The sequence below is a fragment of the Malaclemys terrapin genome, chromosome 12, assembly GCF_027887155.1.
Source record: "Malaclemys terrapin pileata isolate rMalTer1 chromosome 12, rMalTer1.hap1, whole genome shotgun sequence".
NCBI lineage: Eukaryota > Metazoa > Chordata > Testudines > Emydidae > Malaclemys > Malaclemys terrapin.
In genome coordinates, this window is record NC_071516.1 from 48,367,203 (window position 1) to 48,428,150 (window position 60,948).

General features: G+C 49.9%; 3 gene segments (V, D, J or C); all 3 read left to right on the top strand.

Moving 5' to 3' along the window:
- Positions 1 to 27,991: 27,991 nt before the first annotated feature.
- On the top strand, positions 27,992 to 30,969 carry LOC128846220 (immunoglobulin heavy variable 1-8-like). The segment is given in 3 exon segments: positions 27,992 to 28,040; positions 28,490 to 28,802; positions 30,961 to 30,969. Coding segments are annotated over 3 exon segments (371 nt in total).
- Positions 30,970 to 32,227: 1,258 nt separating this feature from the next.
- LOC128846221 (Ig heavy chain V region 3-like) lies at positions 32,228 to 32,875 on the top strand. The segment is given in 2 exon segments: positions 32,228 to 32,348; positions 32,442 to 32,875. Coding segments are annotated over 2 exon segments (480 nt in total).
- Positions 32,876 to 44,178: 11,303 nt separating this feature from the next.
- LOC128846222 (immunoglobulin heavy variable 4-38-2-like) lies at positions 44,179 to 45,583 on the top strand. The segment is given in 3 exon segments: positions 44,179 to 44,224; positions 44,319 to 44,662; positions 45,461 to 45,583. Coding segments are annotated over 3 exon segments (513 nt in total).
- The last annotated feature ends 15,365 nt before the right edge of the window (positions 45,584 to 60,948 follow it).

Consider the following 60,948-nt stretch of genomic DNA (forward strand, 5'->3'; position numbering starts at 1 on the left):
AAGTATCTCCCCTTGAGGAGATCCCACACAGCTGCCAGGGGAGAGAAGGGCTCTGCTGACTCCATCTGCCCCTGGGGAGCGCGGGGAGCAGATGCTCAGTGGCTATTTTAGGGAAGAAGGAGCAGGTGCATCCGCCCTCACTCTGCGATGCCCCCACTGACTCACCAGGGCTTTCTGGTCAGCCACTCTCCAGTGCAAGGCTCCCCCCTTGTCCCAGTGAAAGGAGAAGCTGAGCCCTGAGGGAAGGTCAGTGGCAAGGCTGAGCCCTGAATGAAGATGATTGGCTGGAAGGGGGGGGTCACTAATCTAGAGGTGACCTCCCCGCTCAGCCCCTGGATCATTCTGTGTGAGTGAAATTCACCCCCGTGTGGAGGGCCTTACACAAGGGCCTCTGCCTGTACTGTGTCCCACCGAGCCGGAGGAATTTCTTCACCTCATGCAGCAGTTTAGAAGTGTACAATCCCGATTCCCCTGCCTTCCCCCTTCTGTTCACACTGAATCCTGTGCCGGTTGGGTGGGATATGGGCCTGTTTTCATGCACACTCCTACTGTGCCTCGTGCACCTTTGATTAGGGACAGTTTGGGGTCCCCACACTAGTGCTGACATCAGCCAATGTGCAGAGAGGGGGGAGAATTCCATTTGCGTCAGGTGAGCAGAGACACAGCAAGAATAACCCGACTGATGAGTGTCCCCAGGGCACAAACAACCAACATTTTCAACCTGAACCATCAGGACCAGCCCCAGAGAGACAGAAAAGCGGCGCCATTGCACAAACAATTCCCTGAGCCGAGAAGAAGGGGCTCGAATGGACAGCAGTGTTATTCCCCACGTCTCTGCTTCCCAGCGCAAGGGGGAGTTTGGGAAGAAATACAAACACGTGTCCGAAGGCCATTCCTGTCCCATGGGCACAGAGTGCCTGACTTCCCCACTGCTTTCAGACATGCCACAGGAAATACATTATTTCAATAGCATAAAAGCAAATGAATTTTCCTTTTTTCTCTTGCCTTACAAACGGACCGGCTGTGTCCAATGGCCAGCGTGCCCCGTGTAGGGGACCCATATTGCTGCACCTCTCTGGAGGTGCTGACCACCCAACTTCTCAAGATCAAACTCCTTCTAAGTTGCTCAAAATGGGCAAAGAAAAACTCAGGGACACTAAATAACTAGCTTCTGTCACAACTCTATGTGTGTGTGTGTGTGTGTGTGTGTGTGTGTGTGTGTGTGTGTGTATTTTATGTTACATGTTGTTTGTCTGGTAGCCAACCCTATTCGCTGGCCTCTCGACATCCATGCATGGGGAAATGATTCCTGGATGATGATACAATGCTGGATTAATCCATCAGTTTTCAATCACACCAGCTGTTGCTTGTGTTGGGAAAAGGGGTTTGCCCATTACCATAACGTAACGGCTGGAGGGCTATCACCAGAAGCCCCTTCCAAATCTAGGTTGTCTTTGATGACTGGATACGCTAATACTATGACGGGAAATTTTACAGGCCCTAAAACCACTATATATCATATTGATTGCCTTAAGTTACTACAGGAACAAGGAGGGGTCAGTCCTTTTAGGGTCCCTGGAGTTTGCTTGATAGCCAGGAGGGGACATTGACATGAGGATGTTAGTGGGATTCAACGGGCCTCACCTGCTTCAAATCTGGAATCAAGACCCTGCACACTGACTGTTCCCTCAGGGCAACAATTGCAAGTATCAGGAAACTGCACCAATGCGCCTTGGCAGGTGGATATCCAGGACATCGGGGAACTGAGGACCCCAGAATGAATCAAAGAAACCCAGGGCAGTGAATGTACTAAAAAACAGCCTAAAGTTCAACTACAATATCAGTCAAAATAACGAGGAGTCCTTGTGGCACCTTAGAGATGAACAATTTTATTTGGGCATAAACTTTCCTGGGCTAAAGCCGACTTCATAAAATGCATGGAGTGAAAATTACAGTAGGCAGTATATATATTACAGCACATGAAAAGATGGGAGTTGGCTTACCAAGAGGGGTGTCAATGCTAACGAGGCTAATTCCATCAAGGTGGAAGTGGCCAATTCCCAAAAGTTGACAAGAAGGGGTGAATATCAACAGAGGGAAAATTACTTTTTATAGTGACCCAGCCACTCTCCATCTTTATTCAGGCCTAATTTGATGGTGTCCAGTTTGCAAATTAATTTCAGTTCTGCAGTTTCTCATTGGAGCCTGTTTTTGAAGTTTTTTGTTGAAGAATGGTTACTTTTAAGTCTGTTATTGAGTGTTCAGGGAGATTGAAGTGGTCTCCAACTGGTTTTGAATGTTACAATTCTTTATGTCAGATTTGTGTCCATTTATTCTTTTGCGTAGAGACTGTCCGGTTTGGCTAATGTACATGGCAGAGGGGCATTGCTGGCACATGATGGTGTGGAAACAAGATGAAAGGGCTTCGTATTCAGCTATCTCAGTTGTGTCAAGACAAAGCAGAGTTAGGCTAACCCTCAACTCTCATAACGCAAGACTTCTCCCAGCAGGGTCTACGTCAGAAGCGGGTGGTAAACAGCAAAGCAGAGTTAGCTTGACCTGGCCTTGGAGCTAATAATAAAAGCTGAGAGTAGTGAGAAATACTGAGATAAGCAAGGTACGAGGAAGGAAAATGTATAAACAAGACACAGTTGTTATCGTTAATGTCTGTGACTAAATGCTAGAAGTACTTGTGCTAAAGTGTTTATTGTTTGGAGAACTACTGAGGCAGAGACGCTCTCTGTCTGTGTATTCTTCCCATGCAATTGCCCGAAATAAACTTTAATCTGAATTGTTGCATCCAACCTGAGCGTGAAGACTGTTTTCTTCTACACTTTGGTGCCGTGACTCAGATGGCGACGCCGGGCTGGGACAGCGACCGCTACCACGGACCGTTCCTCTTCCTACCCCAAGGTGCCTTATAAGAGGTAAGAGACCTTTCGAAATAGCTACTGGGGTATCGGAGGAGGACTGACCATGGGGCCGTCTGTCCTTTTGGGTTCACGCCATGCAACCTTTTGATTATGCAACAAGTTCAGATGCAAAACAGTGCTGGGGAACTTTGTTGCCCCATATAAGGTTAGTTGTATGCATATGCGTGGCTGGGAAATGTGTTGTTGCCCCAGGGTAAGCCACTGTGTGGCTGAGGTCAGACCTATTTGAGTTGAGGGGTTGTGGTGACGCCCTCAGATTAGAACACAGGTGTGTTCAGTCCAGACGGAGGGGGTTTGGTGACGCCCTCAGGTTAAAAAAAAAGGATGCATCGTGGTATGAAGGAATAGAGGCCTTGGTGTGTGGGTGTGGGTGTCAGTGTGAATGAGGGTCACCGGAAGATGCCCAGAGCTCCCTGTGAAGCCACAAGCTCATGGCCGGGGATGTCTCTAATGCAAGCCCGGTGACCACACCAAAGTGGACCGGTAAAAGGTCCTGACTAAGGCGGCTGTCTCTGCATTGCATTGACCGGGGAGGGGCCTGCTTGGGTCAAGGGTTGTGTGCCTCTATCCTTTCCTGTCCTCTTCCTCCCCGCCTGAAGGCAGGTCTGAGCCACTGACTGGTCTGACCACCTCATCGGAGGCAATCAGAGTAAGTGGCGCCATCTCGCTGAGACTAGCCGACGCTCTTTGCTGAAGGGGATGTAGGAGGATCGTGGACAAAGAAAACCTTTCCTGTGTGAGTGATCCAAGGAAGTGGTGCGGTAATTTTAGCTTTATGAGCCACTGATTCAGTGGACAAGGCAGTCTATACGCTTAGGGAATGGGTGGGAATCAGTCCAAGACTACTCCCGCTCCACCGAAGGGTACACCTGCTTATTATATGTATGTGCATTATAGTCCTGGGACTTGTAAGTACTTAGAGAATTGGAATCTTCACACGTGTGATAATCCATCTAAACAATTCCCACTAGAAGGTACCTTCGATTTAGATAAAATTATATACCTTAGAGGAAGACACAAAGTGTAGAATTAAAAAAAAAAATACATGTAAAGTATCCGGACACCTCTCTATCCAAATTATTTTGTTAACCCCTCGGCTTCTTTATATCCCCAATTAGTTAAGGCTGAAAGCAAGAAGGGAAAAGAATAGGTTCATTGGAAAGGTCAGACTGGCTAAGAGAAAGAGAAAGCAGCTCTGTGTTCAAGGTCAAGAAGCAACACAGACAATGCCAAGTGCTTTCAGCCCCAGCTGGCTGTGAAGAAAATATGGATAAAGGTGGAACAAAAGCAACAGGCATCCGGCCTGGGCTGGAATACCGAGCAAAGATCTCTGAAAGGGACGCCCCAAGAGACCTCAGGGTGTAGAAAAACCCTCCCAAGAGCAGAAGCAAGTTGGAGATTCTTGCAGCGTATTTTTGGACAATTTGTACACAGGATAATCTCCCGTCCATCTGTTTCTTTCTGTTTCTCTTATCCCCGGGTCTGGCCAGCCCGGGAAGCCTGTTTGTAAGTATGAAAGGCGGGTTAGGGTTTGAGCACTAACACTTTTTCTTCCTTTGAGTGATGTGGGAACGTTCTCAACACTCTCTGTTGTTGTTTTATTATCTATTAATGAAGCTTTAAAATTCAGTCACATGGTGTATTTTCTTCATCTCCGCCCCTACGATCCTGCGGTCTGGCAAATGTTTGGAACCCAGTTCATATCAAGTCAATGTAGATATTAATGTTCCCCATAGTGTAGGAATCTTGGCATTTAGCCATGGAAGCAATGTGGTAGTGTGCCTCAGTTTCCCTTTTCATACAGCACATTAGGTCTGCAATGTATTTTCTCCTGTGTACAGTTTCAAGACTAGTCCCAGGCACTAACTGTGAAATATCGGTATCACAAGGTCTTTTAACATAAACTGTGCTCCTGTGTATCACTCCCAACATGTTCAAGGGTTTTTCCAGAAGATTAGACACATTGTACATTTTTACAGTGTTTGGTATCAGCAACACATTAGTCACAAGAGTGAACATTAGCATTAATATTAACATTAAATCCATTACAAGTGTACATTTCCAATCATTTTTGCCATACCACACCTTTGGCTCAATACCATTGGGGTTTGGGCATTTTAAGGTTAACCGGTGGCTTTTATTTGCAAAGTTTGGTCTTTCCCTTCCTCCCTGTTCTGGGGGGGTCAAAATCTGAGCTCTTTTGTGTAACAGAATCCATTGTCTGGCTGGGTGTGTCCTCTTTGCTAATGGCTATGGGCAAGTCTTTCTCCCCCCATGTCTGTCAGGTAATTTGCATCAACACAGACACTAGCTTCTTTACTAGTTGTCAGATCCGTAACCTTTACCGATTCCAAGGCTGGACTCTGTCTTAAAGAGATACCGTCCATTTTCACTAGCATGTTAGACCCAAGGTTCTTTTTCCTTCCATTACTAACCTCTGCTTCCACATGGAATCCGATGTTAAGTCCACTCAGAGACTACCAGACATATCCCAAGTGTCTAGAGATGAGAGTTTGCCTGCCATCTCCTGTGTTCTCACGAGATTAACCGCACAGCTGTCCTGCTCTGAGACTCAGCTACGCAGGCTTCTCTCTGAACCTGAGACACAGACTGTTCACTCACAGAGTCAACATGGTGACGTTCCTGTTCCAACAACATTGTTTCCCCAACAGACTGGCCAAGCTCAGCCACTGGGCTATAGGGCTGTTCAACCTCCCTAGCCATTTTTATTCCATCTGAGATCTTTTAGGCTCTCCACACTGGATTTTTCGAAAGCAAGGTCGTGGATCCTACACATCTGAAAGACTCTGGCAGTTAGGAACTGAAACTCCCTTAATCAAATCACGTTCACACCTCTCAGTTACAGCAAACTGCTCGCAAAAACTACCATGAGGATTCTTCCCTTAGGAGCTTCTTTAAGCAACAATTCCCCTTTATCTTGCTCCACAGACGCATCGCTCTGCTGAGCCACAACCAACTCCTTCTGAGAGTCACTTAAACCCAGAATCACCTCTGGCCCATCGCGAGGATTTTTATACAACCCCCTAGACTCCATAGTTCAAAGGTCAGAGGCGCTCTCTTTGCCTGCGCAGCCCTTCTCGTTAGCAACAGGCAAGTTACCAAGTTCAACACACACAAGTTTTGGAATTATTTCCTTCCTGTTAAAAGTTTCCACACTGTCAGTGGGTAACACAGTCAAATCACCTCCATGCTCTCCCGGTGCCCTGGTCGTGATATCAACCTGGTTAAACAGAGTTGTCATATCTTTACCCAGCAACACACTAGCCACAGGCACAATAGAAGCACCAGAATCGCCTAGTCCCTGGGACTTTGTTAAGACACTAGCTGGACACTATGTTATGACACTAGCTCCTATCTATCTATCTATCTATCTATCTATCTAGTTACGCATCTTCCTCCTTGTCTTGGATCCCCAGCCCCAGACACTGTGATCGCTCGGGGAAGGAGTTGCTGTTTCTTATAAGGAAGTGGATATGCAAATAAAGGTGTCAGTTTCCTGTTTAAATCTGTGCCTCTCTCTGGCCAGGCTACACCCAGATTCACAATCCACAGCCCCCTGTGTCTGTCCAGTCACCAGCCAATCCCGTGAGAATCTTCCCCTCCAACAGCAGGGACAATGAGGTTTTGGCTCCACTTTGTTCTCATTATAGCAGCTTTGGAAGGTAATTTCTCCCCCTAATGCATTGCAGAGGCAGAGGACGATTTTATTATTGCTATGGGTACTCATATGATGTATAACGTCGTTTATTTGCAGGTGTCCGCTCGGAGGTCCAGCTGGTGGAGTCCGGAGGGGATGTGAAAAAGCCCGGAGACTCTCTCCGCCTCTCCTGCAAAGCCTCCGGGTTCACCTTCAGCAGCTACAATATGCACTGGGTCCGCCAGGCTCCCGGGAAGGGGCTGGAGTGGGTGTCACTTATTAGCAGCAGCGGGGGTACTATCTACTACTCCGACGCTGTGAAGGGCCGATTCACCATCTCCAGAGACAACTCCAACAATCTGCTGTATCTGCAAATGACAGGCCTGAAGCCCGAGGACACCGCCCGCTATTACTGTGCGACAGACACAGTGAGGGGAAGCCGGTCTGAGCTCAGACAAAAACCTCTCCCTGCAGTAATCAGAGAAGCAGTTTGGTGTTGAGGGCGCCCAAGGCCTGTCAGTGAAAATGAGATCAGTGATGAGAGCAGCGCTAGCAACAAACCCTGTTTATTCTTATTATTGTTCCTCCTCCTTCATTTTACTGAAGGTGAAGGAGTTCACACAAGTTCCCACAAAGACAGAACATTCTTATTTGGGACATTCCTCTTTCTTTCCTCTGCCGGGGACACATCCTAAGCCCGCCCCCAGTCTCCCAGACAGTCGCAGATGCAGCGACTTCCAAACCGGAGCACTATGAGAAACTACTTTGACCTCCGGCATAACACAGGCCATAGAGCCTCAACCCGGTTCATTCGAGCTCAGTCTAGCGCCCCCTAGTGTCACCGCTGTCAGTGACATGTTCTAGCAGAAAGACCCGGAACTCTCAGATTGTGGCATTAGACTGCACCAAGTTTGTTTGTTTGTTTGATTGTTTTTTTTCTCCTTTGTCTGGTCGTTAGTTGAATAATTTCCCCACCAAAGCTGGCTTTTCTGGCACAAGAAACATTTCCTTAGGAGAAAAAAACTCTGGGGTTAAACGAATAAATAAATAACTCCAAAAATATTCATGTTCTGGTTTAAATAACAATACAAGAAGGGGGTCAGCGAGAGAAAGAGAGAGGGGCTGCAGAGGCCCCTTCTCCCATCCACCACGAGGGGGCACCAATGAGGAAACAGCACAGCACAGCCTTGGGGACAAGATGGAAAAGGGGCATTGGAGGTTGGAAAACATCATTTTTCAACTCTTGTACCTACACAAACTGCCCCTTTGCACATAGAACCTGCAGGCGCCCTTTGACTCCTCCTTGCTTATCAAATCTCCGGGTTCCACTTCAGCACTGGGTCCGTCAGGCCCTGGAGCGCATGTGCAGGGCAGAGCACACGGAAACGAGTTCTCACTACACCGATTCATCGAAAGGGCGATTCATTGTCTCCCTAGAGAAGCCCAACAACCGGCTGTATTTACAGACGAGCAGCTGGAGACGCCAGGACACCGGCTGGTATCACTGTGTGAGAGACTAGACCACAGTCATGAAGCCCATCACCGAAACCAGTGGTGGGTTCACACCGTGTCTGGCTTTTAAAATGGCCAAATCTAAGAAAAGACAGGAATTAACCCCAATAGTCAATGTTATGTCAAAGGCACCGATTTGTGCTCAGTTTTATTTTACAGAACGGAGTAGATGAAATAGTTAGAATTTGACTGAACATTCGGAGGACTGTATAAAATTCTTTCATGTTCTATATTCGTTTACTTTTTGCAGGAATCATTGCACTGCAGCTACCAATGCAGGAAATATAAGCAATGATGAAGCACGTGAAGTTCAGTGACAAATGCCCATAAAGAAAGTTATCATTGTTAGAGACTATCTATCTATCTATCTATCTATCTATCTATCTATCTATCTATCTATCTATCTATCTATCTATCTATCTATCCAATGTGTGTGAATGAGTGTGGGGCTATGAAAGGGAACATGAGTGGTAATAGGAATGGAGATCTGTGTTTCAGGGTGAATGCTGATACTTGTCTGAAAGTCAGTGGGAATGGAAATGTTGTTGTTTTTGTTTGTTGTTATCCCTCAATATTACATCCTGGGGATGGTGTAAAAACATGTAGTGCTTATATCAGGCAAGTTCTTTAAACACAACCAGGAGAAAGCTTCTGGCTACACTTTATTGCTTATTAATAATTAACTGAGTAAATGATCTTGATGATGATACTTAGTGGTGACAGATTTGGTGATGGTTGTGGTCCTAGCGCCTAGGGTCTTCAGAAGTTGGGAATGGGCAACAGGGGGTGGATCACTCGGTGATTCCCTGTTCTGTTCATTGCCTCTGGGGCACCTGGCATTGGCCACTGTTGGGAGACAGGACACTGGGCTAGATGGACCTTTGGTCTGACCCAGACTGGCAGTTCTTATGTTCTTATTAGTTGGAGAAGGAACTGTGCAGAATAATAACTCCAGGTGGGATTTGGAATGGGGCCTAGTGGAGTTAGGGGCCCAGATCTTATTGAAACTGTTTGGAAGTTGAGTTACTAACTAGCTTAGTCCCTTTTGATAATTGTAGCCTACAGCTACAGTACTCACATCCTTTGCAAACAGTGCATTGCTTTCACACACGTCTGGGTGTCATACTCAGAGACAACGTCTTCTGCATCTGCCCTGTTTTCCAGGAAATATTCTTCTCTCTCTGGCTCTGATCCAAAGCCTACTAACGGGAATGGGAGTCTGTACAATAAACTCTGTGCTAGGCTTTATATTCGCCTCTACAGATCTCAGGTAATTCAAGTAGGAGCTCCTCGCACTGTGTCAGGCGCTGCACAAACACACAACAAGACACAGTCTGACTCTCTTTCCCTGAGCCCTATTGCGAATAATTCACATCACTCAGGGAGGGAGTTTGTGTCTCTTATAAGGGGCGGGATATGCAAATAAGGGGCCAGGTTGTTGTTTAAATCTGTCTCTATCTCTGCCCAGGCTGCACCTGGAGAGACAATCCGCAGCCCCTGGGTCTGTGAACTGCCAATCGTCTGCAAAACTTTCCCCAACAACACCTGGGGAAATGAGACTTTGGCTCCACTTCATGTTCTTTGTAGTGGCTCTGGAAGGTACGTTATCCCCCTTAATTCACAGGCGGGGCCGGGTATCCGGTACTATTGCTGCTGATATCAATGTGGTGTGTGACACGTCTCTCTTCTGTCGTCTCTCCCCAACTGATGTACAAAGTGCCCAGTGTGGCTGGTTCTCCCACTGTTCCCTGGTTATTTTCAGGTTTCAGAGTAGCAGCCGTGTTAATCTGTATCCGCAAAAAGAACAGGAGTACTTGTAGCACCTTAGAGACTAACAAATTTATTCGAGCATAAGCTTTCATGGACTACAGCCCACTTCTTCGGATGCATATAAAGAAGTGGGTTGTAGTCCACGAAAGCTTATGCTTTAATAAATTTGTTAGTCTCTAAGGTGCCACAAGTACTCCTGTTCTTTTTTTGGTTATTTTCAGTCACTCCTTGAATCCAGCACTAATAAATTACCAGTTTCCTCTGCTGACTGAACTTTATTTACAATCTGTCCCTTCCCCCCTTCTCCCCCAGGGGCCCACTCGCAGGTGGTTCTGACCCAGTCGGGGCCAGCGCTGAAGAAGCCCGGAGAGTCCCATACGCTGCAATGTGCCACCAGCGGGTTCACTCTGAGCAGCACATGGATGGAGTGGGTCAGACAGGAGCCGGGAAAGGGGCTGGAGTGGCTGGCTCAGTACTACGATGAGGCGAACACCAAGTCCTACGCCTCCTCCGTCCAGGGCCGATTCACAGCCTCCAAGGACAGCACCAACTTCTACCTGCAAATGACCAGCCTGAGAGCAGAGGACACCGCCGTGTATTACTGCGCCAGAGACACAGTGAGGGGAAGCGAATCTGAGCTCAGACCAAAACCTTCCCCTGCAGTAACAGCCAGGAGTGCTGCCAGCTTTTCTGCCACCCTAGGCGGCAGAAGGTCCCGCCCTGAAATCCTGTCCCCCACAGAGGAGGCGGAAGGTCCTGCCCCCGAAATACCGCCGTGGTCGCCGCCCCCCAAATTATAGCACCCTAGGCGACTGCCTAGGTCGCCTAATGGGTTGCCCCGGCCTTGGTAACAGCACAACGTGTCCGCTGCTGAGGGCGCTACCAGCCCCTGACTGCCAGGGACAGGGGATGAGAGCAGGGCCGGTGCAAGGAAGTTTCGTGCCCTAGGCAAAACTTCCACCTTGTACCCCTCCCCCCAGCCCTGCGGCAGCTCCCTGCCCCCCCTTCGCCCTGAGGCACCCCCCTGTGGCAGCTCCCCCCCTGCTCTGAGGCACCCCCCCGTGGCAGCTCCCCACCCCAGCTCATGTCTGCTCCGCCTCCCCGAGCATGCCGCCCCCCCTCTAATTCTCCTGCCCTCTCAGGCTTGCAGCGCCAAACAGCTGATTGGCACTGCAAGCCTGGGAGGCGGGAGAAGTGGAGCGGCGACTGCACGCTTGGGAAGGGGGCGTAGGAATGCTGTAAAAAAAAATTGGGGGCACCACTTTTTGGTGCCCCCAAATCTTGGCACCCTAGGCAACCGCCTAGTTTGCCTAAATGGTAGCACCGGCCCTGGTGACAAGTAACAGTCAACATGGATTTGTCAAGAACAAATCGCGTCAAACCCACCTCATATCCTCCTTTGACAGGGGAACAAGATTTTTGGATGGGGGGCACGAACAGTAGATGTGGTATATCTCAACTTCAGTAAGAAATTTAATAGTGTTCCAGGCGGCCTTCTCATAAGCCAATTATAGCAGCTGGGGTCTACATTAATATATGGAGATATACCTCTTTCATAGAACTGGAAGGGACCCCAGAAGGTCATTGAGTCCAGCCCCCTGCCTTCACTAACAGGACCAAGTAGTGAATTTTTTGCCTCAGATCACTAAGTGGCCCCCTCAAGGATTTAACTCACATCACTGGGTTTAACAGGCCAATGCTCAAACCACTGAGCTAGATCTACATGACAGCTCCTAAAGCCATAGCCACAGCTTAGAATTATATCTGACCTGCATGGACAGACATCTGCAGTGGATAAAACATCATTTGTGGGGCTAATGCGAGAATGCTTTTCTCTCCTGCTGAAAATCTCAAAATTTCTTTGAAGTTTTCAGCAGAAAAATTCAACTCTCCATCAATGAAAAGGTTTATTTATTTTTGAAGAAAGGAGACTCTTTCTGCAAACATCTTTGTTTAGCTAAAAATCCAATTTCCTTAAAGTTTTGATGGAAAGTTTTTGCCCTTTTTCCATAGAAGGATTCTGCTTCAGTAAGACAAGGAGCAGACAGACAGACAGACAGACAGACAGGTATATGTGTTTATATTATTCTTACCTCTTCTACCTACTCTCCCAGACCTACCCATTTCTTTGTGTCCTTCACCTCTTGCATCTTTCCTTTGACCAAGTCCCTGATCCTGCAAGTGGAAGTCAACAGGGCTCCAGAATTTGGAGCATCTTGAAGGATTGAGATAAAGGCCCTGATTCAGCGAAGCACTCTGCTTAGCATTTCCAAAGGCGCCTAAGGGTCCATCTCCAGGGGGATAAAAGCCCCAGGGCACGACCGTGGCTGCTCTGGGTCAGCTGGCCGGGGCCACAGGGCTAAGAATGGCTGTGTAGATGTTGGGGCTGGAGCCCGAGCTCTGGGACTCTCAACCTTCTCAGGGTCCCAGAGCTCAGACCCAGCCTGAGCCTCAACATCTACACAGCAATTTCTCAGCCCCAGAGCCTGAGTCAGCTGACCCAGGCCAGCAGCGGGTCTATCCCTGTGTAGACAAACCTGAAGAGAGTGAGAAACCCAGATCCTATTGACCATAAGAGCTGCCAGTCTGGTTCAGACAATGGTCCACCTTGCCCGGTATCCTGTCTCTGACAGGGCCTACACCAGAGCTTCAGGGGGAGTGTACGTAACATGGCAGTTATGCAGTGCTCCATCCCTGCCTTCCACTCCCAGCTTCAGGTTGTCGGAGATTTAGGGTCGTTGCATCCCTGAGCATCTCGGCTAAGAGCCATTGATGGACTTATCCATGAATGTATCCATTTTTAACCATGTTATATCTTTGGCCATCACACCATCCCATGGAAATGAGTTCCACAGGTCAGCTGTGCGCTACATGAAAAAGTACTTCCTCTTCTTTAGTGTTAAACCTGCTGCTTATTGATTTCCTCTTAAATGCAATGGGATTTGGCCGTGTCCCTCCTTTCTGATCTTTTGAAAATCTCAACTGTCGCTAAAATCACTGCTTAAAAAGGAATGTACTTGTCTGTCTTGACTCTTTAGGCATTTAGGATGTTCAAAGGTACCAAAGGGAGTTAGGCACCCTGTCCAGTTATGGGATTTGGACACTTACCTGCCTTAGGCTTCCTTGCAAACCCTAACCTTACATTTTAAGGGAGAGAATTTCAAAGGCCCAAAGTGCATTGAAAAAATAATCCAAGTGAACTGGCTGCTTATCCCCCATTCATGCCTTTGACGATGCTCCCTAAGCTCACAGCCGGGATTGTTTCTTCTAGGGGTGCACACAGCACTTTACACAACAGGGTCTCTGTTCTGGTTCAGGGCCCTGGGCACTATTGCCCCCTCCAAATCTTTTGTTACTCCTCAAGTAACTTGACTTAGTGCGTTATCATTGTGTTTCCTCTGCAGCACATGAGAACAGCAGAGACACCTGATGGGGGTTTAGTTCTCAAGGAAATCCCGGCCACAGGAAATCGGGTTGGGTCTGTCAAAAAGATTTAGGGATTTCAATGCTCAAACCACTTGAAATATAAAGAAAGGTGTCTTTGAAAACCCATCCTGAACCCTGAAGTACACAAAGATGTAAACATAGGAGGGTTGTGTACATGGTAGGCTAATGCACTCGGCGGGGGGTCATTGCTAAAGCACACCAATGTACTGCACGTTGGTTGGTCTGTGTAGACCCTGCTGGTGCACTGTAACATAGGAGTGTTTCAAACAGAAATCAACCCCCTGCAGAGCGCATCACTCCCCCCGGTAGACAAGCCCCTACTTACGTTTACTCATACGAATAGTCCCATTTAAACGAATAAGATTACTCATGTGCACAAAGTGCAGCACATTGCTAAAGCTCTACAGCACAGAGAGGAAGGATGGTCCAGTGGTTAGAGCTCACCTGGAATCTGGGAGATGTTACTTCAACTCCTTGCTCTGGTACCGAGTTCCTGTGTGACCTTGAGCAGGTCACTTTATCTCAGTGCCTCAGTTTCCCCACCTGTATAGTATGAATGACCCCTCCTATTTCAAAGATGCGCTGTGAGTCTAAATGCATTACAGATTGTGAGGTGATCAGATTCTACAGTGATGGGGCCATACAAGTAGTGGAGAGTGAAATTTGGGGCGCACCTCACTCCCTGGGCCGGAGTGCATGGACCTCTCTGAGTTTATCATGCAAGTTCCCAGCCTTACTCCTTCTGAGTATCTGGTTTTATACATTGGAGGGTGGTGCCGGCTCCATATGCAAATGAGGAGGGAGCCCCTTTTCCTTTTCAAAAGGCAGTAACGGGCCCTCAGTGGATGCTCTGTGCAGCAGTCACTGTTCTGCTACTGCAGGGGTGCTGAGAAGAATAGACATGAACTGTTGGGTCAGTTTTCTCCTCTTGTTGGCAGCTCTCCCGGGTAGGTGAATTTCACTGGGACAAGGAGCGGGGGCGGGGGGGGGGGAAACCAGAACTAGCCACAAGAATTCTCACCCGGTTTCTTTCTCCACAGGGGTAAAGGCTCAAATCCAGCTGGTCCAGTCTGGGGCAGAGGTGAAGAAGCCGGTGGGGTCTGTGACGGTGTCCTGTAAAGGCTCTGGTTACACATTCACTAGCTATGGGACCAGCTGGGTTCAACAGATTCCCGGGAAAGGGCAGTTCGATATCGGCTGGATTAGCACGGCTACAGGGGCACCAGCCTACAGGGAGAATTTGAAAGGGAAAGTCACCATGACTCTGGACAAGCCCCTCAGCACGGCCTTTCTGCTAGTGAGCAGCCTGAGGGCTGAAGACACTGCAGTGTATTATTGTGCCAGACACACACACAGAGAAACCTCATTCGGGGTCGTTCAGAAAAGGGAACTGGATTAAATTTACAGCCAGTGGGATGGCAAGAAGCAGGTGTTTCTTCCTCCACTGAACCATCAGAGCGACATACACGGACCCGCTTCCTGTCCGCAGGGGAACAGTTACAAGCAGGATGCTGAAGAGCACAATCCAGACACACAGAACATGATCTGGGTGCTGGGAAATACCAACACAGTCACTATTTGTATCGCCACGGCACTTAGGAGCCCCAGACACGAATGAGGAGCCCTTGTGCTCAGCCCTGCACCAAGCCAGTCCCCGGCCCATGCTCCAAAGGGGCCACGCCCGGCCCGCTCTTCTCCGCCCCCCACCCCCCGCTCTGTCCTGCGGGGGCCGAAGGTTGGTGCTGCCAGCTCCTGGGGCTCCTGCAGCCAAGCTTCCCCCTCCCCCTCCTCTTCCCACCTCTCCCCCTCTGCCTCCCTGCCGCTGATGAGCTGTTTGCTGGTGTGTGGGGGGGGAGCAGAGCCGCAGCGCTCTCGCCAGTCAGGGGAGGAGGTGGAGAAGAGCAGGGGTGGGGCCTTGGGAAGGGGGTGGAATCGAGGCATACCCCCTCCTGCCCCTTGCCGTGAGCCACTCAGGGCAGGGGGCTGGCAGCACCCCCACGACCCCAGCCCACACCCCCAGCCGCATGCCCTGACTCCTGCACCCCCCACACATACCCAGCCCCTCCACGCCCCATGCCCTGACTCCTGCACCCCCACACCCCTAGCCCCCAGTCCTGATTCCTGCACCCCACACACATCCCCAGACCCTCCACGCCCCATGCCCTGACTCCTGCACCCCCACACATACCCAGCCCCTCCACGCCCCAAGTCCTGACTCCTGCACCCCCCACACATACCCAGACCCTCCACGCCCCATGCCCTGACTCCTGCACCCCCCACACCCCTAGACCCCAGTCCTGACTCCTGCAGCCCCCCCCCACATACCCAGCCCCTCCACGCCCCATGCCCTGACTCCTGCACCCCCCACACATACCCAGCCCCTCCACGCCCCATGCCCTGACTCCTGCACCCCCCCACATACCCAGCCCCTCCACGCCCCATGCCCTGACTCCTGCACCCCCCCCACATACCCAGCCCCTCCACGCCCCATGCCCTGACTCCTGCACCCCCCCCACATACCCAGCCCCTCCACGCCCCATGCCCTGACTCCTGCACCCCCACACCCCTAGCCCCCAGTCCTGACTCCTGCAGCCCCCCCACATACCCAGCCCCTCCATGCCCCATGCCCTGACTCCTGCACCCCCACGCCCCTAGCCCCCAGTCCTGACTCCTGCACCCCACACACATCCCCAGCTCCCCCACACCCCATGCCCTGACTCCTGCACCCCCCCCACATACCCAGCCCCTCCACGCCCCATGCCCTGACACTTGCACCCCCCACACATCCCCACCCCACCCTAAGCACCAAATGGGAGCTCCTGCACCCCTCACATATCCCCAGCCCCCACACACTCCATGCCCTGACACTTGCACCCCCCCCCACATCCCCACTCCCTCCCTGAGTACCAAACGGGAGCTCCTTCACCTCTCCCCACATTCCCACCTGCACCCCTTGCACCAAATGGGAGCTGCCTCAGGTAAGTGCTCCACACCCCAGTCCGCTGCCCCAGCCCTGAACCCCCTCCTGCATCCTAGTTCCTGGCCAGACCCTGCACCCCAACCCCCAGCCTGCTCCTGCACCCTAACTCCCTCCCAGACCCTGCACCCCCACCCTGTGCTCAGTGCAAAGAGAGACAAAGAGAATGGGCTAGAACCAGGGAGAAGGTAGGTACCCGCTCTACGTGAGCAGGGGCGGGGGTGGTGGTGAGAAATAACAGACCACAACTCTATTGTCCCTCTGCAAATTTGTGTACACAGAGTCAATCCCTTTCCTCTCTTTAAAAGTGAAAAGTTTCAAAAAGTTCAATGAATAGAGGTTGTTGGGGGCGGAATAGATCTGAACGGAGAGACAGTAATTGACAGAGCAGGGATGGAGGAGGTCTGCAAGGACTTCTATACAGAACTGTTCAAATCAAGGTCCCTCTCCCAATGCTCCAAGAGTCAGAAGAATGCGTCCCCCCAGTAATGTCAGCAAAGTCTGAAGCGCACTACACCAGATGAAGAAGGGAAAAGCTCCAGGCAAAGATGGAATAAGGTCAGAAATGATTTCTGCAGGAGGTGAAAAACTTTGGAAGGCCCTCGCTTTAAGATTCAGTCGATATCTCGAAGAAGGAAAAATACCATCAAGCTGGAAGGAGTCGAATACCATCTTGCTGTACAAGAAGGGGGATCTTAAGAACTATAGCCCTATATGCCTGCTCTCTCATATCTATAAACTCTTTACAAAGGTGATAACGAACCAACTCTCGCAGAGTCTGGTTGAACAACAGCCGAGAGAGCAGGCAGGGTTTTGAAGAAATTTCAGCACGATCAACCATATATTTACCCTTAACCAGCTCCTAGAAAGAGGGAGGGAATACAAACTCCCGCTGTGCATTGCTTTCGTTGACTATGAAAAGGCCTTTGATAGCGTCGAGTTCAACGCAATATTAAAGGCGCTCGCAGAGCAGGGCATTACCACGCAGTACATCAGTTTGTTGAAGGAAGTGAATACTGGATGTACAACAGACATTACTCTCCTCGAAACTCCCCTCCACGTTCCAATCGAGAAAGGCGTAAAGCAAGGAGATACGATTTCACCAAAACTATTTACCGCCTGCCTTGAAATGTTTATGAACAAGATCAATTGGAGGAGTGGTGTTAATATAAATGGAGAACGATTATCTCATCTCAGATTTGCGGACGACATCGTACTAATTGCTGAAAGCACCAACAAACTGCAGAGCATGCTACAAAGACTCGACAAGAAAAGCAGTCAGGTCGGTCTGAAAATGAACCGTTGCAAAACAAAATATATGCGATCAGACGTCTTACAAAAAGCCCAAATAATGGTAACAGAAGAAGAAATCGAAGAAGTGGAATAGTACATATATTCGGGCCAAGAAGTTCATATGCACCAAGACATGAACGGAGAACTCTCGCGAAGGATTTGGACAGGATGGTGTGCATTTAATTCCATCAAGCACATCCTTAAAGGAAAAATCGACAAGACCATATGTACAAATATCTTCAATTCAACAGTGCTGCACACAACGGACTTTCTCTTTTCACGTTTTATCAGCCTCTGTTCTGCATTGCGGCTCGTATCCTCAGCGCTCCAGATCCCATGTCCCCGGTGGCTTTTCTCTTCCTGCTTCACCCGGGAGGCAGCGCTACTGCTACGGATCCAGAGGCAAATGTTTCCCATGAATTTTCTCCCTTTACCTGGGTTATTCCGAGTCATTGTACAAGATCTAGGGGACAGTCAATGAAATTTAAAAGGTCAGCAGGTACGTACACATGACACACCATGTAACTAAACTGCGGAATTCATTAACAAGACAAGTCATTGGGGACAAGAACTTAAGAAGATTCAGAAAAGGACTAGATATTTATATGGGTATGGAGAATGTTCAGCATTATAAAAAAATTGCAAGTCATTAAACCTCATGCTTCAAGGTTTAAGCCAGTCTCTATTATAGATAAGGGTGAGATGTTGGGGGGGCAGACTGTCGTACTTCTTCCTACAGAGTTATTACCTCTTCCTCTGAAGCATAAGAACATATAAGAACATAAGAACAGCCAGACTGGGTCAGACCAAAGGTCCATCTAGCCCAGTATCCTGTCTCCTGACAGTGGCCAATGCCAGGTGCCCCAGAGGGAATGAACAGAACAGGTAAACACCGAGGGATCCACCCCCTGTCGCCCATTCCCAGCTTCTGGGAAAAGCATCTATTATTGACCATTGCCAGAGAAAGGATTAGAGCCTAAATGGACTTGAATCCAATCACTCTGAGACTTATGTCTCCCAACACCATAGTTTCTGAGCACTTTGCAATCAAACACTATTTTGAGGGCCAAAGCCTTGTGCTCACCTGATGCTTAGGCGTGACCTTTACCCCATGGGGCCTTTTGTCTCCTGTATGACATGAAAACTTTACATGCAAATCTCTGCTTCTCATTCCCTGTTCATATACGGAGCTCTGCTCCTCTGTTCTTCAGGGCAGTACGGAATTTACCATGGCGCCAATGGCGCCGGGCCCACGGTCAAAAGGGGCCTCGGCCTGCTCTTCTCCGACCCCGCTCTCTCCTGTGGGGGCAGAAGCTTGATGCTGCCGGAGTAAGGCAGGGTCTGCCGGCAGCCAAGCTCCTCACCTACCTCTGCCCCCAGCGTGCTGCGTTCCCACCCCTACCCCTCTCCCTACCGCCAAACAGTTGTTTGCCAGTGCAAGGGAAGTGGAGGAGCGGAGCCACAGAGAACTTGCCGCTCAGGGGACGAGGCAGAGAAGAGGCGGGTGTGGGGCCACAGGGGCGGGGCTGTGGGGGCTGGAATCAGGGCATACGTCCTCCAGCCCCCTGCGTGAGCACCCCCATGACCCCAGCCCACACCCCCAGCCCTCTGCCCACCCTGACCCTTGCACCCCTCTCACACACCCCCAGCCCCCTGCACTCCCCCCACATCCCACGTACCCAGCCCACTGCACCCCCCACACACACACCCATCCCCAGGCCCTGACTCCTGAACCCAGGGGGGCATTTTGACCCTTGCAGAATTGAGCCTTTTAACGCACTTGTGGGACAAACAATTACAGCCCCTTAGCTCCTCCCTGCCCCAACGCTGCGCTCCTGCAGCCTGTGCCGGTGGGCAGAGCAAGCCCAATCCACAGCCAGTGTGAATCCGCTCAGCTTTCCTGGAGCCAACGGGCCAAGTGCTCTCGTGATGTAAACAGGTGTGATTTCATTGACGGGAATGGGCCAGATCCCATTCAGCACAAGTCAGCGTAGCCAGTTACCGTCAGAGGGCTGGCCATGCAGCCAGTGTCCATCGGCCAGAGCTCCTTTGAAGTCCAGGGGGCAGTGGGGAAATCAGCAGAACTGGATTCTTGCCGGTTTTCACCGATTGAGGCACTTCTCTCAGCCTGACTTTGTGTTTCGAAATATTTTGACTGTGGGAAGAAATTAACAAGAAAAAGACAAGAAAATCAAGATGGAGACATTTCTGTCCTCCAGCCTGGCTAAGTCGGGCTCTGACCAATTTCCTGGTTCCACATTGAGAAGCTGACGCAGGAAGGGAAAGAGGAAGATTGTGCAACAGTCACACAGCAGTTTGGCCAGCTGCGTGTTTCTGTCTAGATTTGTAGCACTGTGCAGAGGTGGGGACGGTGGTAGACACCAAAGCCAATACCCAGAGGGACACCCTAGAGCTGCACTGACTACAGCACTAGAAAAGCTCTGGCTATCAGTGCTCTAGGTGCAAAAAAAAAAAACCAATGTATTGGTCAGTTGCCAGGATCCTGTGATTGTCTGAGAACACCACATCACAAGAACAGTCTGAATTCTAAATTCTCTTTCTTTCGAATGAATATTAAATACTCCGTGGAACACCATCCCCCCACCCCCAATACACAAGGAAATCCAAATGATATAAACTGAACTCACTTAACTCTACTATAAAGCAGTCGGCTCTTTGAATCCCACTGTGTGCACTAGTGGTCACACAGCTGGATTGGGAGTCAGGAGACAGGGATTTTTTCCTGACTCGGTCACTCCCCTGTTGCTGGGCAAGTCCCTGCCATGAGCTGTGCCTCTATTTCTCCCTGCCCCCCTTTCCTTACTGACGGTGGCATTTAAAATCCCAGTAAAAGATCAGGATTCTCAATTCTTATTCATTTGGATATCCAAATCCCCTAGAAATCTTTGGAAAAAATCTCAGCCAGGTAAGAGCTTTGTACAAATGACGGTCTCACAGGTGAACTCAGCCGGTTCCTCTTAGTACTATTGTAACACAAACAATATTAGCTGGAAACCTTTTCTAGCAGTGACACGACAGGTGGAAATTCACCAGTCTGAGCTCAGCCTCAAGGGCTGAATCCACATTTTCTAGCTGGATCGTTACACAAACCCCATCAACCCAGCACTGCAGCATCTCAAACACTAAATTATCCTCCTACCATGAAACCCTGTGATGGGGAGAAGTATCGTTCTCTCCTTTTTACAGGTGGCAAACGGCAGCAGTAGGGCCTAGATCTGACCAGGTATCTGGGTATTTGAAGGTGAGATTCAGGCTCCTAAATCAGTTTGGCATTTCAATGCTGAACACAGCTATGCCTAAACACCTTGAAAAATCTAGGCCTAAAGGCCAGGTTTGTCAAGGTCTTTAGGTGACAGAAAAATTAGACAGGCCCTTTGTGGGATTTTCAGAATCAGATCGGTGCCTAACCCCCACAAATTTCAATAGAAGATAGGCACTTAACTAGATTTTGAGAGCACTTAGGCACCTATCTGCTTCTTTATTTGCCTCAATATTTTTAATAGCCAGGCCCAATAAATAAAGGCTGGGACCAGTAGATGACCTGAGATTTAGGTATCCAAATTGCATTAAAATGAAAGAAATGAAATCAGTGTTCCCAACTCCTTTAAGTCAGAGATTTAAGTGCATAGTCTGAGCTCCGGCATAACACAGACCAGAGAATTTTTACCAGTTTGAGACGCTCGGCCTGGCTGATTCTATGCTCCCAACTGACTTCCCCTTGCAAATGATACCTGTGCCAGGAACTTTCACCCAGATCACTGCACTGCTGTTAACCCTTCGAGGCTGAAGTGCCAGGCTCTACAGAGATACCCTTAGTCCAATTTTAAAAGTGTTCTTTTTCAATTTTTAGTCTGCAAAGGTGTGAATTCAACAAATACATTTGCAGGAAAACAAATGTATCATAGAATCATAGAATCATAGAATATCAGAGTTGGAAGGGACCTCAAGAGGTCATCTAGTCCAACCCCCTGCTCAAAGCAGGACCAATTCCCAGCTAAATCATCCCAGCCAGGGCTTTGTCAAGCCGGGCCTTAAAAACCTCCAAGGAAGGAGACTCCACCACCTCCCTAGGTAACGCATTCCAGTGTTTCACCACCCTCCTAGTGAAATAGTTTTTCCTGATATCCAACCTGGACCTCCCCCACTGCAGCTTGAGACCATTGCTCCTTGTTCTGTCATCTGCCACCACTGAGAACAGCCGAGCTCCATCCTCTTTGGAACCCCCCTTTAGGTAGTTGAAGGCTGCTATCAAATCCCCCCTCATTCTTCTCTTCTGGAGACTAAACAATCCCAGTTCTCTCAGCCTCTCCTCATAAGTCATGTGCTCCAGACCCCTAATCATTTTTGTTGCCCTCCGCTGGACTCTTTCCAATTTTTCCACATCCTTCTTGTAGTGTGGGGACCAAAACTGGACACAGTATTCCAGATGAGGCCTCACCAATGTCGAATAAAGGGGAACGATCACGTTCCTCGATCTGCTGGCAATGCCCCTACTTATACAGCCCAAAATGCCGTTAGCCTTCTTGGCAAAAAGAGCACACTGTTGACTCATATCCAGCTTCTCGTCCACTGTGACCCCTAGGTCCTTTTCAGCAGAACTGCTACCTAGCCATTCGGTCCCTAGTCTGTAGCAGTGCATGGGATTCTTCCGTCCTAAGTGCAGGACTCTGCACTTGTCCTTGTTGAACCTCATCAGGTTTTTTTCTGCCCAATCCTCTAATTTGTCTAGGTCCCTCTGTATCCGATCCCTACCCTCTAGTGTATCTACCACGCCTCCTAGTTTCGTGTCATCTGCAAACTTGCTGAGAGTGCAGTCCACACCATCCTCCAGATCATTAATAAAGATATTAAACAAAACCGGCCCCAGGACCGACCCTTGGGGCACTCCACTTGAAACCGGCTGCCAACTAGACATGGAGCCATTGATCACTACCCGTTGAGCCCGACGATCTAGCCAGCTTTCTATCCACCTTACAGTCCATTCATCCAGCCCATACTTCTTTAACTTGGTGGCAAGAATACTGTGGGAGACAGTATCAAAAGCTTTGCTAAAGTCAAGAAATAACACATCCACTGCTTTCCCCTCATCCACAGAGCCAGTTATCTCATCATAGAAGGCAATTAGGTTAGTCAGGCACGACTTCCCCTTCGTGAATCCATGCTGACTGTTCCTGATCACTTTCCTCTCCTCTAAATGTTTCATAATTGATTCCTTGAGGACCTGCTCCATGATTTTTCCAGGGACTGAGGTGAGGCTGACTGGCCTGTAGTTCCCCGGATCCTCCTTCTTCCCTTTTTTAAAGATGGGCACTACATTAGCCTTTTTCCAGTCATCTGGGACCTCCCCCGATCGCCATGAGTTTTCAAAAATAATGGCTAATGGCTCTGCAATCTCACCCGCCAACTCCTTTAGCACCCTCGGATGCAGCGCATCCGGCCCCATGGACTTGTGCACGTCCAGTTTTTCTAAATAGTCCCGAACCACTTCTTTCTCCACAGAGGGTTGGCCACCTTCTCCCCATGCTGTACTGCCCAGTGCAGCAATCTGGGAGCTGACCTTGTGCGTGAAGACAGAGGCAAAAAAATCATTGAGTACATTAGCTTTTTCCACATCCTCGGTCACTAGGTTGCCTCCCTCATTCAGTAAGGGGCCCACACTTTCCTTGATTTTCTTCTTGTTGCTAACATACCTGAAGAAACCCTTCTTGTTACTCTTAACATCTCTTGCTAACTGCAACTCCAAGTGTGATTTGGCCTTCCTGATTTCACTCCTGCACGCCTGAGCAATATTTTTATACTCCTCCCTGGTCATTTGTCCAATCTTCCACTCCTTATAAGCCTCTTTTTTGCGTTTAAGATCAGCAAGGATTACACTGTTTAGCCAAGCTGGTCGCCTGCCATATTTACTATTCTTTCTACACATCGGGATGGTTTGTTCCTGCAACCTCAATAAGGATTCTTTAAAATACAGCCAGCTCTCCTGGACCCCTTTGCCCTTCATGTTATTCTCCCAGGGGATCCTGCCCATCTGTTCCCTGAGGGAGTCAAAGTCTGCTTTTCTGAAGTCCAGGGTCCGTATTCTGCTGCTCTCCTTTCTTCCTTGTGTCAGGATCCTGAACTCGACCATCTCATGGTCACTGCCTCCCAGGTTCCCATCCACTTTTGCTTCCCCTACTAGTTCTTCCCTGTTTGTGAGCAGCAGGTCAAGAAAAGCTTTGCCCCTAGTTGGTTCCTCCAGCACTTGCACCAGGAAATTGTCCCCTACACTTTCCAAAAATTTCCTGGATTGCCTGTGCACCGCTGTATTGCTCTCCCAGCAGATATCAGGGTGATTAAAGTCTCCCATGAGAACCAGGGCCTGTGATCTAGCAACTTCTGCTAGTTGCCAGAAGAAAGCCTCGTCCACCTCGTCCCCCTGGTCTGGTGGTCTATAGCAGACTCCAACCACGACATCACCCTTGTTGCTCACACTTCTCAACTTAATCCAGAGACTCTCAGGTTTTTCTGCAGTATCATACCGGAGCTCTGAGCAGTCATACTCCTCTCTTACATACAACGCAACTCCCCCACCTTTTCTGCCCTGCCTGTCCTTCCTGAACAGTTTATATCCATCCATGACAGTACTCCAGTCATGTGAGTTATCCCACCAAGTCTCTGTTATTCCAATCACATCATAGTTCCCTGACTGTGCCAGGACTTCCAGTTCTCCCTGCTTGTTTCCCAGGCTTCTTGCATTTGTGTATAGGCACTTAAGATAACTCAACGATCGTCCCTCTTTCTCAGCATGAGACAGGAGTCCTCCCCTGTTGCGCTCTCCTGCTTGTGCTTCCTCCCAGGATCCCATTTCCCCACTTACCTCAGGGCTTTGGTCTCCTTCCCCCGGTGAACCTAGTTTAAAGCCCTCCTCACTAGGTTAGCCAGCCTGCTGGCGAAGATGCTCTTCCCTCTCTTCGTTAGGTGGAGCCCGTCTCTGCCTAGCACTCCTTCTTCTTGGAACACCATCCCATGGTCGAAGAATCCAAAGCCTTCTCTCCGACACCACCTGCGTAGCCATTCGTTGACTTCCACGATTCGACGGTCTCTACCCCGGCCTTTTCCTTGCACAGGGAGGATGGACGAGAACACCACTTGCGCCTCAAACTCCTTTATCCTTCTTCCCAGAGCCACGTAGTCTGCAGTGATCCGCTCAAGGTCATTCTTGGCAGTATCATTGGTGCCCACGTGGAGAAGCAGGAAGGGGTAGCGATCCGAGGGCTTGATGAGTCTCGGCAGTCTCTCCGTCACATCGTGTATCCTAGCTCCTGGCAAGCAGCAGACCTCTCGGTTTTCCCGGTCAGGGCGGCAGATAGATGACTCAGTCCCCCTGAGGAGGGAGTCCCCGACCACCACCACCCTCCTCCTCCTCTTGGGAGTGGTGGTCGTGGAACCCCCATCCCTAGGACAGTGCATCTTTTGCCTTCCAATCGGTGGAGTCTCCTTCTGCTCCCTTCCCTCAGATGGGCCATCTAGTCCACTCTCCGCATTAGCACCTGTAGAGAGAACATGGAAACGATTCCTCACCTGTATCTCCATTGCTGGTGCATGGACGCTCCTCTTTCTTCTTCTGGAGGTCACATGCTGCCAAACCTCCTCACAATCCTTCTGTCCCTGCTGCGCCTGCTCTGAATCTTCAGAACATTGTGGCCGTAGAAGCATCTCCTGACGTCTGTCCAGGAAATCTTCATTTTCCCTTATGCAACGCAGAGTTGATACTTGTTTCTCCAGCCCTCGAACCTTCTCCTCCAATATGGAGACCAGCTTGCACTTTGTGCAGACAAAGTCGCTTCTCTCCTGTGGAAGAAAGACAAACATGGCACAACCTGTGCAGGTTACAACAGCTGATCGCTCACCTTCCATATCACCGTCCTCTTAGGAGCTTCCTCAACTGTTGCAGGAACTACTCGGAGAAACCTGCAGATGAAAGCCTCAGTGCGCTCTCCCTAGGCGAACTCCCGCTGTTAGCCTCTGCTGTTCGCCGCTCAGCTGGTTCGCTGCTGACTGCCCTTATATACCAGTCAGGCCCACTCAAGGCCCAGCTGGAACAAAGCACTCCCAATTCACACTTTTCAAACAAACAAGCAAGCAATCAAGCACACGGTCAAACTGACCAACTGTCCCAGCAGCAGACACTCAGATACTCACCAACACAGCCCCCCTAATGCAGCACTTAGCGTACCTCCTCTCGGACAGCTCCCAGGCAAACTCCCGCTGTTAGCCTCTGCTGTTCGCCGCTCAGCTGGTTCGCCGCTGACTGCCCTTATATACCAGTCAGGCCCACTCAAGGCCCAGCTGGAACAAAGCACTCCCAATTCACACTTTTCAAACAAACAAGCAAGCAATCAAGCACACGGTCAAACTGACCAACTGTCCCAGCAGCAGACACTCAGATACTCACCAACACAGCCCCCCTAATGCAGCACTTAGCGTACCTCCTCTCGGACAGCTCCCAGGCAAACTCCCGCTGTTAGCCTCTGCTGTTCGCCGCTCCAACGATGTATGTATAGACCAACCCTGAGTCTAGTGCTTTTACCATAAGCCCATCCAGTTACTCTTTATACACCACAAACAAGCCATGCAAATTCAGGGCGGAAGCCGCCTGTTTAAAGCCCGGGTGCCTAGAGTTACTTTCCAAACTACACCCCTTTCTACAGCCCCTGCGGCTATTTCTCTTGGTGCATCATTATGCTATCCCCATGGAGATTTCTTTTCTTGATGTCTGTTCTCTCAGGTGCCTTCTTGTTCCCTTAGGTTATCTCAATAAACAGTTACATTCTATATTGTACGTATGTCTTGGGTACATTACTGGTATGTTTTGTGTTCCCAGGTGTCCGGTGTGATGTGGAGCTGGTGGAGTCTGCTGGCAGACTCAAGAAACCAGGAGAGTCCCTAAAACTCTCCTGCAAAGCGTCTGGGTTCACTTTCAGCAGCTCCTGGATGAACTAGGTGTGTCAGGCTCCCGGGAAAGGGCTGCAGTGGGTAGCCTGGATTAGGTCTGATTCGGGAGAAATCTACTATACAGACTGGGTCAAAGAACAATTCACCATCTCCAGGGACAATCCCAACAACCTGCTGTATCTGCAAATGACCGGCCTGAAGACTGAAGACACCGCCCGGTATTACTGCGCGAGAGGCACAGTGAGAAGAAATCCACTCACAGCCATGCAAACCCCCTGGTGACAGCACAGAGAAAGGCTGTCACTTGCTCAGGATTAAGAATGATTTTTTTCCCCTCAAGGTGCCTAAAGAAGTTTGATGCACAATTTGAGATTCCAGCTCACTTTGGTGGCTTTGAAATTCTGAGCCTAAATAGCCACCTACAAACATTCCTACAAACTTAATATATTAAAGAGGACGCCCTTGATTTATACAACCAAGGGCCAGGTCAGAACTTTACAACCATTGAGTCTCACCTCCTGTTTGTGGATAACACATACCTACAACATCATAACACCTGCTCACTGACTGTTCATATCAAACCTTCTCATTGACTTCACACCGATCCTTCTTAGTACAGCAAGCTTCCAGATAACAGTAGCGAAAGGCGCTTCAGAGAGAGATTTCTTGTGACTAGGCAGACGGATGGACTTTCTGCAGGTCAGTGAAAACCCCTGGAAACAGTTCTAGAACCAAATCAGCCGTCAAAGGAAAATCCCCCGCCATTAACCTAAAGGAAGAAGAGGGGAAAATAGTTTCTATGTTTATCAGACTCACATGGGGGCAGCAAAGTGTCATGTTCGATTATGAAACATTTTTTCCCAAACACTGAACCCGGGAACAATCACAGGGAATTATTGTCCCCAACACTGAAGGCTGGAATGTTCAAAGTGAGGGTTTGCTCACCCAAATCCCTTTCCAATCAGCAGGAATTGAGTACCCAGCGCTCCTCGGAGGTTTTGGAAATCACAGCCCACATACATATTTCACCAGTGAAGAGGGCTAGTGTTTATAGAGTCACTGATCCGATGTTATTTCAGTTTCATACCCATTGGGAGTTACATTTTGATAGCCCAGTATTAGGCATCTTAACACATGAGTTTACCAATTATCTTTAAGCTCAAACTGAAGTCCCCCCTGATGTCCAAGTGCTTTAGTGTTTTCCTGGATTGGGGGCCAATTTTTAATAATATGCTCTAGCGTCCTCCATGACAGTGTCCCTCTAAACTCTGAGGTCCTTTATTTCTAAAGGCGGGTGAAGCTGAGGTTTAGTCAAATGATTTAGCAATGCCCACATACAAATGAAGTAGGAAAACTGAGTGATAAAGGAGAGCAGGTGACCCTCACCGAAGAGCTGGCAGCAGGGGAAGGGTTACTGCTTTGCGGCCCATCAGGTCGTTGTGGAAAATGAAAATGATCTGTCTGGGGGTCTTGTTCTTTTTGGCAGCTTTCTCAGGTGAGTGGAAGGAACCTGCAGGTGTCTGGTTAGGACAGCTGGGCTAGGACAGGAAAGATGGTTTTAAGGTTATGATGTAGCAGTGGAATACAGGAATTCTGGATTCTAAATCCTATAGCTTGGAACAAATCACACAGCATGGAATTTTAAAGCCATCAAGAAGATTTTGATTCCCAATTGTCATTCATCTTTAATAAAGGAAACGAGGTGTCAGAACTCTCTGATAGCTTTGAAAAACCTGAGCCTGTGTCTGTGCCTCAGTTTCCCATATGCAAATTGGACATAACTGTACTTCATTCCTTCCCAGCAGTGCGGTGTGGATAAATTCGGTATTACAAACAAGCAGATCAGGTACTGCCGTGAGGAGGGCAATGGAAGGACTTGGATAAACCTGGGAAGAGGAGGAAAATAATGGCATTAACTGGGTTTTTATTGTTGTTTATTTACAGGTGTCAGCTCCCAGATCCAGCTGACCCAGTCCGGGGCTGAAATCAAGAAGCCTGGAGAGCCTGTGAGGGTGACGTGTAAAACCGCTGGCTACACCTTTACCAGCTATTACCTTAACTGGGTACGGCAGGCTCCTGGGAAAGGACTTGAGGGGATAGGATATATCAGTCCCAGTGTAGTGGTAGCACTGGCTCTGCCCAGGCCTTCCAGGGGCGATTCACCATCACCAGGGACACCTCCATAAGCACGGCCTATCTACAGCCGGGCAGCCTGAGAACCGATGACACAGCCACGTATTACTGTGCTAGAGACACAGTGACACAAACCACATCTAGACCAACTCATTCACTTAAATCTCACGGTAAATAGATTTTTTCTGGCTCCTAAATCACTTCTCAAAATTTGAAATTTGACAGTCACCTGTCACAGCAGGAAAACTGTCCTGAGTAAATGCCCTGAGCACCAGGATATGGGGTATTTTGGGGAGGGGTCTTTCAATTTCTCCCACTGAAGCTGTTCCACTGTGAATAAATTAATACTCTTTAGGCCTGAAAGGGAATGGGGGTGTCTGTACCCCTATGTCACCCTCCCCTGACAGTGGAAGATGTGGGCTCAAATCCCTGCTCCCACATCAGGTGTGTGTGTGGGGGGGGGGGGGGGGGGGGATGGGTAATGACCCTGGCTCCACCATGTCCCAGGCAAGTGCTGTAACCACTAGGATAAAAGTTAAGGGAAGCACCAACAAATCCTTCTCTGACACAAGGGTTTTGGGAGGGGAGTTAAGTAACAGCTGAGGCACCTAACTCCCTTTAACAGGTGGGACTTAGGACCCAACCTCTCCTCAGCATCTCCTAGGGGATAGGTCAGGAAGCTCCCTGCTCAGTGTGCTGGCTTTTTTACATCCCAGTATCAAGCCCCTAACTCTCCTCTACACATGCATGTTACCTCTAGGGCAGCCTCACCTGCCCAGATGGGGAATGGCAGGGGACGGCTCCTCTTACACCCCTCTGCTGGCCCCTTCTCAGCCTCAAGGGCCAGTCCCAGCCAGTGTCTTGTCCAGGTTCTCCCACTGGGCCTCCTGGTCTCAGCCCATCACACAACAATTCAGTCCCTTCCCAGGGGCAGTGCTGAACCAGAGGTCCTTCCCCACCTTCTGGGTTTGACATCAGTTCCTCCCCTTGAGAGGGTACTTGTTCCCTAGGCTTTTCCCACTGGGAGTCCAAGTGCCACTTAAACCAGCTTCCACCCCTCATGGGTTTCTAGCTAATTCTCTGACCCTCACAAACTCTATCTCAGGCTCCATCTCACTCTAGGGTCCCACCACAGGGGTTCACCCCACTCCCGTAGCTCTGCTTTCTGGCCACAGCCTGTCCCACACTAACTAGACCAGGGATTGGCAACCTTTGGCACGCAGCTCCCCGGGGAAAGCCCCTGGTGGGCCAGGCCGGTTTGTTTATCTGCCATGTCCACTGGTTCAGCAGATCGCGGCTCCCACTGGCCGCGGTTCGCTGGTCCAGGCCAATGCGGGCTGCGGGAACCAGCATGGGCCCCCTTTCAACCCCATGTTCCCCGCCCTCTGACCGCCCCGACCCCTATTCACCCCCCTGAACTTCCCTGCCCTCTATCCGACCCCCCCTTCTCTCTGCCCCCTTACTGCGCTGCCTGGAGCACCGGTGGCTATTTCAGTGATTATTTTTTTTATTGTATTGTATTGAGTATTGTACAAAGGCTGTGGAGTGAGGTGTCTATGAAAAGGTTATGATTTGCTGGTTCTGATTATGCTATCTGTATGCATGTATCATTTTTGTATTTGAAGATATAAATATTGGCTCTATACTTGGATTTCAAATGTGGGCTCTTGGGGTACTGCCCACAAGATAACTAGCCAGCACAACTTGAAGGGACTGGTCAAATTAAGTGGTTCATCCAGAAACACTTGGTTGACAATGGACATGGAAGATGCCCATCTACAAGATTTGCTGCAAATATATAATAGTGGTTGCAACGACGATCTACATGGTCATATTCTGATCAGATAATGTCACACCAAATATTCTATTACACACATTGATATGGGTTAAAAGGAATTATTATCTGCCGAACAGAAGCCCAAATAGTCCCATGTTCACCTCTCAGTTCCCGTGTGGGGATAGAAAGCAGGAGAGGTGAAAACACAAACCCAGGCAGCTATAAAAGGGAACAAGGCTGTTCCCCAAATCCCTGTTGGTCAATGCCATAGAGCTGTGCAGTGTCTGTTTATAGATTTATTTGACTTCCTGCCCTGTACATTGTCTCCCTTCTATTAGCCTCATCACTGAACTGGTCTCCAGCCAGTCTGAGAGCCTAGGACCATGGCGCATTATGGAGCCAGCCACCCACCCACCCTCATCGTCTGAGTGTCATTCAATGTAACTGTCTATGGAACATTCCCCGAGAACATTCTCTCTCTCTCTCTCTCTCTCTCTCTCTCCAGTATGTGTGAATGAGTGTGGGGATATGAAAGGGAACATGAGTGGTAATTGGAATGGAGATCTGTGTTTCAGTGTGAATCCTGATACTTGTCTGAAAGTAAGTGGTAATGGAAATATTTTTTAATAATTAACTAAGTAAATGATCTGGATGATGATGCTTAGCGGTGACAGATTTGGTGCTGGTTTGGGCCTCGTGCCTAGGGTCTCCAGAAATTGGGAATGGGTGACAGGGGGTGGATCACTCGGTGATTCCCTGTTCTGTTCATTCCCTCTGGGGCACCTGGCATTGGCCACTGTCGGAAGACAGGATACTGGGCTAGATGGACCTTTGGTCTCACCCAGTCTGGCCATTGTTATGTTCTTAATGATAGTCTAGGATCCCATAGTCCTAGGCACGGTACAAACACAGACCATAAAACCTCTCTCAGTCCCACCGAGTTTACAATCCGAGTGTAAATGGGAAGTGGAGTGTGACTGGGAACAGGAATATAAACACGAATATAAATATCAGCCGAGCAGAATAATCTTCTTTCACTGTAGCCTGAATCCTCCCTCGACTCTCCCCTAAAGAAAAACTCCCAGACACGCCGCTCTCGGCCCACTAAACTCAGGGCAGCTCTACTGCAAAACCTTAACTCTGTCCCTAGGCTCCCCCCCCACCCTCAGCTTCTCCCACCTGCACCCACAAGCGGGGCCCAGACCTGGTCCAAAGCACGAGCCAGACTTCCTCAGATCACGTCCCTAGTGTCATGGATCATTTCAATCTAGCTGGTCACTGCCGGGAAGGGAAAGGGGCTTCCCCCAAATCCCTCCCAGCGCCCTGGGAAATCTTCCCTCTCCAGCGGGTGGCCCAGCCCAATGGATCCCTGGGACACGACCCCTCCCCAGACACTGACCCCCCCCGACCAGAAGTTACATGGCCCTTGTGCGCGTGGAACGGGGCTCCAGAGCGGACTCCCCCCAATCCCCAATGTCACCTCACAATAGCCAGGCCCTCAGTTCCTGGGTGAGGAAATACAGTCACTGCAGGGAGCTGGTCATTCCTCCCAGGGGTCCGAAAGTGTCAGGGGGACCCCAGCGCCCTGTGCCCAGCGCTGCACAGACACACAGGACGGGACAGTCTGACTCCTGCACCCGGAGCCCTAGGGCGAGTCAGTCAGATGACTGGCAGCAGGAGTGTGTGTCTCTTATAAAGGGGGGGCATGCAAATGAGGGAGACAATTTGCTGTTTAAATCGGTGCCTCTCTCTGCCCAGGCTGCACCCGGAGATACAATCTGCAGCCCCTGGGTCTGTGCAGTTACCAGCCAGTCCCCTGAGAACTTTCCCCTCCAGCACCCAGGAAAATGGGATTTTTGCTCCTTGTAATTTTCACTGTAGCAGCTTTGGAAGGTATTTTCCTCCTCTGAGTAACTGGCAGAGTTAGAAGAATATTGTGTTACAGCTGTTTTTATACCGATATTAAAGGCCCGTCTTTATTCTCAGGTGTCCGGTCCCAAGTGCTGGTGGAGTCTGGAGGGGATGTGAAAAAGCCTGGAGACTCTCTCCGCCTCTCCTGCAAAGCCTCCGGGTTCACCTTCAGCAGCTACGACATGAACTGGGTCCGTCAGGCTCCTGGGAAGGGGCTGGAGTGGGTCGCTCAAATTCAAACCACCTCTACGTACTACGCTGATTCAGTGAAAGGCCGATTCACCATCTCCAGGGATAATTCCAAGAGTGAGCTGTATCTGCAAATGACCGGCCTGAAGCCCGAGGACACCGCCCGCTATTACTGTGCGGGAGACACAGTGAAACGAAACCGGTTTGTGATCATACAAAAACCCAGGCTGCGGAATCGCCTTTCTCCTGGCAGCCGTGCGGGGGCAGCAGTGACACACACACCGCTTCGGGCTCGGACAGGAGACTGGGAAACCAGGTGAATGTAACACAAATCTCCCGTCAGTTTTAACCCTTCCACTCCCGGGCAATGTGTCTCCCCTTCCTAGCCAGAGCCCTGCTGGGCCTGCGGTGCAGAGATCCCTCGCTTCATCTGTGAACCCCAATCCGGAGTGAGTCCTGTTCTGAGTCGCTCTCCCCTCGGAGACCCGGCACGTTTGCTTTCCCGGGCCCGTCTCTGTGTCAGACTCACAGGACTGCGTCTGTCAGTGTAAAGGGGACAAGCGCGATGGGTTTTGCATCAGACCCAGCGATGCAGCAAATTGCTCCTGGGGCCAAATCCTCTGCTAGTGTAAAGTCACTGCAACAGCTTCCGCAAGACTCGAGTTACTCCTGATTTACACCAGGGAGGCTCTGGCCCTTTCAGCAAACTGGGATGTTTATCACATTAATGCAGCGGAAGGTGATTAGTTCATTATAACTGATGTGGGGCCCCTCACCGTGGCATCTCCGCCTTTCACAAGCGGTTATTGCCTTTGTCCCCACAATGCCGTCGGGAGCCCGGGAACTATCCCAGCCCCTGGTTCAGAAAGGGGAGACTGAGGCACAGAGAGTTGGAGGCTGAGATATGCAAATGGGCCATTCAGAGTCCGGGCGGGGCTGTGGGGCAGAGATCACCCAGTGCCTGAATAAACCCCACTCCGCTGAGCCTGGGAATGTGGCACCACCGGGACTTTCCAAAGGGACTCAGGGTTTCTTTTCATCCAACTGACATCAGTAAATCAAAGCCCTGAGTCTCAGCTGGTGTCAGTGGGTGGAGCTGAGACATCTCAACCCACAAGATGTAACCATGGAGATAACTGGCCCCACCCCTCAGCCCTTGATGACATCACTCAGCCCAGCGCTGACACTCCGGTCAGTGGGGACAGTCACGTGACCCAGGGTTCTAAGATGGGGGTCACTGGATTTGCTCAGCGACAGGCTGATGCAGAAGAAGAAAAAGACCCCGGGTTGGAGAGAGACCGGAGGCAGGAAGGACACAGAATGCGGCTTCTACTGAATAATATAGAGCCCAATGCTCCCTTAATCCTTCTGTGAAAGTCCCATCCTAAATTGGACAATCCTTGAATTTTAAGCAAGCGAGCCTTCATTTCCTCTTGGACCCAGAGAGTCTCACGTGCACCGCCCCCGTTCTCCTGCCAAAACTTTTGTCTCCAACACTCTGATCCCAGGGCCATGAAGAACAAGGGGTGTCCTGCACTGCACCACCCAAAACACGCTCTGTCAGGCCATACGATGGTGTTTAGGGATGGGGGGATCACTTCATTCCTCCCCGGTAAAAGTGTCAGCAGGATCCGGCTGCCCAGACGCTGCACAGCACATAGCAAGGGACTGTCTAGACCAGGGATCAGCAACCTTTGGCACAAGGCTCGCCAGGGAAAGCCCCTGGTGGCCACCTGCTACATCCACAGGTTCGGCCAATCAGGGCTCCCACTGGCTGCGGTTCGCAGATCCAGGCCAATGGGGGCGGCGGGAAGCGGCGCGGACCAAGGGATGTGCTGGCCGCCACTTCCCGCCGCCCCCATTGGCCTGGAGTGGTGAACTGCGGCAAACAAACTGGCCCCAGGTGCTTACCCTGGTGAACGCGTGCCAAAGGTTGCCGATCCCTGGTCTAGACCAATATTTAATAACTCAAATTACTAGGGTAAGAGTCTGTGTCTCTTTTAAGGAGGGAGATATGCAAATGCGGGAGTTCGTTTCTTGTTTAAATCTGTCCCTGTCCCCGCCCAGTCTGCAGTCAGAGAGACAGTCTGCAGCCCCCTGGGTCTGTGCAGTTACCAGCCAGTCCCCTGAGAACTTTCCCCTCCAGCACCAGGAAAAATGAGATTTGTGCTCCTTTTACTTTTCGCTGCAGCAGCTTTGGAAGGTATTTCCTTCCTCTGAATGACTGACAGAGTTAGAAGAATATTTTCTTATCTCTGCTTTTATATCAATATTAACAACCTCTCTTTATTCCCAGGTGTCGGGTCCTAGGTGCAGCTGGTGGAGTCCAGAGGGGATGTGAAAAAGCCCGGAGACTCTCTCTACCTCTCCTGCAAAGCCTCCGGGTTCACCTTCAGCTCCAGGGTTTTGGCCGCCCCAAGCAGCCAAACAAAACAAAACAAACAAACAAAATCGCGATCGCGATCTGCGGTGGCAATTCGGCGGAAGGTCCTTCGCTCCAAGCGGGAGTGTGGGACCGGCCGCCGAATTGCCACCGAACAGTTGGACGTGCCGCTCCTCTCTGGAGTTGCCGCCCCAAGCACCTGCTTGGTAAGCTGGTGCCTGGAGCCGGCCCTGCCTTCAGCAGCTACTACATGAGCTGGGTCCGACAGGCTCCCGGGAAGGGTCTGGAGTTGGTGGCTGAAATTAACGAGGCTGGATCGAGCCAGTGGTATACCCCGGCTGTTCAAGGGCGATTCACCATCTCCAGGGACAATCCCAACAACCTGCTGTATCTGCAAATGACCGTCCTGAAGCCTGAGGACACCGCCCGGTATCACTGTGTGAGACACACAATGACACTAACACTGTCGATGCTAATACAAAAACCAGAGCTGCGGAACTTCCCGCACCTGCTGCATGGGGGCAGCAATGACACAAGCAAAACAGTCCTGCCTTGGGCGCAAGAGGGGGAAACAGATATAATCATAAAGGCTTTTTATTAAGATCAATGAAATAGTAAGCAAATGGAAAAATAGTCAGAGTTACAAAATTATAATTGTATCACAGTTATTCAAGAGATACACATGGTAATACAGTATTATGTGCTGCAAAACTTTGGTTAATACTCACACCCTGTTTTGATAACCTGTCTTTGAAAGATACAGGGGGCCTGTGAGGGGGCAGGGGTGTGGATAGGAGTCAGAGGACTGGGAGTTGGCTAGGGGGTGGGGTCCCGGGGAGGTTAGGGGCGGGGTTCTCAGGAGGGGGCAGTCTGGGGACAAGGAGCAAGGGGTTGGATGGGTCAGAGGTTCTGAGGTGGGCAGTCAGGGTGTGGGAAGTGGGAGGGGGCTGTTTGGGGAGGCACAGCCTTCCCTACCCGGCCCTCCATACAGTTTTGCAACCCCGATGTGGCCCTCAGGCCAAAAAGTTTGCCCACCCCTGAGCTAAACCCTGAGCATATGGGCAACAGAGCCTGACTTTTGCTCATAGACTCTTGCTAACTTTGATTTATATTCTCAGGGCCTGACTTTAGTTCAGGCCTTAGGCCGTACTCCAAGCCCTTATACCAGATCTTATCTCGCAGGTGCTCTCTTTGTACCTGTAGCGAGGTGAGACTCACCGGCATGGCGCCTCCTGCTGGTTGTCCAGGACTTAGCTCTTTTTCAGCCTTGGAGCGCCTCCCTCTGGCTGGTGTCTCACCTGCTGAAGGCCCCCGTGTCCCTCCCAGACCCTGGTGCACCTTTCCTCAGGGTTCTGCCCCCCTGCAGTATCCCCTGAACCTGGATCTCCCCTCGCAGGGGAACCCCCAACCCTCTACACCCACCTTGCCTCGGTGTCTACTGCCAGTCGTCATCTACCCCCACTCCCTGCGGCAGACTTTCATCTATAATGGCCAATCATCATTGGCGAGGGGGTTGGACCAGCTGCCTCTGCCTATTCCCGGGCTGCACCTCTGCAGCCCCAGTACCTTTGTAGGCCTTCACCAAGGCCTGCAGCCTGGGGCTTTACCAGGCTGGAGCTCCCCAGCTCCTATTGCCCTTCCCCAGCACTGCTCCACCTCAGGTGCCTTCCTCTCAGGCAGCCAGCCCTTCCCACTCCTCTGTCTCCTGGCCCCACGACCCTCTTATCAGGGCCAGCTGGGCCCTGAGTGAGCTAGCCACACCTGTGGTCAGCAACTCCCTCATCTGCTTTCGCTCCTGGAGTGGGGCAGCTGCCCCATTACACAACCACACCCTGTTTCACAGATGGGGAAAATGAGGCATTGGGAGGAGAAGGGACTTGCCCACTGTCACTCAGAATGCAAGTAGCGAAGGCAGTAACAGCACCAAGGTAATCTGTCCCAGTCTAGTGCTCCATCCTACAGACCACACTCCTTCACCTCAGTAGCATGATCGACTTCATCATCATCAGTCGTCGTCATCATGGGCCCTGTAATGGTGGAGGTCAGAATAGATGATCCTAATAGATATTTCTGGCCAGGGCCGGCTCTAGGCACCAGCAAAACAAGCTGGTGCTTGGGGCAGCACATTTTTAGGGGCGGCATGGCCGGTGCCAGAATGCCGCCCCTAAAAATGTGCCCCGGCCGCCCTAGCTCACCTCCGGTGCTGCTGCCACGGCACGCGAAACAGCTGATTCGTGCGCCGCTACTCGCCCTCCCTCCCAGGCTCTCAAACCTGGGAGGGAGGGGGAGACTCCGAGTGGCTGCGGCGCAGCGCCGCTTCTCCCCCTCCCTCCCTCCATCTCTCCCTCCCTCCTAGGCTTGAGAGCCTGGGGGGAGGAGGCAGGGCTGGGGATTTGGGGAAGGGGCTGAGTTGAGGCGGGGCCGGGGGTGGGGTAATTAAATAAGGGTGGGGGGGCGGCGGCCAAAATTGTTTTTGCTTTGGGCGGCAAAAATCCTAGAGCCAGCCCTGTTTCTGGCAGTCATAACAATAATAATGAATTGTATCCTTCACATTGACTCACCCACCAGGCACCTCATATACATATTAGGGTTAATGATTTAGCACCTTACCAGGGGACTCATTGTCTTTGACTATGCATAGATTCATAGATTCTAGGACTGGAAGGGACCTCGAGAAGTCATCGAGTCCAGTCCCCTGCCCTCATAGGAGGACCAAATACTGTCTAGACCATCCCTGATAGACATTTATCTAACCTACTCTTAAATATCTCCAGAGATGGAGATTCTACAACCTCCCTAGGCAATTTATTCCAGTGTTTAACCACCCTGACAGTTAGGAACTTTTTTCTAATGTCCAACCTAGACCTCCCTTGCTGCAGTTTAAGCCCATTGCTTCTTGTTCTATGCTTAGAGGCTAAGGTGAACAAGTTTTCTCCCTCCTCCTTATGACACCCTTTTAGATACCTGAAAACTGCTATCATGTCCCCTCTCAGTCTTCTGTTTTCCAAGCTAAACAAACCCAATTCTTTCAAAAGCAACAGAGGGTCCTGTGGCACCTTTAAGACTAACAGAAGTATTGGAGCATAAGCTTTCGTGGGTGAATACCCACTTCATCAGACGCAAGTGATGCATCTGATGAAGTGGGCATTCACCCACGAAAGTTTATGCTTTAACACTTCTGTTAGTCTTAAAGGTGCCACAGGACCCTCTGTTGCTTTTTACAGATTCAGACTAACATGGCTACCCCTCTGATACTTGACACCAATTCTTTCAGCCTTCCTTCATTGGTCATGTTCTCAAGACCTTTAATCATTCTTGTTGCCCTTCTCTGGACCCTCTCCAATTTCTCCACATCTTTCTTGAAATGTGGTGCCCAGAACTGGACACAATACTCCAGTTGAGGCCTAACCAGCGCAGAGTAGAGCGGAAGAATGACTTCTCGTGTCTTGCTCACAACACACTTGTTAATGCATCCCAGAATCATGTTTGCTTTTTTTGCAACAGTCACACTGTTGACTCATATTTAGCTTGTGGTCCACTATAACCCCTAGATCTCTTTTTGCCGTACTCCTTCCTAGACAGTCTCTCTTCCCATTCTGTATGTGTGAAACTGATTGTTCCTTCCTAAGTGGAGCACTTTGCATTTGTCTTTGTTAAACTTCATCCGGTTTACCTCAGACCATTTCTCCAATTTGTCGAGAACATTTTGAATTATGACCCTATCCTCCAAAGCGGTTGCAATCCCTCCCAGTTTGTATCATCTGCAAACTTAATAAGCATACTTTCTATGCCAGTATCTAAGTCGTTGATGAAGATATTGAACAGAGCCGCTCCCAAAACAGACCCCTGCAGAACCCCACTTTCCAGCAGGATTGGGAACTATTAATAACTACTCTCTGAGTATGGTTATCAGCCAGTTATGCACCCACCTTATAGTAGCCCCATCTAAGTTGTATTTGCCTAGTTTATAGATAAGAATATCATGCGAGACCGTATCAAATGCCTTACTAAAGTCTCGGTATACGACATCCACCGCTTCTCCCTTATACACAAAACTCGTTATCCTATCAAAGAAAGCTATCAGATTGGTTTGACATGATTTGTTCTTTACAAATCCATGCTGGCTATTCCCTATCACCTTACCACCTTCCAAGTGTTTGCAGATGATTTCCTTAATTATCTGCTCCATTATCTTCCCTGGCACAGAAGTTAAACTAACTGGTCTGTAGTTTCCTAAGTTGTTTTTATTTCCCTTTTTATAGATGGGAACTATATTTGCCCTTTTCCAGTCTTCTGGAATCTCTCCTGTCTCCCACAATTTTCCAAAGATAATAGCTAGAGGCTCAGATACCTCCTCTATTAGCTCCTTGAGTATTCTAGGATGCATTTCATCAGGCCCTGGTGACTTGCAGGCATCTAACTTTTCTAAGTGATTTTTAACTTGATCTTTTTTTTATTTTATCTGTTAAACCTACCCCCTTCCCATTAGCATTCACTAGGTTAGGCATTCCTTCAGACTTCTCGGTGAAGACCGAAACAAAGAAGTCATTAAGCATCTCTGTCATTTCCAAGTTTCCTGTTACTGTTTCTCCCTCTTCACTGAGAATTGGCCTACCCTGTCTTTGGTCTTCCTCTTGCTTCTAATGTATTGATAAAAAGTCTTCTTGTTTCCCTTTATTCCTGTAGCTAGTTTGAGCTGCCCAAATTCCTATTGGTCAGTGTCATAGAGCTGTGTAGGGACGTTTAAAATGTTATACATGTATTCGACTCCTTGCCCTATACATTGCCATGCTACTATTAGCCTCCTTAATTAATTGGTCTATAGCCAGTATGATACCTGATTTTCCATGGCCTTTATCCCGGTGCAGTCATTTACAAGTTACAATGGATGGGGAATATATTAGTGACTCTGTTCCCATTGAGTTCTTTGAGGGATGTGGGCATCTTAATTAGGAGAAATTCTCCTCTTAAAAACATTAGAAGGAACTGAACTGTGTTCAAAATACACAAGCACACAAACTATCTGTATTCCTTCAGGTGATAAAATATATGTCTGCCTCCTACAAAAGAAAAAGTAAAAAAGCCACAGTAAACATATGTATTCAATATATCTAGGACCTCCTGTACAATGTATAACCCTCTAAGTGCCTCTGATTTTTCATTACACGTGTTAAGCTATGAGATATAAAAGGTCATAGAGTGACAGGACAATAATCCATATTGACTCCAACAGATTTACTGCTCACTGACATAGGGTGTTAATGACAGGATAAATAGACTGTTTTCTGAGTTTGTAGATGAATACAAAATAACGAGAAAATAATATTCCTGTTTTTTAACCTTAGCCCGAATGATATCATGTGACAAGGAGTTCTACAGGTAAATTGTGTTGAAAAGGATTCCCTTGTATCCATTTTCCATTAGACAAAAATAATAATTTCATGCTAACACTCTCAATAAAGACACTTGCATTTAGATATAATGTTCAAGATCATGGGCCAGATTTTCAAAGATATGGAGGTGCTGGAAGATGAAGATAGACGCCCAGTGGTATTTTCAAAAGCTCCTGAGTTAGCCACCTAACTCCCGTGGAGGTGTCTGTTATACCCCCCCCCCACACACACACACACACAATCCATGCAGAGTTCTTCAACTCTGACATTTATTTTCTCCTTCTGTTGTAAAAAAAGGACAAGTCCCAGAGGGAGCACCCTCTTTTAACCTGAAATCTCCTTGCCGGACACTTTCACCTCTCGCCCCCAAATCCTACCTGTATGGCCCTGCCTCAATGGGTCCCTGTTTAAATACAAAGCTCTGATTCTAGATCAGTGGTCCCCAATGCGGTGCCCGCGGGCACCATGACACCCTCCGGGGCATGTATGTGCACCCGCCTAGTGCCCAGCTGGGGAGAGAAGCCGCGGCCCCGTGTCTGACCGGGACAGAGAACTCCGGGGCTGCAGGCTGTGGGCGCCGGTGCTCTCTGTCCCCGGCAGGCGCGAGAAGCCGGAGAGAAGCCGTGGCCCCGTGCCTGCCGGGGACAGAGAACTCCAGGGCTGCAGAAGCCAGAGAGAAGCCATGGCCCCATGCCTGCTGGGGACAGAGAACTCCAGGGCTGCAGTATTGCCTATGAAAGGGCGAACAAAGGATGAGGACATCTATAATTTATTCAAATCATAGGCAACATCAATTAATATGCCACCACACAAGCTGTCTGCAATCACCACTGATGGGGCACCAGCAATGATGGGCAGCACCAATGGATTCACTGCACTCTGCAAGAAGAATGAATCCTTTCCGAACTTTATGTCTTATCATTGCATTATCCACCAAGAAGCTTTGTGCGCCAAAGTTCTTTCTTTTCAACATGTCATGAATGTCGTTATTAAAATATCAGGGGGTAGCCGTGTTAGTCTGTATCTACAAAAACAACAAGGAGTCTGGTGGCACCTTAAAGACTAACAGATTTATTTGGGCATAAGCTTTCGTGAGTAAAAACCTCCGAAGAAGTGAGGTTTTTACTCACGAAAGCTTATGCCCAAATAAATCTGTTAGTCTTTAAGGTGCCACCAGACTCCTTGTTGTTATTAAAATAATTAACTCTATTTGAGTGAAGCCTTTGCAACACTGACTTTTTAAGGCCCTGTTGGAAGATGTTGATGATAAACAATCTGATCTTATCTTGCACACAGAAGTATGATGGCTGAGCAAAGGTAAAGTTCTTGCTCGTTTTTTAAGCCTAATTGAAGCAATCAAAGAATTTCTGAAGTCCACTAATCAGAACTTCGAGCAACTAGAAGACTCCAGCTGGTTAATGGACTTGGTGTCCTCCCTCTGGTGCAATTGGTCCCATCTGGTCCTAGAGTAGTGGGATATTGTAGAGTTCTACAAAATCCTGACTGGTGTGGAGAAAGTGAACAGGGAAGTGTTATGTACTCCTTCACAAGACACAAGAACCAGGGGTCACCCAATTAAATTAATAGACAGCAGTTTTAAAACAAACAAAAGGAAATACTTCTTCACACAATTCATAGTCAATCTGTGGAACTCCTTGCCAGAGAATGTTGTGAAGGCCAAGACCATAACAAGGTTCACAAAAGAACTAGATATGTTCATGAAGGATATGTCCATCAATGGCTATTAGCCACACTGGGCAGGGATAGTGTCCCTAGCCTCTGTTTGCCAGAAGCTGGGAATGGGCGACAGGGGATGGATCACTTGATGATTCCCTGTTCTGTTCATTGCCTCTGGAGCACCTGGCATTGGCCACTGTTGGAAGACAGGACACTGGGCTGGATGGACCTTTGGTCTGACTCAGTCTGGCCATTCTTATGTTTGTATGGGGAGAACCTCACACTGCTGTGTGATGTGTCTGATTCCTCCAGGTCTACAGTCCTTAGTGGGTGTTGCTATTGGTCATGGATCCAAAAGAGTTGGAGTGGGTGGGACAGGCTGTTAAAAAACAGACATCCACAAATCTAGAGGATAGAATTAGGATTAGGGATAAGATTAGAAATAAATGCAGGGTTCTGGTTAGGATTCTGGTTGGAGAGGGGTATAATGAAAACATAAAATGATATTGGACAGCAGACATACAATGATTCTTTATCTTGATAGGAAGAAAGTCGACAATATAGAATCAAAATAAGTGTAACTAATGCCCTTTGGAGCAGATTTTTAATGTTATTTAATCGCCTAGCTCCCCAGAAAGGGGAAGAGGATTCTATACAGTGCAGTGAGACCAGTTTTAGATGGAGTGTTGGATCCCCGCTGTGACACATGCATTTACATGAACACAAACTCACATACAGCAATCCCCCCTCCACAGTAAATTGAATGTGAACACCATATGCCAAATTCACACAGACACACACACTCACAGATTCACTTATAGACTCGCCCAAAGTGAATCCAATATGAACAAAATATATAAAAAATTGTATTAAACTAAACAGATTTCAGGTCATTTATCTCTATCGCATGCCCTATCCAGAGCAAGGTCTGCCTAGTGTCCCACAATACATTGTCACAAAATTCTGTTGTGATACACAAATTCAATAAAAATGTGGGTCTGCATAATCTGACATGCCCTGGGAATGATGTGAAACAGAAATCAAATAAGGTAACGGCACAGACAGGGAAAGATACAACGGGTATAAAAGAGTAAGAGAAAGTCAACATGTGGTGTGTGTTGATGTGTTCTCTGTACACAAAGGTATAAACATACACAAATTGAGATGCTCTCACTACCTCCATTAGGGAGCGGCACACATAGAGAGAAAGAGTGAGCATGTTTCACAAACACCCACTGAACTGGGCTCCTTCCCTTCAGCAGGGACTCTCAGTGAAAAACACAAGCACTCAAACAATCTATGTATGTGCACAGTCAACAATTCTCATCTCCTCTGGCAGGGGGCAGGAATTACCTGTGAACATTCACTGCTGGCAAGTTGACAAACATCCAGTAATCACTGGGGGAAATCCACTGCTTTGTGCTGTGCAGGTCAGATTAGCAGGTTCAAATGGTCCCTTCTGGGCTAAATATAACAGGAAGCTATTAACTCGAAAATGATCAAATATATAAGACGCTATTTTCCCTTCCTGTTTACCCTTAGGACTCCCTGAATGCAGTCAAAGCTGCATTGTCCCTTTGTGTCTCCATTGCCTCCTCCCTCACTGCCCCTGTTTGTCTGTATGAGCTACCGAAGGCCCAGTGTCTCTCCACACTTGCACCACTTTTCCCATTTATAGCTGCAGTGCACGATATTAATTAATTAGTATTACAGAGGGGAAACACCTTCCCCATTACTCATCCTGTGACAGCTCATTTGTATTGACTGCTTCTGTGTGCTGTTTATATTCCTTGTATATTCCAGTGCATTTCTCAGTAGCCACTGTTGGAGGTTGGGATTCACAGACCCAGTTAAGCCCTGTCCTAAAACACATTAATCTCCAGGGAAAGGCTGTATAAAGTACAGGGATCTCTCCATCCCATCCCAGACATGAGCAAGACATATTGTAGGCTACCACAGTACACAATACTCCCTACCTAGATGGCTCCCTGTCGCCTTATACCCGCTGGGTGCAACCCGCATGCAAATCCATGCCCGGGGGATGGGCGGGTGGGGTGTTTGCTGTTTAAATACAACCCCCTGATTCAAGGAACTTCAGTCCCACCCTAGACACAGAATAGTGTCATATTCCTGCCCACTGGAGAGCTTCCCTTATTGCATGAAAGCGAGAATGAAATCCCTGTTGCTTTTGCTTTCCCTGCTTTCTGCCCCCATCAGTGAGTGTCTATGGGGCACTGGGGGGCATTGGTGACAGATTCGTGGAGTATTTCTGTGGCTAATGCCTTTCTTGCTTTCTTTCCCTTTTCCCAGGTGTCCTCTCCCAGGTGCAGCTGGTCCAGTCGGGCCCGGGGGCAGTGAAGCCCGGAGAGACCCTCGCCCTGACCTGCGCTGTCTCGGGTTACTCCATCACTAGCGGTTACACTTGGAACTGGATCCGGCAGCCCCTGGGGAAAGGGCTGGAGTGGATGGGGTATGTGTACCCGTATAGTAGCGGGAGCACAAGCTACGCCCCGTCTCTCCAAGGCCGAATCACCATCTCTGCAGACACCGCCAAGAACCAGTTCTCCCTGCAGCTCCGCTCGCTGACAGCTGCAGACACCGCCACCTATTACTGCGCCAGGAGCTACACAGTGACACAGAGAAAAGCGGGACCGGTACAAAAAAGGGGAAGCTGGTTCTAAGCAGCCGAGTGAGGCCAGAGAAGCAGGGATAGCTGAGCCCTCAGAGATAAAGACACACACAGTAGATTGAGTACTAACAACCTGTATACTGATAGATAGCTTTTAAAATGCCTCCAGCTGCCACCCACTTTCTCCTGATACCATTTACCTTTCCGCTGCCACAGGAAGCTTTGCAAACTTACTGAGAAATGTGTCATTTGTTACATTACGTTTATTATAGTAACAGGCAGAGACAGATTCATGGCAAAACAGTTACACAAAAATCACTCAGGACCCCGGGTCTGTCTGCCTGTGTGTGCGTGAGTCTCATTCTGTCCAGTAGGGGGCAGCAGTTCCCCCCCACGCCCACCACCACCAAGCGTTTCTTCGATAGGCAAGCACCTAAACTGAGGTGCTGCATTTCCCCCCCGTGTGGTCCCACACCAGTTCTCCCCGCGGTTCTGCTCCCACGTGTTACTGTGCTGGTGACAGAGAGTAAAGCAGGGCAGGGGGAGGCTAATACAATAATTCCTGTTCAGATTCGCAGCTCATAATATACTGCGTGATCAGCCCCCCGTGTTCCTAACACTTATCCCCGGGCTGGAGAGCGGGGCAGGATCCATGATTTCACGCAGAAATGGCAGGTGCCCAATTTACAGGGGCTGTTGAAAAATGGCACAAAACATAGTCAGAAACCCATGGAATGATGGGAGAGAAAAATCTGCATCATGTGACAGTGAGCCCACACCCATGATGCACTTGCATTATGTGATCAGTTCCCTATTCCCACAGTTCCTAGCAGCAGCAGGTGGTGAGTTGCACAATGGGATAGCTACCCATGGTGCACTGCTCTCTCTGTCAGTGCTAGAGAACCAGCTGTGGACCTGCTCTGCCGACACAGGGAGCGGCGTGTGAACGCACACAAGCGATGCAATTATAGCGGTAACTTTCCTCAGCTTAACTCTGTAGTGTAGATGCAGCCTTAGGGAAAGTGGATTCAACACAGAGGTTCGGGCCTCTCTGGTGCTGTAATTTACCATTTGTATTGTAGCCTGCAGGGAACAAGATACTGGCCCTGTCTCACTCGAGATGGTGGTGCCTACAGACAAAACCGTTCCATCCCCCACTATTGTGCATCTCCCTTCAGGGCTGCTGTAGCCCCCACTCTCAGGCTGAGACACCCCAGAAGATGCATCTTCTCTCCATGCCCAGTTCCTCCCTTTTAACTAGAGCTGTTTCTCAGTCTCTAATGCCTGAAACCAGCCTTTCGCTCCCCCTGCAGCTGTGACTCCTTACCCCATAGAGGTTCCCAGGAGCTTTGTTTCTATTGGCAGAGTTGGAACATGCCGTGTACTGATTCCGTCTTCAGTAGCCATGGCCAGTGGGTCACACCCTAAGAGATGAAGGGGGCTGTGTCTCTCCTACCCAGCAGACAGCCCGGCCTAGCTAGAGGTCTCCCCAGTAGTTTATACTCTCTGGATGAAATCTGCATGGAAATGCCTGGCCTAGGGGGTTCTCCTGAGTCCAGGTTCTGGTGACTGTCCTCTTGACCCACGTTCCTACCCTCAATCAGCCATCGTGTGTCTGTGTGCTGAGCTGATAGCGGGGTCTCTCAGAGTGTAAAGGGGACACCTGTCCCTGAAGCAGAGGCGTAGCGAGCGCCCTCCATACCCTCAGACCGGAGGGGGCCCCGCAAGGAAGGGGGACCTAAAAGTGGCAAAATAAATACCGCATTCCAGTTTCTGCATTGTAAGGGGCCCCACCCGGACATATGTTCGGAGGGGGCCACCGTTCGGAGGGGGCCACGTTCTTTGTTGCTACGGTCCTGCTCTGAAGGGACATCTCCATGTACCGAGCGCCTGCCCCAGGGGATTCTTGGTTAAATACAAACTCCTGGTTCTAGGAGCCTCAGTCTTCCCCCCCAGACACAGAACTGCCCAGTCCTGCCCTCAGGGAATTTCCCTCATTGCATGAAAACAAGAATGGAATCTCTGTGGCTTTTCCTTTCCCTGTTCTTCGCCCTCACCTGTGAGTGTCTATGGGGCGGGGGGGGATCAGGGACAGATCTGTAGATTTGTTCGGTTGCTAATTCTCTCTTTGCTCTGCTTTGCTTTTCCCAGGTGTCCTCTCTGAGGTGCAGCTAGTCCAGTCCAGCCCAGGACCAGCGAAGGCGGAGAGACCCTCACACTGACCTGCGCTGTCTCCGGGTTCTCCATCACGACTCCACAGTACGAGCTGGATGGGATCTGGCAGCCCGCTGGGAAAGGGCTGGAGTGGATGGTTTACGTAGTTGCAGACAGTGGTGTGAGCACAGGCTATGCCCCATCTTTCCAACACTAAACCACCATCTCTGGAGACACTTCCAAGAACCAGTTCTCCCCTTGGTCAGCTCACTAACAGCTGAAGACACAACCACCTCTTCCTGAGCCGGCAGACATGAACAGTGACACAGAGCAAAGTAGGGACTGGTACAAAGGGGAAGTGGCTGATAAACTGCAAAGTGAGGCCAGAGAGACAAGGGTAATTTGAGCCCCCACCCCCCACACTGCCCACAAACACACAGTGGCTAGAACAGGACAAACATCCCCAGAGCTATTGTTAAAACTGCCCCCAGAAGCCCCCAGTCTCTCAGCGCCCAGTTGACCTGTCAGCTGCCCCAGGAATCGTGTCCCGCTACTGCCAAAATACAGTGAGTGGTTTGTATTTCAGTGGTTCTAGGAAGAGGCAGGGACCAATTCACGGATGTACAGAGTTAGGCGCAGACAGGGACCGGTGGAGGTGTCTATCTGTTTGCCTGTGAGTGTCTCTGCATGTTTGTGTAGACTAAGAAGGTCTATTTCCAGCACAACTCGCCAACACACACATTCCCCTAATCCTCCTTCCCTCCAGCAGGGGGCAGCACTCACTCTCTCTCTCTCTCTCTCTCTCTCTCTCTCACACACACACACACGGCTTTTCTATATGGAAAGCACCTAACACGGATCTGCTGCATTTCTCTCCAGGGCTTGGTCCAGACTCTCCCCCGTGTCCCAACCATCGCAGCCCCTGTTCTGAAAAAGCCCAGACCCTGCAGCATCTCTCCCTGCCCAGTTCCCTCTCACTAGCAGCGCAGGAAAACCCAGGGGCAAATCCACATATTTTTGTGCCTCAGTCTCCCCCAGAACCCGAACTGCTCGTTTTGCCTGGACATTTCCCTGCCTGCCTCCAAACCCCACCGGGAACTCTCTGTGGCTGTTCCTTTCCCTGGAGCCCCAAATATCCCCTAGGCCTCATCCCACTCTGCCAGGAGCAGCGCACCCACCCACACAAACTAGTACATAAGAACATAAGAATGGCCAGACTGGGTCAGACCAAAGGTCCATCCAGCCCAGTGTCCTGTTGTCCAACAGTGGCCAGTGCCAGGTGCTCCAGAGGGAATGAACAGAAGAGGGAATCATCCAGTGATCAATCCGCTGTCATTCATTCCCTTCCTCTGGCAGTTGGAAGTTTAGGTGCACCCAGAGCATGGAGTGGTCCCTGACCTTCTTGGCTAATAGCCATTGATAAACCTATCCTTCTCTAATTCTTTTTTGAACCTAGTTATACATTTTGCCTTCACAGCATCCTCTGGCAAGGAGTTCCACAGGTTGACTGCATTGCGTGTCTGTTTAAAAAGCCCCCACACAAAGCGTTCCATTTCCCACGCGTTCCTCATTCCTGCCACTGCAACCCCAGCCCAGAAACTGCATCTTCTACTCGGGCCCAGTTCCCTCCCCTTTCCCCAAAGGTCTTTGTGAGCCCGTGCTCCTAAAACCGGCCTTTCCTCCTCCGTTAGATACTCCGAGGAGAGTCTCAGCATCAGGACATCCATTCTCTGTATTGTCAGTGCAGTTTGCAGTATCCAGTGCTGAAATGTTTATTTTACAGATGGTGTCTGACTCTTCCATCCCCCACACAGCGCTCCAGCATCCCGGGAGGTTTATCCCCACTCGGAGATAGCCACATGCCAGTCCCTGTGTTGGGGAAATGTTCACAATTCCCTTGTGTCCTGTCCGGTCATTTCCAGGTTTCCTGCGGGGAAGGAGGCGGTGGTAAAGGAACTTTTAAATGTGATCAGGGGGCAAAAAGTCTGAGCCCTCCTTGCCCAAACAAACCCTCTGTCATGGCCTTGATTGGAGCTCAAAACAACCCCAACTTTATACTCACAAACGCCCAGTGCCAAGATCCCACAGTGATGGGCGCCAGTCTCAGACCCCGGACAGCTGGAACCCGGGCAGTGATTATGAGACGTTCTCTAATGCTCTGCTCATCCCCCGGCCTGGCGCACAGCTAATGAGGGGAGACTGGCCAATGGGCGCTGGAGATTGCTCCTTGTTCCAGCTCCTTTTCAAGAGGGAGGGGGGAGGTTGGGGTGTTTTATGCAAATCTCAGGCCCCCGTTCCCCGTTTAAAGAGCAGCGCCTGGGTTCTCACCGGGACCCGCCTGCTCAGGGCCTGACCCGCATCTTCATTGGTTTGCGTTTCACTTGAAGACCAGCATGAAATCTTTACTCGTCCACCTGTAGCTGAACCACGTAAGACAGAAGCTTTGCAGAAAGGGCTTCTAAAGCAGCTACTCTTTACTTTAGACAGGACACAAGATATACAGCTCCAGACCCAACAATCACCTTCCCTCCCTCGGTTCCCTCCCCACTCTCAAGTGTTTTTGGGCCAGGCCAGAGTCTTTTAAGGAATTCAGGGTCCCTCCCCCCTACAGCTCATGGCTTCTCTGAATCATGGAATCTCACTCTTTTCTCCTGCCAATTTCCTTTGCCCTTGGTTGGCCCCCGCATCCTTTGTTTTTCCTGGGAGCCCCCTCCTCACCCTGTCTCTGGTGCCCTACACCCCAGCCCCCTGCACAGAAGTTAGAGAAAACTGACCCTCCTCATTTCAGGGTGCTCCCATATGAATGGGAGCCATTCAGGTTAACGACTCTCCATTGTCTCTGCTCTGGGAGAGATGAGGGTGGAGCCCACGTACACCAGCGAACTCCCTTACACAACAATTTCATGAAGATCAGCCAGAATTCTGAAGTTGCACCTAGATTCCCCAAAGCGTCCCATCGGCACTGGCTCAGTGCTGACCCAGAGGGAAGAGCGCCACCTATTGACTCACCACCACCACTTCTGGCGGCACCCTGGGCTTTCCTTGGCGCTCTCCCATCCAATACTAGCGACAGTAGAACCTCAGAGTTTCGAACACCAGAGTTATAAACTGACCTGTCCACCGCACACCTCATTTGGAACCGAAAGCAATCGGACAGCAGCAGAGACACACACACGCACAAAATCAACTACAGAACCATAGAGTATTGTGTTAAATGTAGACTACTACAAATAAATAAATAAATAAAGGGAAAGCGGCATTTTTCTTCTGCATAGTAAAATTTCAAAGCTGTATGACGACCATGTTCCTTTGTGAACTTTTGAAAGAACAGCCATAATGTTTTGTTCCGAGTTATGAACATTTCAGAGTTATGAACAACCTCCATTCCTGGACTCCCAATCCTGCATCCCTTGCGACAAGGTCACAGGCAGGGCTACCTGTTCTGGGCGAGTAGATCTCTGGACCCAAAGCTTGGTAAGCAGCATGGACATGTGAGCACGGTTGTGGTGGCGTAAAACTGCCCATTCCCAGCAGACTCGTCCTGTCCCCCAGCTGTGCAGAACAGAAGTACTCTGCTGACACCTCCTCTGGGCCTGTATGGTATCCTCAACTGATTAGAATTGCACCTGGCTGCCAAACTCTCTAAACCTAATGGTGAACCTCCTCTTCCCCCGCCCACCCCAGGGCAGCGGCGAAAGCTCCGCAGACAGTGACAGCCTGTTATACAAGACTTAGGCATTGTTTCCTTTCTGATCTTTCTCTCTCTCAGCAGGTTGGCATCACAAAGCAGGCACCAGGCTGCAGAGCGGAGATAACAGAGACCATTAATTCCATCAGGGCTGGGACGACAGCTCATTAGCGGCCGGAGAGGAGACTAATGGTTCCCTTTGTTCCTGCCATTTCCTTCCCTGAGCGGTGACCTTTCTGGAAGAAAGCCCCTGGCTTGGGGAATGCCACCCCCTTTGAGAGAGCATCTCAAATTTAATGGTGCACCATTAAATCGCTGCCTTCCCCCAGGACACCTTCCCCCCCAGAGTTGCTCTCCCAGCCTTGTGAAGAGTCCAGGGCCCTGTCTGTGCGAAGCCCCATCTCCTCTAGCCAGAAGGAGCAGCTCAGTAACTCGGCTCAGGAAAGCTCCCTGCAGCGGGTTCCCAGCTTTGTGACTCATCCCACACAGGATTTCAGGACAGACTAGGCTAGGTCTATACTACCTGCCTGAATCGGCGGGTAGAAATCGACCTCTTCGGGATCGATTTATCGCGTCCCAACGGGACGCGACAATCGATCCCCGAATCGGCACTCTTACTCCACCAGCGGAGGTGGTAGTAAGAGCCGCCGACGGGAAGCCGCAGAAGTCGATTTTGCCGCCGTCCTCACAACGGGGTAAGTCGGCTGCGATACACCGAATTCAGCTACGCTATTCACGTAGCTGAATTTGCGTATCTTAAATCGACTCCCCCGTGTAGTGTAGATGTACCCTGAGCATTGCTTCCCCCTGGCACTACATTGAAACGGTCTCTGATTTGCAGAGCACATGGCTGCCTCTCCGTGGGTGCAGGCTCTGGGACAGAGTTTGGGGGCCGGAGAAGGGGTGGTGGGTGCTGGGGGGGAGGGGACTGCCATCACATGTGGCTTCCTTCCTCCCCTGCTGCCCCTCACCATAGCCTCGGTGGGGGATGGGGCTGCCCCTTGCCCAGTGTTTGCAGGAGTGGTGGCTGGGGGGAAACCCAGTCAAACTCTGGTTTTACTCTTTTGTTGATGGGTCACTTTAACCCCTTACAAACCCCTTCCCACCTCTCTCACCCACCTTTTCTACTGGGCTTGTTTGATCTTTTCGGTGGAGCCAGATGAAAACCACAAACCCCGGCGAGAGCAACAGGCTGGAAGACTAGACTGAACCCACCACCCACCCAGTCTAGTCCATCCCAGAGCCCAGGACTGAGGGCAAATGTCCCCGCACCCCCGGGCCACGTGCTTCCACTCCTGGCCTCTCCTAGCGCCGCCAGAGATTCTGTGTGGCTGCATCAGGTGGGATTTCAACCGGACCCCCCCCTGCTAAATTCACCCCTGTTTTGTGACCACTCTGCACCAAGAGCCCCTTCCTTCCCTGCCCTAGAGCTGCTGGATGGCTAGAAAGCTGAGCTGGGCGTTTGATCGATCTGGAATGTTATCGTGCCCCCCCCCCCAAAAAACCTAAATGTCCACACAGCTTGGGGGGGGGGTATTCCTCCCCCCCCAAGCCAGTCTATTTTATTGTTGTAGGGCAAATGAAGGAGCCAGAGTTTAATGGAAATATTCAGCCCCTACAGCAGTCTTGCAGCAGGGGAAGCAGAGTTGATGGGAAGGGAACTGGTTTGGATAGGAGCCCCCGTCCCCCTCCTTTGCAAAATAATTTGGGGAGGGGAATCAGATCACTCCGTGCCTCAGTTTCCCCTCTCTCGGGGGAGAAGGGAGAGATAAAAGTCTCAGCCTGCCGTGTTGCAGACCTTTCGCATTCTCCCCTCCTGATGTATTTGATTTCCTCCTCCAAACCTCCCTGTCTCTCTCTCTCTCACCTGGAATTCACAGCACTAAGTACTGGCTCGGGGCTTTCTTCCTGGGTTACATGATCCCCAGTTTAGTTTTGAAACAGACGCAGGCAGGCACAAACTCACCCTCAAACAGCAACACCACCGAAAACCACAAAACCAACCCAATATTACACACCAAGGGGGAATCACGGGGTCAAACTCTCACCGACCGAAGCCCCAGCAGCTGCTCAGGTGAGTGAGGTCCACTGCCGAGATTCCTGTCTCCCACCGGACCGGAAGCCCCCTCGGTGTCTCCTCCAGGTGAGTGCTGGGGGGAGGGGAGGGGAAGGCTGCAAAGCACATGTGCCTTCTCCCCCCTCCCCCCTCCTGACCTGAAACAGCCGCTGCTGCCTCTGCCTCAGGCCCCTGCGGCCAGAGCGTCTCTCGCTGCCTGGCAGCAACAGCTGCTGCTTCCCGGAAAGCCACGGAGCTTTGCTTCAGGCAGGGACACTGCCCGATCTGCGCGGGGCCCTCTTAGGGGCGGGGCCCAATTCAGGGGAATCGGTGGAATCGGCCTAAAGCCGGCCCTGACGGTCACCTGGTTGAAATGGGGTGATTTTATTAAGGGGACATTCAGAGGTGCCTGTTCCTGCTCGGCTGAATAGAAATGTTCCCCGCTGATAGCCACGCAGTGGGGGGGAGGGGTGAAGTGATCATCCCCGAGAACTGGGTGTAGGGGGGTAGGGAGGTTAGTTGGGTTTGTGCTGCATGTTAACTCGGAAACCGCAGCCCCTTCTTTTACATTGCAAACCCATTTTAAATGGCCAACCCAATGGGTGCTTGGTATAGGAAATGAGGGTGCTACTGTTTGAAAACATTCCCACATGTTAAGAAGGTTAAAAAAGCCAAAAGACTGTGGCTTACCATGGCTGCCTGCAAGCCGAAATCTGTTGCCTGGCACTACGTTAGTGATCTCTCACAACAAACCTGCAGGCCCTCAGTATAAGAGGAAAAATGCAACCTTGTAACAAAAGCACATGTGCTGTGTAATGTGAACAGCAAAATTTAATGTGAAAGAGTGTACCCATTGTTCTCTAAAATGTGTCTTTTTTAACCACCTCTCCCTTCTCCTCCACCAGCTGCAAATGTTTCTCCTTCACAGAGGCTAGTGAAGATTAGAAGGAGAAAACGGTGGACTCGGGATGATATGTTCTCGGAGCTTCAGATGTCCTCCCACGCTGACAGAGCACAGCAGAATGCGTGGAGGCAGTCAATGTCAGACTACAGAAAAGCACAATATGAACGAGAGGAGAGGTGGCGGGCTGAATCGCGGGATGAACAGAGCAAGTGGCCAGCTGAAGATGATAGGTGGCATCAGCTTGCAGACAGAAGGCAAGAGTCCATGCTCTGGCTGCTGGAGCATCAAACTGATATGCTCCAGCATATGGTTGAGCTGCAGGAAAGGCAGCAGGAGCAGAGACTTCCGCTACAGCCCCTGTGTAACCAACAGCCCTCCTCCCCAAGTTACATAGCCTCCTCACCCAGACGCCCAAGAACACGATGGGGGGGGCCTCCGGCCACCCAGTCACTCCACCCCAGATGATTGCTCGAGCATCAGAAGGCTGGCTTTCAATAAGAGTTAAAGTTTTAAACTGCAGTGTGTCCTTTTCCTTCCCTCCTCCCCCACCCATCCCGGGCTACCTTGGCAATTATCCCCCTAGTTGTGTGATGAATTAATAAAGAATGCATGAATGTGAAAAAACAATGACTTTATTGCCTCTGCAAGTGGTGCTCGAGGAGAGGAGGGGAGAGGAGGGGAGGGGAGGGGAGGGTGGGGTGGTTGGTTTACAGGGAAGTAGAGTGAACTGGGTGGGGGGCCGGAGGGTTCATCAAGGAGAAACAAACAGAAGTTTCACACCGTAGCCTGGTCAGTCACAAAACTCATTTTCAAAGCTTCTCTGATGCGCACCGCGCCTTGCTGTGTTCTTATAACCGCCCTGGTGTCTGGCGGCGCGTAATCAGCGGCCAGGTGATTTGCCTCAATCTCCCACCCCGCCATAAATGTCTCCCCCTTACTCTCACAGATATTGTGGAGCGCACAGCAAGCAGCAATAACAATGGGGATATTCTTTTCGCTGAGGTCTGAGCGAGTCAGTAAGCTGCGCCAGCGTGCTTTTAAATGTCCAAATGCACATTCCACCACCATTCGGCACTTGCTCAGCCTGTAGTTGAACAGGTCCTGACTACTGTCCAGGCTGCCTGTGTACGGCTTCATGAGCCATGGCATTAAGGGGTAGGCTGGGTCCCCAAGGATAACTATAGGCATTTCAACATCCCCGACGGTTAGTTTCTGGTCCAGGAAGAAAGCCCCTTCCTCCAGCTTTCGAAACAGACCAGAGTGCCTGAAGACACGAGCATCATGTACCTTTCCTGGCCATCCCACGTTGATGTTGGTGAAACGTCCCTTGTGATCCACCAGGGCTTGCAGCAGCATTGAAAAGTACTTCTTGCGGTTTATATACTCGGTGGCTTGGTGCTTCGGTGACAAGATAGAGATATGGGTTCCGTCTATCGCCCCACCACAGTTTGGGAATCCCATTGCAGGAAACCATCCACTATGGCCTGCATGTTTTTTGCCACCCCAAGCAAAAAAACAAACAAAAAATATCCTTGGAATTGTACCACCTCAAGCACCTGCTTGGTTTGCTGGTGCCTAGAGCCGGTCCTGCTAATTGTCATGCTAAACTTCACTCTGGAGATCCATAAACCAGGTATTTGATCTCTCCCCTCAGGTGCCTGACTGCATTCTTACATTAAAACCATTGCGGTTACAAGGCATCCCACTGAAGGGACCCTGCATTGGCTGACACGTCTGTGCTAGCCCCTATGTGCTCTCCTCTTTCCAGATGTGCTGGCCCCTTGCACACCCCCGAAATTCAGGATTGAGGGTTTCTGAGTGTGATGCAAACTGGTTAGCTTGGAAACGGTACCGATTTCCATTTAAACCCTACATGGATTCGAGCCCAGAGAGGCAAACCTGATTGGAAACAGTGAGGTCTACGCTCGGAGAGGTTCTTGATTTCAGCTCCATTGGGATTTTGAGAGTGGCCCTGCAAACCCTTCGTATCCTGAGTAATCCTTACCCCACAAATTGTTCCACCGGAGCCAGTGGGGTCAGTCCCATTAGTAAGAATGGCAAGATCTTAAAGAGAACTAGACCCTGCAGAAGTTTGTCTGGTCCAGGTCCGGGCTCTGTTCCCAGCACCTGAGCTCCTTCTAGCTTTCCATGTGCCCAGCTTCTCTTTTCTAGAGGGCAATTGTACAGTAAACCCTGTGAATCTCCAGTAAGCACACGGGCCGGTGCTCTTTTCCTTGCAACACCCGAAAGCCTCAACTCCTGGAAGAGGATGGCTGGAGTGCCGCCCCTGGAAATGTGCCACCCCCAAGCACATGCTTGTTTTGCTGGTGCCTAGAGCCGGTCCTGGCTACAAGGTCCAGATACACGCCCTGATCGTGGGAGCTCTGGGCTCATGGGACCCCACAACGAGCGAGTACTGAGAGCATGTGGAGTCGGGCGACGCTACGCCCGGCTCATGAGACAGCTCATGGTGTCCGACACCATCAGGTGGTCCAGAGACATCTACATGGAACACATCACGGGACACCGCCAGTACCAGGTCGAGTAACCGAGACCACCAACCAGGGAAATAACCCACTTCCTGCCCTGAAGAACTGAGGGATGCATCCCACCCATGTACTTATTCGCTACACCAATACTGACTTGGACTCTTAATACATTCCATGGGTGGTGTACCCAAGCCCACTTATCCACTGACACTTTAAAAACTCCCGCACCCCAATCTGGGTCTATGCTGGTTATGTGATATGTATGTATCTCTTCATCCTTGTAACCGATACCTGTAATCCCTCATAACTCGAGCCGGACCCCAGATGTACAGTACCTTCCCTCTTAACTTGTGTATATTTAATTTTAAACATTAACTTTAATAAAAATTTTAGGGCTGAACAGCTGAAATCAAAACTGCTCCCAAATCCAGTTGTTTATCAATAGCCAGTATTCCCACATGATTAATTTAACCCAGAACAGGTGTTTTAAGGCCAGCCTCAGATCAGTATTTGTGTGTGTCACGTTCATTAGCGAATCTTAAAGAGGAGAAATGTAATTCCCGTTGTATAAATGAGGAACAGTTTAAGTGACCTGGGAGCCTAAATCCAATTTTCAGAAGTGATTTAAAATTAGCAGCCTGAATCCCAGAGAAAGAGATTTGGATTTAGGTTCCCAAATCACTTATTTACCCCAAGTCCAAGTGGATCCTTTGATTTCAAAGTGATTTGGGTCAGAGCACAACACACTACCCACCCCCTGCCCCTCTCAGGATAGGAAGACAAGAAGTGAGATCCCCCAGGAAAGGAGTGTGCATGTCTTACATGGAGGGGGATATGCAAATCAGGGTGACAGTTTCCTGTTTAAATCTGTCTCTCTTTCTGCCCAGGCAGCACTGGGAGAGATAATCCACAGCCTCCAGTGTCTGTGCAGTGACCAGCCAGTCCCTTGAGAACTTTCCCCTCCAGCACCCGGAAAAATGAGACTTTGGCTCCATTAGTGTTCATTGTAGCAGCTCTGGAAGGTATCTTCTCCCCTGGAAAGAACTGGCAGGGTAAGGGAGCAGTCTATTATGTGTGTGCAAATAAAGAATCACATTCAACACTGGTTTGACATGTGATGGGAGAAAACTTCTGTCAGGGTTCCCTCCCCACTCTGAACTCTGGGGTACAGATGTGGGGACCTGAATGAAAGACCCCCTAAGCTTATATTCCACTAGCTGAGTTTAAAAACTTCCCCAAGGCACAAATTCCTGTCTTTCTCCTCGGACAGTATTGCGGCCACCAAGTGATTTAAACAAACATTCAGGGACGGGCCACTTGAGACCTTTCCCCCAAAAAATATTCCCCTAGCCCCTTCACCCTCTTTCTGGGGGGAGGGGTTTGAGAAGAATACATCAACCAATAGGTTAACAAAGTGAGCACAGACCAAATCCCTGGGTTTTTTTTGACACTGAAAATCAATCAGGTTCTTAAAAGAAGAATTTTATTTAAAAAAACGAAAGCAAAAGAATCACACCTGCAAAATCAGGATGGAAGATAACTTTACAGGGCAAATAAAAAGATTTTAAAACACAAAGGATTCCCCTCTGATTCTGCTTCCCAGTTACCGGGGTGGTGGTGGATTCTCCATCACTGACAAATTTTATATCAAGGTTTGATGGTTTTGTCTCAGAGATGTGTTCTAGGAATTTTGGATGGAAATTGTTACCATATTGATAAGTAAAGATTTTTAAAAGATATGCACCATTAATCCATATGTGATCACCGAGTAACTTGCCTTTTCCTTGCTTTGTTTGCACGAGCTAAAGTAACCTCTGGAATCTCAGATATTGGCTGATAACTGACCATGTGTCCTGAGAGGTCAAGAAAAAGGCCTCTGGGACAAAAATTTGGTAACCTATTTGGACCTCAAGTGGCAAAACAGATCATAATGGAATCGCTAATGAGGAAGGTCTGTCACCTGCCCGGAATATCATGGGCAGAGGAAGTTACTGTTGTCGGTTGCTCCTCTATTGGCCTCCTCAATCAGCTGTCTGCCTGGTCTGAAAAGGGAGAGTTGTAAAGCCCCTCAGTCTGTGATTACAGAAAATATCTAAATATCTGGAGTACCCACAAGTCTTTGCAGTGACGGGGAACCAGGGGGAAATAGCTGAAATAGAGACAGCTGCCAAATCCAGTTGCCTATTAATAGTCGCTATTCTCCACTTGGCTAATTCAATCTAGGTACTTTAAGGCCCTCATCAATGCTGCATTTAGGATTAATTACTGAATCTTAAAGTAGAGAAATTTAATTCCCATTGTGCAAATCGGGAACAGTTTAAGTGAGCTGGGAGCCCGAGTCCAACTTTCGATAGTGACTTAAATTTAGGAGCCTAAATCCCAGAGACAGCAATTAGGATTTAGGTTCCCAAATCATTTAGTTACCGCAAATGCGACACCCTGGGGCTAGCCGTATAAACAGTGTTGCTGAAAGACATCACAGCCCCACTACCTCAGTGCCCCACGAGCACAGCAGGGACCATCCTGCACTGAAGATGATGATGAATCAAAGGTGTCCGGCAGGTACTTGTTTGTCATTAGCAGGACTCCAGCTTCTTTACTCGCTTTCTCTCTTTTCTGCTCACTTCTGCTTCTTCCTCTGATTCTGCTCTGACAGCCCCTTTCCAGAGCCAATCAGGACCAGGTTCCCATTGTGCAGGACTCCACACAAACACATGGGACCTGATCCGATATCAATGGAAGCCACTCAGAGTGCTACACACATTCCCCTCCCCCCACCCCCCGCCCCCAGAATCAGAGGGCAAGAAATGAGATCACCCAGGGAAGGAGTTTGTGTGTGTTATAAGAGGCGGGATATGCAAATTGAGGAGACAGTTTCCTGTTTAAATCTGTTTCTATCTCTGCCCAGACTGCACCCGGAGACACAATCCGCAGCCCCTGGGTCTGGACAGTTACTAGTCAATCCTGTGTGAACTTTCACCTCCAAGTCCAGGGAAAATGAGACCTTGGCTTCATGCAGTGTTCCTTGCAGTGGCTTTGGAAGGTATTTTCTCCCCTCACACCCATTGGAGGACGGGGAACAGTCTGTTATTGCTCTGAATATTAATGCGATGTATAACATCTTTCTATTCCCAGGTGTCCGGTCCCAGGTGCTGGTGGAGTCTGGAGGGGATGTGAAAAAGCCCGGAGACTCTCTCCGCCTCTCCTGCAAAGCCTCCGGCTTCACCTTCAGCAGCTACGGCATGAGCTGGGTTCAACAGGCTCCCGGGAAGGGGCTGGAGTGGGTCTCACACATTTATTCTGATGGGAGCGAACAATATTATGCAGACTCAGTCAAAGGCCGATTTACCATCTCATGAGACAACTCCAACAACCTGCTGTATCTGCAAATGACCGGCCTGAAGCCCGAGGACACCGCCCGGTATCACTGTGCGGGACACACACTGAGGGGAAGCTGGTCTGAGCTCAGACAAAAACCTGCCCTCGCTGGCTAAGCACAAACTCTCCGCTGGGGGGCGCTGGAGTTCTACAGCTCACAGCGGAGACACAGTGAGTGAGAAAACTCCTGTCCACAGCTGCCTGTCTGTGACTCTCACACACACAGATGCAGACACAGACTAACCGCACTGTGAGCAGAGACCAGCCCGCAACTTTCCCTTTCCCCCAATACACTCTATGTCCCTCACTCTGCTCCTCATCCCCCTCCACCTCCCAATATCCAGCCTGGGAGAACCGACATTAAAGAGTATGAATGAAAACACGTTTTTTAATCCCCCCTCTAACAGCCAGGCGGAGGGTTTCCAAGCTGCACTACAGATATTGGCACCTCCTGCCTATTATAACCCCTCAGAAGCTCTAGAAAATCTCAGCCTGGGCAGACAGGATTGAATTCTGGATGGATCCTAGGAGCGCTGGACAGCCACCTGCCAGGGGCTTTCAATGTGTGTTCAGGGCTAGTTCCACAAAGAGAATTCAACACCTAACTGCCGCCTTATATGCCTAAATCGGACATACTACCGAGATCCTCAAAGCCTGCACCCTGTAGGCACCGAAATCTCCTAGGTGCACAGGGGCGGCTCTATGTTTTTTGCCGCCCCAAGCATGGCAGTCGGGTGGCCTTTGGCGGCGTGTCTGCAGCGGTCCGTGGTCACGCGGATTCGGCGGCATTTCTGTGGGTGATCTGCCGGTCCTGCGGCTTCGGCGGATCCGCCACCGAATTGCTGCCGAAACCGCAGGAGTGGCGGACCTCTCGCACACATGCCGCCGAAGGCTGCCTGACTGCCGCCCCCTCAGAGACCGGCACACCGCCCTCCACGGCTTGCCGCCCCAGGCACGCGCTTGCTGCACTGGTGCCTGGAGCCGCCCCTGAATGCTATGAAACTTATAACTGCAAAACAATAAAAGAATTCCAAAACTCCTGGTGGTTACATTCCTATTCCAAGTACCTTAACTTAACATACTCACACCCTTCCTTGAGGATTCAGTACTAGGCAGTGAATGACCAGCCTTACTCCTGGCATGCCCGATAACAGGATGGTGCTGGCTTCCCCAGTAGTTAGGAATGCTGAGTAGTTATGCTATACTGCACACGCTGAGCGGATAGCGTGATGGAAGATAGAACGATAGGTAGATACAAAGATAGTCTATAGAATATAGGAGAACAAAGAGCTACAGGAAAAATCACCCAATAAAAAGAAGCTCAAGACTCTTCCTTACAAGGTTTTTTATAGGATCCTGACACTATGTGATTCAGGCCCAACCTACTTAACCCAAATCTTATTTCCATACCCTAAGAAATTGATGGGTGCCCTTCTCCTATAGGTTAGGGGATTATGACACTTACTCTCTATATATTAATAAGGATCATCTCACTCCAAAAACTGCCAAACTAGGCTCTCTTGGTGACTTTCAAGTTGTGGTGTACCCTGCAGTTACCAACCAGTTGTAGATGCTGGATAAACTTGCTCAGTGTTGTGTATAGTTCCTCCCCCTGGTTCCCCAAAGTTCAGGGACCATTCCC